Here is a 72,089-nt window from a genome sequence, read left to right on the forward strand (position 1 = left end):
GTGCTTTTGTCCTGCCCGGTAAAGAGAGAGTGAAAGCCAAGAGCGAGGACGAGAACCTTATACGAAACTTCTACACGGTGTGCGCAGTAGGCTTGTAATTACGTTATCGCTTTCGTTTTGCTGCCGTAGTGGATCTTGAGCAACTCGTAGCCTGCGAAAAGGGAGAGAGTAATACTGCACCAAAAGCCAAATCATATGAATTTTCAGCTGTCTCACGTTGTACTTTTCCAAAAGCTCGGCGACAGTTATAATGAGCGACAAGTCACTGACGGCAAGGTAGCCTTTGGGAGTAAGATTAAGCTCGAGAGAAAGTTTGCGCTGAAAACCGTCCACCCAAACGCTTGTCGAGGCGATCGGTACATGCTGGCTAATTTCGCTTAACGGAAACAGCGCAGGCTGCAATTTTTCCGGCCTCATGACCAAGTCAATGGCTTCCAGGATGTCTCCCTCCACGTCGCGCACATTTTCCACGTTCGTCACGTTAATGCGCGGCCGTGTGGTAGCGTCTGGATAGAGGCGAACTACAGACAGCTCTCGGTATTTTATGTAGCTCAGTTTGATCTTTTGGTGCTGCTTCCGCACTATTGGCATGAACAGCCCTGGACTCACGAGTATGCGCTGCTGTCCGGACGGTGCAGCCTCCAGGACGCTGACTGTTACCCGGGACGGTGACTGCCACTTGTAGGCGAGGTAGACAATAAAGCCAAGCGGCTCGTGGAGCTGCCAAGGAGGCTCAGACAAGGTCAGCTTGTGGCTCTTGAAGAACTCAAGGAACGGAGCCAGTTGCGAAGCGCCCGCCTTGTAGCCAATGCTGCACATATCGTACATGGCCAGCGGTTTTTCTCCGGCAGGAATCTTGAGCGCTCCTTGTAGTAGGATGTCCCTGAAGTGTTGGTAGGTATCAGGAAAACCGCAGGCTATTCAAGACCGACATGACCTGCTCGCTGTGGTCTGGTGAAGTGTACCATGCGGAACAGACGTAGGCGCTAAAGTTCTCGCCAGGATGCTATTCGGGTCGAGGTATTTGGAGAGCAGCGTCGTGTGCCGAACGCAGTCTTCGGTGAGACAGAACTTGCGGGTGCTAAATACTTGCTTTGCCGCGGCCAGAATGATTTATTATAAAACAGACGACAGCGAGGCACGCGGCTCCAGCGCAAGAGAATATTTTCTTCTGGTGGTTCTGGTAAAGGCCCGTCTTTTGATCGCAGACTGCGGTGAACTCGCCTGCAAGAAGAATTGAGTGTCAACGTTTCATTGCTGAACATATACATCTCTACCCGCTTGCGACTCGTTCGCACGCTATAACAGGTTGGGGTCTGTCCGATATGTTGACATATTGAGGAATAAATGGATTAACTCTTTATTTAGAAAGAGAGGATCGAGGTCTTTTGCTGGGGCATTCGATTAATAATGAAGGCAGGAATAGCGGACCAGATAAAAGCATGGGGGTCAACGTCTTGGGTGGTAGAGTCACACTGTACACTGATTTGTAGAGGCCGCTTAGCATATTTTACAACACCTTCCCAGACGCCGCTAGCTACGGCTGTGGTTGATGCCCGGAATTCCTCGCCATAGGTTGGAAAACCATGCTTGGCGACGAGTAGTCGCGTCCCATGTAGAGGTCCGAGAAATACCAAACTGTTGGTACTGATGAGCACGGCTTGCACACATCCGCACTGTGGGCACTTCTTGACAACGCATAAATTACGAAAATGTTTGTGCATACAAGCTCAGAACGTTTCGTTTTATATACCTTTTACAGACGTACAGTATTTGTGAAAAGACTTAAGGCGACAGCGTTCAGCTGTAGCGAAATGAATGTTCCAATATTTCTCCGTGTAGCGGATACTTCAAAACACAAGTCAAGCAAGAAGCTTCTCTGCCGCAAGCAGAAACCTTCTGCTAGCATTTAAATGTCATTATGGTGCTTAATAGTGCCGCAATGGCTCTGTTAAGCGTCTGAAGCGAAATGCCTTCGACCTTAAGACTTTTGACTATGACTGTACATGCTCTTAAAAGTGCGAAATTTTGAACTGAATAGCTCCCGCACGCTCTTCCTCTCGTCTAAACTTTTACACTCTGGCTTTTGGAGATATGAGAAGTGCTCTAGGAGCTTTTCGCTATAAGGTAAGTTTCACGAAATGCGGTTAAACGTTACCACATTCCAAACTCAGATTGTTTTCAGTATATAATTTTACCAGGTTAAAATGACCTTCCAAGAAATTATGACTTATTCTATATGTTAGCGTGAAGAGCTCAAGTTCTAGAAGCAGCAAAATTTTTGCAGGAAGACATTTTTAAAGGGCCTGGAAGAGGAGAATGCGGCAAAAGCGGTAAAACTGGTTAAACTACTGTTATAGTGCTTTTTAGCTAATCAAATAGTAACTGTGTCACATTTTAGAGGGCACCTCAACGCGACATGAGGCAAGTATGGAGGGAGTGGAAGGAGAAATAGAGAAAGAGACAGCATAGTTGAGGTTTAGTAGTTGCAAACATTATTGCCGAAATGAGCAGGCGACAGTCTTCGCCCTGGGCTGGCGACTTTCTTGATTCAGGAGGATGCGAGACTCAGTTGTTCACCGCGCCTTATCCACTAGCTCGAGTTCAGCCTCAGGGTTGGGCTAGTTATAACCGTGGCTGGCTGCCCACTGCTCTTGGGATGGTAGTGCGGGTGGTACCTCGGTGCCGTCGCACACGCAACTCCATCTGGCGCAGAGTGTTGAGCGCTTGAAGTGGTTGCATTTTAATTCATAATGCGTTGGGTATATCTTGTTCAATATAAAGTGGTGAGAAAATTTCTAGTTGCCGAAAGAGTGCTGCTTATTATGTTCTAAGACTGGTTGAGAAGGTAGACGGGTTCTCAAGTTCAGTGTCCGGTTGTGTAAAATCTCAGGACACTTTGGAGGACGCCGTTTACCTTGCAAGGGGCGCCTGGCGGGAATGAGTGATTGAAATTGGTTTTTGGGGAAAGGAAGTTGAGCAGTATCTGTCTCACATCTCGGCGACACCTGACCCGCGCCGAAGCGAAGATATAAAGGAGAGTCTGAAAGAAGAAAGGAAGAAAGAGGTGAATAACTGGAGGACTCCGGAATAATTTGGACCACCTTGGGATTTTTAGCGTGCACTGACAAAGCACAGCACACGGACGCCTTTGCGTTTCGCCTCCATCAAAACGCAGCCGCCGCGGTCGGGTTCGAACCCGGGTACTCCGGATTAGTAGCCGAGCGCCATAACCACTGAGCCACCGCGGCGGGTAGAGCGTGTTTTCAGGCAGCGACAAAAAGTAGTCCGTTGTCAAAATATTTTTTCGCTACCTAAACAAGAAAATAACCACAAGAAAAAATATAGCTCTAGAATTTTGATACCCGGCTCGTTTAGTGAAGTCAAACATTCAAAAGCCGATTTGATTTATTGTTGCGATTGGCTAGCGGTGTAATAGAGGACACCGCGGACCGTGGCCGAACGTTAGCAACTGCTGTCTTTTTTTAAGTTATATCCCAATATATATATATATATATATATATATATATATATATATATATATATATATATATATATATATATATATATATATATATATATATATATATATATATATATATATATATATATATATATATATATATATAGCTAAACCTGTAAAGCTACCGAAGGGTCCTGGTCAAGAAATTAGGAGCAAGGGGCGCCTTTACCTTCGGCAACAGAGGCTGGGCGGCTGCTCCTTCGGACAGTGTCGGCTTCAGCGGCGCTTGTTCGTTTGACATTCCCTCTTGTTGTCGCTCTGTTTTTACAGCCTCAGATTCGCCCTGGATTTTGTCACCGACTGCCTCAGGGTTTTTTGTGCACTCCGCATTGGCCTCGGTGCCCGTGACGGACGCCGTAGGAGCTTCGCGAAGCGGAACGTCTACATTGGAGGCCGCCTTGGTCGTCCGTCGGTTCTGCTGCTTGGCCAGACTGGCTTCTTCGACTGCGCCTGGTTCTCGCCTTCGATAGCGACATCTGAGGCTATGTTCAGGGACTGAACCCCCCCTATTAATTACAATACAAGCTAGATGGATGGCATTTACAGCTGACCCCATCCTCAATTCCTATGGCTGCCAATGAGATGGAATGCAAAATGGGAACGATTCCAGGTAGCACAAGACAGTGGGCTCATGCTTGTAAAACTAGGGCTAGAGCTGAGGCAGGCCGTCTGATACCTACGACGTGCCCTGTCGGCAAGGTGCTGTCAGGTTCAAAATATTTATGCCCTTTCCGATTCCGCATTTCTGTCAATTCAATTTGTCAAGGCGTAGCCATGCCCAGCTTCCGAAATTCTACCTACATCGGCCACCTTTCGGCTTTATGAAGGCAGACTAAGAGACCGATACCAATGGACTGCCGACGGTGGGGCGTTCCGGCAAAACTCCCAAAACTGACCACCGTTCTACTTATGGTGATATGTTAGTTTAACATAGAACCGACAATGTATTCGTCATGTTAGGCCGACAGTGGCACGTGTTCAGCAACCCACATTGACTTCAATGGGACCCTATATCGAGTCTTACAAGCACCCAGAGACTATCGTCTTTGTGGTTATTAGTATTAATTTTAGTAACTGTATGCGGCTATGTGAACAGGCTACAAAAGATCAGAGAAGCACCGCCGCGAACATTTCCGTCGACCGCAGAGGGACTACTCTGAACTCAAGCAACAGTGATATCAGTCACCTCATGACACAACACACTGTAGTGACAGAATAACACGGACGAAGATAAAGGTCTTCTTACGGGAACATGGGCCCCAGAACACGGCAAACGAAACAGTAGCACGGCTAATATGCCCGGCACACAATCGAGACGTCAAGTGACTCTTAAGCCATCTGATTCCGTGTCACGGTGGCATGTCCAAGCCCGGAATGCTTCATCCTTTCGAGGAGAGCACTGTTCGCGAGAGATTCGGGTTTTAGTGAAAGTTCTCATAGTGATATGCAGGGCCAAAGTTTCAAGAGCGGCCGGTGAGGCGAGAGAACTGCACAGAACGGTCAAACCGGGTACTGCTTCGCTTGCCCGGCCCACTGCGAAGTTACATCAATCGACACTTCTCGTCATACTTTAAAGACCGAATTTATAGGCGAATAGAGCTCAGCTCCGCAGTCGCAGATGCCCCTCAGAGGACGCCCACCTGACAATGCATCGACTAATTTTAATGGTGTTGCGGTTAGTCTTTTAATCCGTAATGATGATGATAATGAATTTATATGGCGCAACGGCGTCTATGGCCAGAAAGCGCCATGGCACAAGGTATTTTTAGATTATTCAAGATAAGGTCAAAAACATATTTCCCAAGCATTTCACCCCTTACTAGCCGAGAACCGGGACAGAAAAATGTTTGCACCTATCGTATCCCCGGTGGATACCCGGAGGCACTGGGGATCGAACACCGCACCTCCCGCATGCGAGGCGGATGCTCAACCACTCGGCCACCGCTGCGGTTCGTTAACCGAAATTAATACTCATGCTCCTGCCAGCCACCTGCGGTGCCACGCTACAAGGTTTAAGGATCTGCGATACTACAGTAGTCTCTCACTTAAGCTAGTGTCCTCTTCTTTCACCTGATTGGATTACCTGTCCGCCTAGCTAACTATTTACCTACCTGCTAGGTTCAACGTGACTCACAGCGGCGTCAAAGTTACAAGTCAAAAACAATGGCTGGAATGACGCATTGGGGGACATTTGGTCCTTCGTTCTTTATTTGCATGCGACTAAATAGGTTTATAAGGTTAGGCGCGTAAATTGCGAACGCTGACTAGCAATAAAGAAACGGGCCATTACTCAAATGTAGATGACGCAGCGCTATGATGTCGTAGAGAAAACACGGCTCAGCTGAAGAGGAAATGAGCTTGATGAAATTAGGGTTACGTGACAAAATGACGTCACATAGTATTTGGTTACTGATGCCAGAGATGTCCAAGCCCAATGAAGAATTTTTGAAACAGCTACCGAAACACACGCTTCATAACTTCACCTGGTCTCACTGCATGCCCACTGCAGGGCTGAGGCCTCTCCCATGCCTCATGAATTAACCTGGTCCCATGTCAGCTGCGACCGACTTATCGCCGCAAAATTTCTATTCTCAACCACCTACCATCCTCTGTGCCGCCGTCTGCTATACTCACCGTCTCAGGCTATCCAGTCCCTTAACGTTAACGACCATTGGTTATTTTGCCTTCGGATTAGACGGTATGCCCACGACCCTTTATTCTTGTAGCTTACGCATTAAATGTCATAAACTGGTACACTTTGCACTATTTCCCTTTGCCTGATTCACTGTTGCCTGGTGCACTTTGCATTCTTCCTATCTCTTAGCGTTACACGTGACAGCACGTGACAGGCGTGTGGTGGCAGCACTGAATGTGAACTCCGGGAGGGGCTAACGGGCGTAATACGGTTTCATGCGGGACACGTGGACGACTTCAGACTTTGGCGGGCGAGAAGACCGGACAACTCCTTGCGCTTACACTTCATAGTTCACATCGCTGAGTTGATGTAGCACCTCGTAGGGGCCGAAGTAGCGCCGCAGAAGCTTTTCAGAGCGACCGCGCACACGTATAGGGTCCATACCCAGACGTGCTCGCCGGGTTGGTAAATCACCTCCCTGTGGCGGAGGTTGTAACGCCGGGCGTCAGTTGTCTGCTGGTGGCGAATGCGTTGTCGAGCAAGGTGGCGAGCAGCTTCTACATCGCGAACGAATTGGTGAGCGCCTGGAACAGACGAGGGGGTACAATCCGGGAGCAGCATGGCGTCAAGCATGGTCAGGGGAACTCGGCCATACACCAAACGGAAGGGGTGAAGCGCGTCCTTTCTTGGAGGGCGGTGTTGTACGCAAACCTGATGTAGGGAAGTATTTCGTCCCAGTTGCGATGGTCAGCGTCGACATACATAGACATCATATATGTGAAGGTCTTGTTCAGCCTCTCAGTAAGTCCATTCGTTTGAGGATGGTAAGCAGTCGTTTTTCTATGACTGGTGCCACTAAGACGGAGGACCTCGTGTGTAAGAGCCGACGTAAACGCGGTTCCCCGGTCAGTTAATACAACCACGGGGGCGCCGTGACGAAGCACGATGTGGTGAACAAAGAACTGTGCAATTTCAGCCGCGGTGCCACGGGGAAGAGCCTTGGTTTCACAATAGCGGCTTACGTAGCCCGCGGCAACAACAATATACCTGTTTCCCATGGAGGACACCGGGAATGGGCCCAGTAAGTCCATGCCGACTTGTTGGAATGGGATTTGCGGTGGATCAACTGGCTTCAGAAGGCCGACCGGTTTTGTCGGTGGTACCTTCCGTCGTTGACACTCACGGCAGGTTCGAACGTAGCGTTGGACGACCGCAGCAAGCCGTGGCCAGTAGTACTTGTGGCGGAGGCGTCCCAATGTTCTGGAAAAACCGAGGTGGCCAGAAGAAAGGTCGTCGTGGCATGCAGCGAGAACTTCCTTACGAAGCACGGTTGGGACAACGAGGAGATACGCAGTGTCGGTCGGACCGTAGTTTTTCTTGTAGAGGACTCCATCTATTAAGCAAAACGACGAAAGTCCGCGCGAGAAGAGTCTGGGCGGAGACGGAGCGGTTCCTTCGAGGTACTCGATTAGTGGCAGCAGTTCGCAGTCGGCCCTCTGGTGGTGGGCAAGGTCAGATGTGGTGACAGCGCCAAGGAAAGCAGAATCGTCGTCGGACTCATCTGGTGGGCACGGAAGAGGAGCTCGGGAGAGACAGTCTGCATCGCTATGTTGCCGACCCGACTTATACACGATGGTGACGTCGAACCCTTGCAACCGAAGGCTCTACCGTGCAAGTCGCCCCGATAAATCTTTGAGGTTCACAAGCCAGCACAAGGAGTGATGATCGCTGACGACTCGAAACGGGCGGCGGTACCGGTATGAACGAAATTTTGTGATTGCCCACACAGCAACGAGACAGTCCTTTTCCGTTGTGGAATAATTCACTTCGGAACGGCACAAAGTGCGACTTGCGTATGCGATCACGCGTTCCACACCGTCTTGCCACTGCACAATCACCGCACCGAGGCCCACATTGCTGGCATCTGTGTGCAGTTCCGTGTCGGCCTGCTGGTCGTAGTGGGCAAGGATAGGCGTAGATTGGAGGCGGGCCTTAAGCTCTATGAAAGCTTTTTCCTGATCTTGGCCCCAGAAAAAGGGTTCGGAGTCTTTTGTCAGGCGAGTCAGCGGCTCTGCGAGCTTGGAGGAGTTTTGAATGAGCCTCCGATAATAGGCGCAAAGCCCCAGGAAACGCCGCAAGCTTCGTTTATCTGTTGGCTGGGGAAATGCAGCAGCGCGGCGGTCTTTTCTGGGTCGGGGCTAACGCCCTGAGCGCTCACAATGTGGCCAAGAACCTTGAGCTCCCGAAATGCGAAGTGGCACTTTTCAGGCTTGAGAGACAGACCCGCAGAACGAATTGCTTCGAAGACGGCACGCAAACGTTTCAGGTGCTCCTCGAACGTGTCGGAGAAAATCACGACGTCGTCGAGATAGACAAGGCAGGACTGCCACTTCCGGTCAGTTAGTACGGTGTCCATCATACGTTGGAACGTCGCAGGGGCTGAACACAAGCCGAAAGGAAGCACCTTAAATTCGTACAGTCCGTCAGGAGTAACGAAGGCGGTCTTTTCTCGGTCACGTTCGTCGACCTCGATTTGCCAATAACCGCTACGAAGGTCGAGTGACGAAAAGTAGGTAGCATGGCGGAGGCGGTCTAATGAGTCATCAATGCGCGGCAGTGGATAGACATCTTTTTTGGTAACGTTATTGAGACGTCTATAATCTACACAGAACCGTAGGCTGCCGTCCTTCTTTGCGACGAGAACAACAGGTGACGCCCAGGGGCTCGTCGATGGTTGTATGACGTCGTCGTGGAGCATTTCGGCAACTTGGCGGCGGATAGCATCGCGCTCCTTCGACGAAACACGATAAGGACGCTGACATAGCGGTCTCTGGTCACTGTCGACGATAATACGGTGCTTAGTTATTGGCGTCTGGCGAACCTTGGATGTTGATGCAAAACAGTCGCGGAAAGAGTCAATAAGGCTTTCCACGCGGCGTTTCTGATTGGTCAGAAGGTCAGTGTTCACGTCGGTCCTAATGGCTGTTGCAGTGTCCTGTTCAGCTATTTCGGGGGCCGTTGTTGATAAGGCGCATTGGCCGGCATGCTCGCCAAGTTCTTCAAAATGGGCAATCACCGTGTTTTTCGTCAAATCTTGGGGTTCACAACTAATGTTGGTCACTAAGAGCGTGGTACGCGTGTGAACAAGGTCGACAAGGGCGCGAGCAACGAAAACTTGCCGAGACAGTAGCAGCGACATATTCGCTTCGGCAATGGCCCGAGTACCGGAGCTGGTATCACACTGGACTGTGACAAACTTGCTTGCTCTCGGCGGTATCGTTGTGTGGTCATCAGAGATGCGTAATGGTGCTCTGTGCGGCTCGGGGTCGGTATCAACGGCTCGCTGTGTCGAAAACAACAATTGCTCGTGCAGGTTGATGACCGCCCCATACTCGTTAAGGAAGTCCATGCCGAGAATCAGTTCTTTAGAGCACTCTCGTAGCACGGCGAAGGAGCCAGTGAAAGTTGCACCGCGGATCTTTATACGGCTGGTGCAGACGCCAACCGGCGTTACCACATGGCAACCAGCTGTGCGTATCTGCGGCCCATGCCAAGGTATTAGAACCTTTCTGAGGGTTGCGGCTAGGTTACTACTCATGACAGAAAAGTCGGCTCCGGTATAGACGAGTGCAGATACGTCATAGCCATCGGCGGCAACAAGAATTTCGGCGGCGGAAACAATTGTTTGACAATTTGTCGGCGAGGTTTTTGGTGCCGTCGTCGATGGGGTCGTCGCTGAGGTCGTCGGTGAGGTCGGCGGTGGGATCGTCTTTAAGGTCGGTGGTTGGGGTCGTCGCATAAAATTGTCGGATGGAGGCTGTTCACTGTCTGCGGCAGCGGCGGTCCTACCTCCAGAGGACGCCGTCTTCAGTTTTCCCGGCGGGGAGACGTGCCTCTGAATTGGCCAGATGATGGTGTATGACTGGGTGGAGGAACTCGTCTTGGAGACGGCGACCTAGACTGGCGTCGTGGAGGCGTTGAGGGCAGCACATTATCGGCCAGGTACTGCTCAATGTCTCGCGGTCTCTCACCATAGCGCAGTCGAGGTGCGCTCGGTGGAAATCCTCTTAATCCCATCCGCCGGTAGGGGCAGTTGCGGAGGATATGACCGGGCTCCCCGCAGTGGTAGCATAGTGGCCGGTTGTTGGGTGTGCGCCACACGTCAGCTTTTCGAACAGGGCGCGGGTCACGCAGCTCGGCGGAGGGAAAGTACCCCTGCGTTTGTTCGGCAGCAGGGCGGAACGCATGTGGAACTGGCGCAGGTCTCCGCAGAGCTTCACTGTAGCTCATGATGTACGGCTCCGGCTGCGGTGTCCGTAGGGCTTCGTTGTAGCTGCTGGCGTACGGCTCCGGCTGTGGTGCCGGTGGTGGCTGGACTGCTCGCCGAATTTCCTCGCGGACGGCATCGGCTACAGCTGCAACACTGGCACGTGGAGCATCTATGCGGAGGTTGCGCAGTTCTTCGCGAACTACACTCCTCCAAGCTCCCGAAGAGCCTCGTGCCCGGCGACTGGCAGGGACGCACAATAGTTGCTGGCCGCAACACTTCCCGGACGACCGTACTGCGCACTGCGTTCCTGTAAGGAACGTTCCATGCCTGTGGCTTCTTTAGCGAAGTCAGCGACGGTTCTTGGTGGGTCGCGTATGAGGCCAGCGAAGAGCTGCTCCTTCACACCACGCATGAGGTGGCGCACCTTGGCAGCCTCTGGCAATGCAGGGTCAGCCCGATTGAAAAGACGTGCCATGTCTTCAATAAACATAGCGACGCTTTCGTTCGCCTGCTGTGACCTGGTGCGAAGGGCGAGTTCGGCATTTTCCTTGCGTGCGTTTGTGCTGAAATAGCCAGCAACTGACAGCGGAACGCTTCCCAGTTCTTAAAGGATGCCTCATGGTTCTCGAAACATGTTTTCGCAGAGTCTTGGAACGAGAAATAGACGTTTCGTAGTTTTCGGTCGTCGTCCCACTGGTTAAAAGTGGCCACACGGTCAAAGCTGGACAACCAGTCCTCGACGTCCTCAAACCGATCGCCGTGGAAGGATGGTGGTGAGCGAGGGGTGAGAACTACAACGGGCGGGACAGTGCCGGAAGGCTGGCCTGTCTGACTGCCTGTAGTAGACGTCATGGTACGCACCGGCCTCGTCAGTGGCTGACACTCAGGTTGCAGGCCTCGCAGGCGGCGCCTCGCTTTGTGGACGGGTGTTGTGTCCAAGCGTCGCTGATCAGCGTCAGAGTTGCCCTCGGGGTGAGCGTTCATGGAACGATACCCAGCACCTCCACCAAAATGTCGCCGACAAACGTAGGGCGGCACGAAAAGGGGCTTTTTTTAATCCGAAGGCCAGAAACCCAGCAGCGCGTTCTTCTTCTTCTCCTCCTCAAGTAATATGGCAGCGCGCGTTCGAACGGGAACGTCCTCTTATTCGCTCCCACACGAGCCCAGTAATGCCGCTCGGCCGCATGGCGGCGCTCGCAGAATGTGAGCAGTGTGGCAATATTTATTTCCATAGCGCGATGCACTGTCCTCAATTCAAGTTTAACCCTTTTCGTTATCCTCCAAGTTTCTGCCCTTCAGGTGACTGCCGGTAAAATACAGCTGCTATACGATTCTCGAGGTAACTGCATGGTAACTCGCCGTGGTAACCAGCCCGACAAGCACGAAGAACAAAGAAATGACGGCTTTAAAACCAGAGCACACAGTGCTGTGCGTACTGAGTAGAGTTCTAGAGCTGTGTCCAGGCTCCGCCACCTGCCGAGAACTAACTTTAAAAAATGACCCTCCCTCGCCCACCCCCCGACTTCCAGACATGTCTGTGATCTATGTGCTTCTTCACATTCCTCCAGTTAGCCCGCAGCTCCTCGCGTCGGCTTCCTCTTTGCCTAACAGGTGACGCTGCTTGCGAAATTCGCGGCTCGGCTTCCTCGTTCGAATTATTGAATCCCAGTTGACCGCTGTTTCTTTTTCATCATGAACAATCAATCCAAGTGGAGACTTTAAATTACTCGTGAAGAAAGAACACCGTGTTGTTCTGCCATTCGAACCATATTTCGGCGAGACTAGGACAGCAGTTATCATCAGGGATGTTTATCAAATCAGCCACACCGAGGAGTCAGACTGTGTATGAACTGAAATAAAAGGCAAGTACGTGTTATTACCTGAGCAGCCACAGGAACAGCGACTGCATCCGGTGCATTTGAGAGCGTCACCACGTCAGCTGGGTTGCCCGCTGGAGTTGCATCCCTGACCTCAAGTTGCTTGAATTTCTCGCCAGCTGCTACCGGCACTGACGACACAACTCCGCCTTCGGTGGCCAACGGCTTGTCGACGGGTGACTCACCATCGGTTCTGTGGTTGGCGGCTTTGACGCTGGAGGCTGCAGTGGATGGCGCGGGGTCGAGGGAGCTTGTGGTGCCAATGACCATGCGCAATGAGGATCCGTCTACCGCGTAGGTCACAGGAGCGTGTACACTGCTCACGCTCCGACGGGTCTTCTGTAGTCCTTTTTGGTGTGCTTAAGCTGGCTGGGCTCCTTCGACATGGCGCCTGTGTGTGGGCAAGGACGAGGTGTAAATGAAGGAGTCCTTAGTCATTGCATGAACATTCGATTAACATTACAGTCATGTTCATTACGTCATGGACAGCAGCCGCGTTGCAGTTGCTAACAGAGCCGTTTAAGTAACGCCCGTTTCTTCTCTTGTGGCTGCTCTCTGGCATCATCATGACGAAATAAAGCACCCGCCATTGGCGAGGGAAGGGGATCAAACCCGCGCTAATTGTGTCCGGCACTCAGAATTCTAGTATTGTAATGAGACCAGCGTTTCCATGGGGAACATTGCCTTTCACTGCACTGAAAAGCGAGGATACGCCTCGAGGCGAAAGTCAAGGGAACACGAAACAGATAGCTTCACATGAAAAAAAGCGACAAAGTGCCGGTTGCCTGCAGTTAATTTCTCGGTACGGTACTGTCTCCAAGGCTTTTCTTGTCGCTGTCAAGGTGGTGGTTCAGGTTACCTTCAAGGCATACCGAAATCCCCGCACACGATTCCTCTTCCGGTCATGTTCATTAAAAGCGTCCTAGCGCAGCTCAGAATTGAACCCACGTCATCACGCTCGTCAGTAACACGCAAGACGCACTGCGCAAGAGAGGCTAACTGTTTAATGATTTATACCAGGAAAGAAGGCGACAAAGTAATCCTGATGAGGCGATGGCAGGCGGACAGTGGATATTATTTGCAGCAGTGCCAGTGGAAATCTCTGAAGACCAAAGGTATGCAAAGTTGAGGCTATGCGTTCTTGCCAGAAAGCACTTTCTTGAAGCTTGCAGAGCTGCGAGAGACGACGCTTCTTCTTTTTCTTCTTCTTCACCCCAGGTATATGGCACATACCCACGCGGGGAGATTGGCCAAGGTGTAGTAGAATAAGCAAAGAAGTTTCCATGGAAGATGACAAAATTGTAGCACCAATCGTGAATTTTGGTAAACCAATGAATAAAAACAACCGAACAATATTAGCAGTTAAATAACAGACAACATTTTGGTGAAAAAATAAGAGCTCATAGAACTTTAAAAGAATTAGCACATCAACCTACCAGTTGCAATTATGTAATCGTGGAGAAACCCACAAAAAGAACCCAATGCAAATCCCTTGGCGTTCGCACCAAACGATAATAATACTGGCAAAGAAAAAGGGAGCCCTAACCTGGAGAGAGGGACCTCCAGCGAAATCTTTCTCGGAAGTGCGAACTTTGGGCAGTAGAGGAAAAAATGGTCTAAAGATTCAACTTTCCAACTTGCGTCACATATGCTCGTCGGTGTGAACACACACCTACATAGATATAAATTCAAACTTGGAATCCTGCACCGCAACCGCGTCATTGTTACCTCACAAAGCCTAGATTTACACGAACGGACGTTCCAATTATATGCTAAGTGCTGATAGTCAGTGGTGTTTAGTAAGAGATCTCGTAACCTGGCTGATATATGTAGGAACCGGTGAAACCTGGAGATCGCCAGCAGGCTGAAATTCGGGACGGGATGTGTCACTGACCCGTCAAGAGCCGACCTTGCTAAGTAATCAGCCACCTCATTTCAATGAATACCTGCATGGCCAGGGACCCAGACAAAACGGACCACCTTCAAAGTGCATGGGACCACAAATCGCAGGATACGGCGCAAAAAATCTTCGTGTGAAGTGTAAAGGGAGACTAACACTGACAATCAGCGAGAATAATAACATGAGACACATGCCATGGGATTTTGTGAATGGCGATTCCAAGAGCCAAAAATTCCGCAAAGAAAATAGGAATATAATCTGGGATGCGGACAGAAAAGCTGCATGCCAAATCCTGCGAAAAGATGTCAACTGCAGCATTTTGGTAGTTGACGGAGGCATCGGTAGCAAGCACCGTATGATGGGGGTATTCCTCTATGTGATCCGAGAGAATACCGTTTAAAATGTTTTTGGGTATGTGTTTCGCATGAGATGGGAAGATGTGGTCGAAAAAGAATTCCACTGCTGCCGGCGTGTCATCAACCCACTGCAAAGAACTGAGATCAACACCAATCGGTGTTAAAAGGTTCTGCGTTAACATAATTTGTGGCAATTGATACCGTGGCCAATGATGAGAAAAAAATAAGGCCGGCTGAGACACAAAAATAAAAGTACTGACATCAGTCACTGGGTCCATCGACCTGAGGAAAGTTCGCACCGTGAGTATTTGAAAACGGGAAGTTAGATCAGGGATACAGGCTTCCAGATAAAGCAGGGCGTTTGAAACTGATTTTGGGAGACCAAGGCAGAGGCGGAGAGCGCGCCTTTCCAGTAAGATTAAGGGTTGAATCTTGTAGCTTGCGCTACCAGAGAACAGAATGTAACCAAATTCAAGTATAGTCTTACGTAGGCTTTGTACGTTAACAATAACATGTCGCGGCGCATCCCAAACTTTTTATTGGCGATTCTTGTCAGCCGGCCTAGAGCGCGTTCTCCTTGAAACGCATTGTTCTTTATATGAAGGCTCCAATCTAATGCTGGGTGATAAGTAACACCCAGTTATTTTACGGATTCCACTGGTGGAATCTGAAGAGAGCGATAGACTAATGAAATGTGCAAAGGTGTGTATGGAGTAGATACCAAAACGCCGCATTTGTCAACATTCGGGGTTAAATTAATGCCGTGAAACCATACTCCAAGAGCATCCAAATATCCCTGCAGATAGTGGTAAAGGGAGTGGATATCCCTGGCCGAGGCGAAAAAAGCTATGTCATCTGCATACACAAAAATTGTTAGATCAGGACGAATGGGGATGCCACTGACCAAAATATTAAAAAGCAGAGGGGATAGCACCGATCCTTGCGGCACACCTCTTGATTGATAATATGTATTTGAACATAGGGTTCCCTCGGCGCAGTAAAAGAATCTGTCCTTCAGAAATTCAGATATCCACGCATAAACGTAGGTTGGAGGATTTAACTCAGCAAGTCTGTTAAGTAAATAGTATGCTCTACACTGTCATAGGCCTTTGCTACATCAAGAGTGACCAAAGCTGAAACTTTTCTTCTGCGTACGGAGAGCCGGATTCTGCTCTCTAGATCCACATGCGCGGACCATATAGAGCATCCACGATGAAAGCCAATCTGAGCTGAGCTGAGACCGTTGATGTCATGAACATGTTTTGTGAGGCGAATGTTCACTATTCTTTCTATTAATTTGACTAAATTTGAAGTCAGCGCAATTGGCCGAAAATTATCTAAGGCGTATCTTTTTTCTACATCTTTCGTTATTAAAATAATTTTCGGCGTCTTCAAAATGCTTGGAATGTATGCATTTTCCAGAGAAGCATTGACAATATCTAAGAGGGCGCTTGTAAACTCCTCGGCAAAAAATTTTAATCATACCATGAGTGACACCATCTAGTCCAGGAGCTACAGGATGCAACATTGCCAGGACTGAGAGGAGCTCTGATGGGTCAACCTCAGTATAATCCGAAGAGGGTGAAATTGTGCACAAAGGGACATTTCTCTGCGTCTGGAAGCGTAACGCCAATCCCTGAGCAATACACTCCAGGCTCTTCTGAGCCTTTGGTGGTGATAACACTGTTGAACTAGTCAGAAGATGGACGGCAGAACTCTTGTTACGTTCCATGAATCTATACAGGGCTTTCCGATGACGAGGATTTGAAAGATATGTGTTAAAATTTTGGTTGTACGGCTCCTTGGCTTTTGCAAGTGTTCTTTTGAAAGATGCAGAGAAGAATTTGTAATTTAACCAAATAGCTGGACTCTGGTTTCAGGACAGCCTCTTCCAGGCCACTTTTCTGCGACGATAGGCCTTCTCACATTCTTCTGTCCACCAAGGAGACGGCTGTTGATTAGAGGCTGCTGCGGGCACCGCGAATATTGAGTGGTCTATTGCATTTTGCGAAAATGAAACCGTCTGCAGAGCTCTGTCATCCCGGCTTGTATTAACTATAGAAGCAAGTGAGGCGGACATCAGATTTTTATAAATTTTGTGGTTGACAAATATATGGGTTACACAACTAGTTTTAAGAGGAGATAAACGGATAGTGAAAGTTATAGGAAAGTGGTCACTAGACGTACCCGATTCCTCTGTCGACCAATCAGTCACATCTAGCCTACCTGCTGATAATGTTAAGTCAATGACTGAGCGAGCAACCCCTCGCATAAAGGTTATTTCTCTAGAATTGCAGCAGCGTACAGCATTTGGAGACAGCCACGACCAGAGAAGCTGGCCGCAGGAATCAGTGCGACTTCCCCAGTCACTACGGTGAGAATTAAAATCTCCTGCGATGACTGCACTGTTTGTGCCAGTCACCAAGCTGTCCTGTGCATACCTAAAGGAAAATAGACATTAGCAATTGTAATATCAGCACAATGCGGAAATGAAATTTTGATCGCTAAAAGCTCACAGTCAGGGAGAATTTTCTTAGAGATAGATTCTTGATGACAAAATTTAAGATAGCATGGTTACCAGTCCACCTCCCCTGCAAACATTTCGATCTGGCCTGAAAACTCGAAAGTTTCTCATTGAAAATGATTTATACGGTGATAACCACGTTTCTTGTCAAAGTACAATATCAGGCTTATGCTTGTGAATAAGTATGTCTAGACCTGGAAGAGAAGACAAGACGAACGGCAATTCCATTGTAACACTTTCATACCTGTCACGATTATTGACCAATTGAAGAGGCCGAAACTGCCTCTTTAAGGATATCAACATGGGGATGAAGTTTGGGTGGTCCCTTTCTAGCGTTCATCTGTGGAGAACTAGAATTACATGGTGATGAGGAAGCCGGGCGCTTCTGCGTGGGGCACGACATTTCGACATCTGTTGTGCAGATGTAACTGCGACATTTACTGCTAGGAACAGAGATGTGAGGTGGGACCTGGGGAGCATCAGAAGGTGATGTAGAGCGGCTAGCACTAGCTGCAGAAGCTGAAACAGATGCAGACGTTGCGGCCAGGACGGGTGTTGATGGTGACGCAGACTGAACTGCAACAAACTGAGCCAACGCCTCAGAGAAAGTGTTTAGCTTTCGCTCAACCACATTATTAAGAGCTTTTTCTACTGTGGTCATAATTGAGGCAGTGAAGTTGGACTCAATGTCCCCAAAAGAAGCGCGCACACGACTAGCATATGAATCTTTTTTCCTTTTAAGTACAGCGTAAGCATCGGCTCTTGAGCACCGCTTCTCTTTGATAATGTCCAACAAGCTACGCTCTTCACCACGTTTTGCGCAGTTGGCATCATCAGCTGAGTGAATGTTGCTGCAGAGGCAACAATGAGGCTGCTCTGAGGTGCAGTTATCAGCAGAATGACCTTGTCCGCATAAACGGCAGCGGGTCTCCGACTTGCATGCTTTGCCGCTATGCCCGAACCGCCAACAGTTGGTGTATTGAAGAGGGCGAGGTTCTAGAGGATATACAATCGGCCAGATTTTTGGTTCAGCAAACCAAGAAGAGCCAGCAAAAGTTGGTATTACAGACTCAGTAGCAACGCGCGAGCCGTTTACCTCTCTACTGCAGCGGTAGACTGAAAGGAATCCAACGCCTTCATCCTGAAATTCCTGTAGAATTTCTTGCGGGGATGATGCTGGGTCGACACCTGTTAGGATACCCTTGACACATGCAAGCTGTTTGGGAATGAATGCTTTCACCGGCAGCGAGCTGAAAATTGTGCACTTAAGCAACTCTGCAACACAAGCTATGTCCGAGGACTTGCATACAGTTCCTCGACGGCCAAATGGACGCACTTCAGAGATCTGCAGGTATTGGGCAGTCAATGATCTTAGCTCCTGTTGAATTAGTTTTGGGGATTTCATTTTGATCGCACCCTCACCGATTGGGACGATAGCCACGGGAACCGCATCAATGCCATTTTTGTGGAAGGACTCAAGTGGCAGGCTTTGGGCTGGCAAGCTGGCAAACCAAGCTGCCGACCCTCCACCCGAGGAAGTCAACGACATCTCTCAGCAAAACGCGCTCTCAGGTTCACATGAACTGCGTCTTTACGCTTTGGCCAAAACCCCCCAACGTAGTACGGGCTCAAAAAGGATGAACAAGCCGGAACCACCACAAGATGCAGAAAACAGCAGCGGCCAGCATGAACACGTCAGCACGTCCGTTTCTTCTTCTTCTTCGTGGTGTCTTCTTCTTCTGCTACGTGAGCGCGTGCCAGCACGGGGCAAAGCTCTTCTTCCACCTTGTCTAATCTGTCGCAGCGCAAGTCTTCATTGCGTGCCCATTGCGTTTTTTTTTTTTTGCCGACTTTCCAACCACCGATTGCTTGCTCGTTATGAGTGATTCAACACCCGATTCATGGCGCATGATGTGTTATTGCGCAGTTCTACGTGACAAAAGCACATCTTGCAGAGTCTGGTAACAATGCCTGTGCTAAAGGAAAACAGACCAAAATGGACCCCGCCGCGGTGGTTCAGTGGTTAAGGCGCCCGGATATTGATCCGGGGTACCCGACTTCAAACCCTACCGCGGCAGCCGCGTTTCGATGGAGGCAAAACGCAAACGGCGCCCGTGTGCTGTGCTATGTCAGTGCACGTTATAGATCCCCCAGGTGGTCAAAATTATTCCGGAGCCCTCCACTACGGCACCTTTTTCTTCCTTTCTTCTTTTCTTCCCTCCTTTATCCCTTCCCTTAAAGCGCGGTTGAGATTGCGTTGATAATAATTGGTTTTTTGGGGAAAGGAAATGGCGCAGTACCTGTCTCATATATCTTTGGACACCTGAACCGCGCCGTAAGGGAAGGAATAAAGGAGGGAGTGAAAGAAGAAAGGAAGAATAGGTGCCGCAGTGGAGGGCTCCGGAATAATTTCGACCACCTGGGGATCTTTAACGTGCACTGACATCGCACAGCACACGGGCGCCTTAGCGTTTTTCCTCCATAAAAACGCAACCGCCGCGGTCGGGTTCGAACCCGGGAACTCCGGATCAGTAGTCGAGCGCCCTAACTACTGAGCCACCGCGGCGGGAGAGATTGCGTTGAAAATTTGGTTTTTGGAAAAAGGAAATGGCGCATTATCAGTCTCGCATATCGGCGACACCTGAACCGCGCCGTATGGGAACGGATAAAGGAGGTAGCGAAAGAAGAGAGGAAGGAAGTGGTGGCGTAGTGATGCACTCCGCAATAATTTGGACCACCTGGGAATCTCTAACGTGCACTAACATCACACAGCACACGGGCGCCTTAGCGTTCGCCTCCATCTAAACTCAGCCGCCGCGGTCGGGTTCTAACCAGGGAACTCCTCATCAGTAGAGGAGCGCCCTAACCACTGAGCCACCGCGGCGGGTTATGGAAAAGGAAAAATTGTTTTTTGAGGAAGTCAATAGCTCAACATCTTCCTCACATCTCGGCTTACCCCTCAACTGAGCCGTAAAGGAGAGGATAAAGGAGAGTGAGAGAAGAAAGGAAGAAGGAAGTGTGTAGCAGAGGGCGTTAGAGTAATTTTCACTTCCTCAGTTCCCTTGCGGCGCGTTTCAGGTGTCCACAAAGGAGTGAGTCAGTTACTACGCCATTTCGTTCTTTAAAGAAAAATTGCCGCTCCGGCCTCACCACTCAAGCGGCGGCCGCTCTAACCTTGTTTTGGAGCCGCGGTGGAAGAAATCGCGAGCGTTTTTGCATGCATGTCAAACTGGCTCAAGCAGGCATCATGTGAGGCCTTTGACCTCGAAAGGGGAACGAGAAGAACTCTTGGGACCCGCATTCCTGAATGTCATGGATGTATTTCTTTCGAAAATTTTGTTTCAGGTTCTTTCTACTCCTACACGAAAGGGAGTGCGTGGTCAGGTGGTATTAACCGTCAGGACAGCTCATTGGGGCCCGTCTGTTTTTGTAAAGCCATTTACTACTCTCTACTATGTGTTACACCGACAGAAAACATCATAAATGCACGTTATATTGCGCAAGCGTTTAGTTTTCAGGTTCACTGCAATGATGGGCGTGGGCCGGGAATGATCGTGTTTAAGATTAGCAGAATGGATTCCAAGAGAACGCAAGCAGGGCAGAGGGCGGATGAGATTTTGTAGTTTGGAGAGATAGCATGGCCGCAGCGGGCACAGGACAGGGTCAATTGGAGATACATCAGTCATTCAGTCTTTATTTTCTCTTGGACAGAGAAGGAGACAGGACTAAAAGCTCGTAAGCTTGACAGAGGTCCAGCCCCCTTTATCAACTTGGCAGTACAGTACACAGGCAGAGATTTTCAATTTTCCAAATAAACACTGAAAATAACACTTCGTAAAAAAGCAGCGCTATACATTGCAGCACAAACATAGGTATTAGAAAAACAAATAACTGGTCATGGGGAAACGAAAAAAATAATAACAAGTATAGGTTTAAACTGAGTGCAATATTACGTAATCTTCCTAAGAAAAAATCGCTTAATAACATCACTTCAATGCTGAAAGGGGTCAAACAATTCTTTGTTGAATTTATTTAATAATACTGGAACAGTATAAGAAAGAGACTGCTCGGTATAATATGCCCTAGGCGTCGGCATTAACCAAATTTCTTTGTCTAGTCTGCAGGATATGCGTGAAGCCTCCGCGCTGCACAGGCGTAGTCAGTCTGATGATGACGACAATCTTGCAAGCAGAGTAGCTGCTTGAACTATGGCTCATGACACAAACACCGCTCAGAATAAAAGTGATGATGAGCATCATACAAAAATGCCTGCATTATGTGCCGAGTTACTCAAGCAGGTACTCCTACGGATAATCCGTGGAGACCGAGTCGCCAAATGGACTAGAGGGCTGCCTCCGCAGCCAGACTCAATCTAAAATATCCGTTATGTTCAAAATACGCCTTCAAGTTTCTAATAAGCAAATCAGGCATAGCAAGAAAATGAACCCGAATGGAAACCTACCGCACGCTGTCATTATGGTTTTTAAGAATTAGGATCCAAGTGGATTTTGAGGAAAGGAACTCGCGCTGCAAGTGTCCCATTTCTTGGTGAAAACCACGCCGTGATGGAAGGTGGGAAAGAAAGAAAGAGAGAAAGAAAGAGATGCCGTAGTGGAGGGCTCCGGAAAATTGGCATGGTTTTTCGTTAAAGGAAATCACGCACTATCTGTCTCACATATCGGCCGACATCTGATCCGCGCCGTAAGGAAAGGATAAAGAAAGGAGTGAAAGAATAAATAACGAAAGAGGAGCCGTACTGGAAGGCTCCGGAATAATTTCTGCCACCTGGGGATCTAAACGTGCACTGACATCGCACAGCACATGGGCGCCTTGGCTTTTCGCCTCCATCACAACGCAGCCGGCGCGGTCGGGTTCGAACCCTGGAACTCCGGATCAGTAGCCGAGCGCGCTAACCACTGAGCCACCGCGGCGGGTGGAGGGCTGCGGAATAATTCCGAATAAATGGGCGGCTTTAACCTGCACTGACATCGCACACCTTCACATCGCGCAGCACACGGGCTCCTATTGCGTTACGCCTCCATGGAAACGCAGCCTCTGTGCGGTGGGGCTCGATGCCGGGTACTCGGGCGCAGTAGAGTCGCTGGAGAGAGAGAGAGAGAAAAAAAACTTTATTGGCGCCAAAAATTGGTCGATTCAGCGGGACCCGGGTGTCTTCATGTTGAAGTTCCGAGTCTTCCATGGTTGGTGCCCTTATTCCAGGGCCCCACTGAGTCTTGCTACCTCATACGCATGCTGGACCAGTCCTTTTTGGACCGCCAGCACGCTACTGGTGAGCAGGCTCTCCCACTGTTCCGCATTGGGCTCTCTTAGTTTATAGAATGAATAATTGTTTTTACACTCCTATGTAATATAGTATAAAGTGGGGGTGGCTCCACACCACTTGCATGTGTCCGCGTACTTTTTCGGAAACATTTTGTGAGGAATGTGCAAGTTATGAAAGCTTCCTGTTTGCAGTCTACGCCAACCGACTGCCTCATATTGCGTTAATAGCTGGTGTGGTGGAGGATACGCTATCCTCTGTCCTCTGTAGTGATTTAGGATTTCCGCGTACGATGGTTCCACCGTTGTGGCGGGCTCAAGGTCCCTTGATGTATCTGCTCGGTTGGTAAGCTCGCGAGCTAGATCGTGGGCCCTCTGATTCCCAATAACCACGGTGTGCCCCGGCACCCAAAAAATTTTGTGCTGAATTTCTTTGTTCGGGGGTCCCGCCTGGAGGATGTGTAGCGCTCCCTTGCTGATCCTACCATTAGTGTAGTGCCTGCATGCTTCTTTGAGTCAGTGATTATTGTGAGCAGCTTCTTCCCCCTCGGATACTCTGCAGCCGCTCTGTGATATACTGGTGACTAGGTCCCCTTAATGGTTCACCACCACCGATACTACTCTGTGTTCCTTCGTCTTTCTGTTCCATCGATGCAAAGCCGCATCTGTGTATACTACATTTGTTTTTTCAGCTAAGTGCTTTTCTACATACTCTGCTCTCGCAGCCCTTCTCCCTGCGTGCAGATTAGGGTCCATGTTGCGAGGGATTAGGCACACCCTGAGTATTTGGCGAATGTTATCAGGTATGCACGCAACCCTGCCTTCCACGTCTTCACTTAAGTAGCCCAGCCTTCGGAGGAGCGCTCGGCCGGTGGTTGACTGCTGGAGCCTCTACATTTGGCCCCTATTTGAGCTTCCTTTAGCTCGTCAAACGTATTGTGGACTCCCAACCTGAGGAGCTTCTCGTTTGACGTATTTCTTGGTAGATTTAGGGCCGTCTTGAAAGCCTTCCTGATTAAAGTGTCTGCTTGTTCTTTTTCGTGGTGTGTAATCTTGTGGTAGGGGAGTGAGTATGTTATGCGGCTGACCACCAGGCTCTTGACTAACTTGATCGTGTCACTCTCCTTGATGCCAAATCTTCTCTGTGATACTCTGGTGATCATTATGCTGACCTGTTGCATTGATTGTTGGTGAAGGCTTAGGCTGTGGCTGCACTTCAGTTGCTGGAAAATTTTCCAGTGACTTTACGGCTGTGACTGATGTGTACTTTATTATGTGTATTTGTTTATTTTCTTTTACTCTATATGTATCGGCTTTTTTTTCATCTTTCTATAATTCTCTTCTAATTCATCTTTATTTGTTATTATTCATCTTTTAGTTCTCTGGAGTCAGACTTCGTAATCCATTTAATGAGAGGTTCTTGGTCATATTGAATTTATTTAATAATTCTCAATCACCTTAAATTTCTTGGATCATGATTAGTCGTGTAATTATCATTATTTATGTTGGTAATAATTAGCAGCTTTGTATACATTAGCGTGCTGCGAAATTGATAAATTGCTGTAGAATGCCTCTCTCAGTTGAACTGGTGATTTGTTCAAGAAAAAGTTCCCAGCAGAAGCGACACTTTGTCGGCAGAATTGCTTTAATACCACATCTGATTGCTGCAACTGCTCGACTCGATCATAAGAAGTTGAATTTTCGAATCGTCTCAGAGACGACGACATTAAACGAGCCGCTCGGACTTCTATTGCACAGGTTGCGCCATCTCGTTTGTCTGTCGTGGAGATTTACGAAAGGAGTGGGGGTTAGCGTTTTGCGGCAGGTTTGAAAGTGCTTTTTAAGGAAATTCTACAGATTTAGTGCAGTTTTTGTGACACAGAGTGTTTGTGATCATTGATTGATTGTAAAACATTCTATTCGTCGGAAAGAGCTTGGTTAAGTGGTCGAGAGCACATAGCCCTCACCGACTTTGTCACCCAACATCCACCGCCGGAACTTTGGTTCTAGTGTCAGAGCTAGGCAGCACGGTCTCCCACCGCTCGAGAGAAGGATGGGTAACTAGGTCATCCGGAGGTGGCTCCATTTTGCAATCCCTTAGGATATGAGCGTAGTTGCCTTGTTGGCCGCGGTGTCTGTAATCGGCGTTGTACTGATCACAATAATGAGAGCGAGGAGCGATGGGATGCGTATCGATCCCGTCTGTAGACGACGCCACGTAACGTTTTGTTCGTTAATCAGACCTTTGTGCGGAGGGGGCAAAGTTTTCCTCATTAGTTTAAACTGATTAGCTTGATCATGATTCGTGATAATGGGGTCCTTCGTGAAATTAAGGGAGCCAGACTCATCCGCTGCCCGGTCGGCGAAGCCTCGGGCTATATTGTTCGATCTTTTGCGAAATCATTTATAGCCATTTTCGAGTCGCTAAGAATGGTGCTCTCTTTGGTATACGCTATGCCAAGGTCCATAGCTGATGATTCTGCCGCTTCAGAGGATTTCGTTTTGATTGTTGCCGAGGCGATGTTGCAGCTCTTCTCGTTCACAGCCACAATTGCAAAGGCATTTGTATTTTCGTATTCTCAAACATCTACATAAATTGTTTCAGCACACTGTAAGCATTTATGTAAGGCTTTGGCTCGTGCTTGTCTTCTAATCTCATGGTGCATGTGGTGCATGTTTTGTTATCATTGATAAATAAGTTCAAGAAGTCTCTTCAAACCTCGGCTGCTGGCCCAAATTCCGCGGTTTCGATCCCGGCCGTGGCGGTAGAATTTCAATGGAGGTGAAATTCTTGAGGCCCGTGTACTGTGCGATGTCAGTGCACGTTAAAGAACCCAAGGTTGTCGAAATTACCGGAGCCCTTCACTACGGCGTCCCTCATAGCCCGAGTCGCTTTGGGACATTAAACCCTCATAAACCAATCCAAACCAAACCTGCCGCCAACCTCCCCTCGTTTGCCTAGCCCATGCCAACAAACGAGATGGTGCCACCGGTGCAATTATTGTGAGCCAAGTTTACGAAGTGCCTTACTAGACATTAGTTCCCTATGTGCTTGCACGTTTAGGTTACCAGCCTGCTAAACTGAACGCTCCTCAAATGACAGCTTAATTGGGGGCACGCAAATGATGCCAGAGTGGTCGTTGGAATCGCGCTCGCATCTATATCAAAGCTCAAGTTCTCGACAGAGCTCCTAACAGCAAAGTTCTTCCAACATACTGAAAACCGCAAAACGAGAATTTTATGCAGCGTTCGCTATCCACAAAAGGAGATGCGTGCCGGAGCGTGTCTGCTTTCCGCTTACCAAAGGAGGAGATGCCCGAGTGATAATCTTCGTATTTTGCATTTATTTTTGCTGTATGCTCTTTTCATTCTTCGGGACCATCCTACGAACGACAGGAGGCTTAGAAGTCAGCCTTTGGTAGTCAGACGGCACACTAGTGGCTTATGCTTCGTCGCTCACCATGCTGCCACCACCTTGGTTGGTTTCTCCTGCGTGGGGGTTTGTGCATGAGCGTCATCATCCGCCTGACTACGCCCACAGCAAGGCGAAGGCCTCTCCAATGTCTCTCCAATTAACTCTGTCCTGTGCCTGCGGCGGTCCCCGTATCCCGGAAAACGTCTCAGATGCCCATCTAACTTTATACCGCCCTCTGCTACGCTTGCCTTCTCTTGTAATCCACTCTGTTACTCTTGAAGACCGGAGGTTATATTTCCTTCGCATTACATATCCTGCCCAAGCCCACTTCTTCCTCTTGATTTCGACTACGGTGTCAATAACGAGGTGACAGAAATCGACCAATATTCGCAGTACATCATATAACGCCGCGTACATCCTTCGAGAGCGGAATTGTGAAAACAAGCAAACGCGCCTCTTGATTTCAATACTTGAACAGAATCCAGAATCCGGGGTTGCTAAACATGCTACCTTGCTACTCTAGTCTTGGCTATTCCCCCAAGATTATCATCACGGAAACACGTTTGCCTTTCTGCAGAATCAGCCGCTCTACAGAGGATTGTGTGTGCAGCCGCCTCATATTTTCCATTGCCTGATTCGTAATCAGCATTGACACTCATAAAGAAGTTCACCTACAAAGACAGGCCACTTGTACCTCCGCAATAATCACTGGTGACCTTTATGCCCCAACCGATCTGTGGTCAATGGTTCCCACGTGACCACCCCACGTGGCCTCCTTTCGCCGCAGAGTTACACTGCTTAGCGAGTTTTGCTGTGCATTCTGGGGTGTGGAATGAAGCCTGAAGCTCCACTGAGATACGCAGTTCTCTTTTAGTAAGGTCATAAACCACGAGCTTGCGAGTGTCTGCTGAATGATTATTGTGGGAAGAGCTGCCTCCTCAGACGCTCATACGCGAAGCGTTGGACTTTAATAGGCACTCGTTCTCATTTGAGACTTCAAGTACAAATCACACACAGAAAGAACTGAATAAGAAAGTGCATTTTTTAAAAACATACATATCAGACAGCGGGAAGAAAGGCGCTTGGTAGCTTGATCAACATGTTTTTGTATAACAGCGCAGCTATGAATCCACAATGCAAGGTAGAACAACAACTGCCGAAAAGCACATTGGTGATCTGGCACAATACAGACCACGAATTACAGTGAAGGAACCACACGCATGCAGGTTTCCTTCAATGGCAATGCTAGCCTCTACCGTGGTCGCCTTTGCACGCACCATTTGCGCTTCGCGAGGCTTGCAGAAGGGCAAAAAAATCGGGTAGGCACATATCATAGTACAACGTACTGAATTGGTCATTTTATGAGAATGCTCTGCGTGGCTCTTGCCCTAGTAATAATCGGAAATATACAGAAGTGTTAAATCTGGCGCAAGTCGTTTTCTGTGAAGGCATGCATCAAACACTAGCACGTTTAACTTTCTCGATTGATATCTAACACACCGCAGCTACAGCTGAATTTCACGTGTGGGGAACACAGCACGTCTGGTTAAAGGGTTATCGAAAAGCACATTCTTTCTGTACTCTCCGAGTAATTTCAGGGTGAAAGAGGAAAGCTCCATTGATGATACAACCAATCTAGTTACGAAAAATTCACGTCAACAGCAATCGCAAAGGAGTTTGTCAGCCCAGCTGGCGATTACAAACCGAGGTGTAGACTCGAGTTCATCTCCAGTTCGACACTCTGAATGCAAATGAAAGACACAAGCAAAAAAGCGGGTACTGAAATCTACAAGATCTATACATTTCTTGGCACAATGCGAGTTGTATATTTGACTAGCACCGCATCCACAATACACTAGAAAGCAAAACCAAGAATGGACGTCAGACTTAATTTTTACGTCATAGACAAAATGAATAAAATCTGACATATAATTCAATGCTTAGTCATGTCAAGTGTTATATCGCAGACGTGGATGAATTCTTTATGTCCAGGTGTAAACGTTAACAGGATGATTCTAGAACCACACAAAAACTTAGCAAAACGTTACAGAAAAAAGCAAATATTCTAACTATATGCCGTATATACGCCCAGTGTTAAAGAGATTCGCAAAGTACTTATCAGGATGCTCATGCTAAATGGTTTGCAACTAGAATAGATCCTAGCGTACATGCCGCCACAATATGAAAATCGCATCAACATTCACGGAAATATTAGGAACCTTTGTGTAGTGACCCAATCACCTGCTGTGTATCCGGCCCAGTGTCGAGGTCACGTCATGTAAAAAAGGAACATTTCTTCTCCGGGTTCATTTTGGATCCTTTCGGGCATTTGAAGGCTTCAGCGAAATATTCAGAGCTCTGTACCAACTTGTTGCAGTCCGCCGCAATTGGGTCCTGGCCAGACGACTTGGCACATGTTAGATAGCACACCGTCATGAAGAAGACCTTGTCGGCAGGCAGGTCTTGGCTCAGAGGCAGAGCTTCAGTTTCTTCAAGAAGATGCGAAGTCATGAGGGCAGAATACGTGATGTCTAGGGCTGGTATATCCGGAAAGACGCTGCTGTTTCCCGCGCCGTTGTTGCAGCTAGCCTTATCGAGAAACTTGGTATAAGTCGACTCGGTCAAGATGGTACCGATCGCAGTTCCATTTGGTGTCCACCTCACACCTTCAGTGTCTACGGCACGCACCAGCTGCATCGCCATGAGGAAAAGAAGCCCTCCGTACAGCATGGCTTTTGTCCCATTTCTGTAATACGCAGGCGGTGTGGCGACCGCAATTGCCAGTTCCACGCTGTTTAGGACGTAGTCATATCCGACATAGTCCGGCAGAGTGCTCCATCGCAGTCGGAAGGCTTCCATATACTCGCGTGTCCAGTTAACCCTCATTGTGGCAATACTGGCCAAGGCCCAGTACCGGAAGAAAGTATCCACCTTTTCCGGGAACTTGGCATGGATTCTCTCAAGTTCATCCTTGTCCAGGGCAGGCGCCGGCGGCCAAAGCGCCTTCTTCACCGCGGTCAGCTTTCTGGTCGCGCGAACCTTGCTTTCCTTGTCCATCCACTTAGAACTGTCGATCTTTTCGATGGCCGCCCTGACAAGGGTATCGAAACCGGTGTCGATAGTTCTGATGTCTTGAACCGTGAACAGGGAGTGAAAACCCAGGGCGAGAACCAAAACCTTATACGAGGCTTCTACACGGTGTGCGCAGTAAGCTACCAGGTACTTTTCCGCTTTCCTCTCACTGCCGTAGTGGATCTTGAGGAAATCGTAGCCTGCAAGGGGGGAATGGTGCTGCACCAAAAGCCAAATTAGGTGTCTGTTCAGCTGCCTTGTGGTGTACTTTACCAAAAGCTCCGCTAATGCTCTGATGAGCGCCATATCGCTGACCACAAGATAGTCCTGAAGTGTTAGGTCTGGCTCAATAGAGAGTCCGAGCTGGAAAGCCTCCAGCCAGACACTAACCGAAGCCTTTCGTACATGTTTCCTAAGTTCGCCGAACGGGAACAACGCAGGCTGCATTTTCCCCGAGCTTATGATCGAGTAAATGGATTCGAGGATGTCCCCCTCCACGTCCCGTACATTTTCGATGTCAGTAACGTTAATGGGAGGTCGTGTGGCGGCGTCTGGGTAGAGATGAACAAGAAACAGCTCCCAGTATTTTACGTAGGTGAGTCTGGCGCTTCGGTGCTGCTTCCTCACCATGGGCAGAAACAACCCTGGACTCACTAATATGCGGCGCTTTCCCGACGATGTAGGCTCCAGGATGCTGACTGATATCCAGAACGGCGACTGCCATCTGTAGGCGAAGTAGACAATCAGGGAAAGCGGCTCAAAGAGATCCAAAGGGGGCTCTGGCCAGGTCAGATCGCCCCTTTTGAGGAACTCTAGGAACGGGGTCAGCTGCGAAGCGCCCGACTTGTAGCCAGTCGTACACATGTCATACATGGCAAGCGGTTTTCTTCCGGCAGGGATCTTGAGCGAGCCTTGCAGCAGGATGTCCCTGAAGTCCTTGTACCAGGAAAACCGCAGGCTGTCCATAACTGACGTGACCTGCTCACTGTAGTCGGATGAAGAGTGCCATGCGGAGCACACGTAGTCTCTAAAATTATTGCAAGGATCGCGAGTTGAGTCCAGGTACTGGGTGAGCAGCGTAGTGTGCCGAACGCAATCTTCGGTGAGGCAGAATTCGCGGCTGTTCGATAATAACCTTGACACGGCCAGGAAGATTATGAAGGACACGATAGCGAAGGCCGCGGCACCGGCGACAATGGTCAGGGTTGTCCTCTTATTGTTGGCAAATGTCCGTCCTATGATCGTAGACATTGGCGATCTTGCCTGCGAGGAAAAAAAAACAGTATAAATCTCTAAGACATTAATTTGGCGATCTGCCTAGGGCATTAATATCACGAACGCGGTAATAAACTGGATATAATAATCGAAATAATTGGATATTTCAGGTAATGAATCGCGCAGTACCTGCGTCACGTCTCGGTGGACACCTCCACGTGCCCTGAATAATGGATGGAAGTTGTGAATGGAGGAGAGAAACCGGCGACATCATAGAAGTAGTGTTAGTTAAGTTTATGGTCCAAATGAGCAGGCTGTGATCTCCGCCTTAGACGGGCGGTGTCTTCAGTTCAGGAAACCGGGGGGCCCCAGACGTTACCGGCGGAATGTGTACCAGCATGAGCTAGACGTTAGGTTTCGGACTGTTCAACCCGAACTCCGGCTGCTCTAGGGATGGTTGTTGCTCGGGTACGTCGTACCTTAAGTCCGACACAATCCCACAGTGTTTGGCGCAGGGTGATGGGAACCTTGAAGCGCTTGCAGTTGAATTCCTAACGCGGCGTACATCCCTTTGAGCATGACTTCGTGGGTTAAGAAGTTGGTCTGTATGTCTCGGATATGACTCCATTTTTTCTCGTCAGCCTTGGGAAAGGCTAATAGTAGACACATTCTGTTAACCGTGAGGTGCTGTAGAATGTCCGAGTTATTTCTGAGAACGCCGTTCATTAACACGACGCTCCCGGTGATGATGCACGAAGAGCGTGTTCCCGGACCCTAGCATCATCCGAAGCGTTTTTCGTCAGGCACTTTTGGTTTACGGTCCAGGCGACGTAGTTGTCTGAGGGATTCTGTATGCTCTCGACGATGCTTGGCGGATATTGACCTTTCTGAACATTTATGCTGGGCGCCTGACGGTCTTTCAGTATGACGCCTCAAGGCTTGCAGCTCGACGCGGCCATACCGATGGTAGCCTCTTCCACTGAGTCCGTGTCGTTCATGGTGACAGAAGCCGCCGCCAGAACATTTCCACGATACGGCTTTTCAAACGTTTACTTATGGTATTGGGCACTGGTATCTTGCCGTTCAGCCCCCACCAAAACGCAGCCGCCGTGGCTAAGATTGAACTTGCGCCGTCGGGCTGAAAATCCGATTGCCCCAATCATTGCCTGGAGGTGGGCAGGAAGTTTCTAGGAAAATTGAGACAGGGACTGCTTCATTACTCTGAGAAGATGAAGGGCTTCTGGAGACAATAGAAATTGACAACTGGAAGCCCGAAACACACGCGGCTCTCACCACCAAAGATTTTGACGAAATATTACAAATTTAAAGTCGAATGGCATCACCAAATGTAAGCCGAAGGGTTGCCTTAGCGTTGCTGTGACTTTTGGGTGCGTTAGCACTTAATGCTGCACTCAGCCATTTCGCCACTCTCTACCCAGCAGAGGCAGTCTCGCTTTTGTGTGGACATTTCAACCACGCCGTCAGGAAAGCGAGGAAGGGGCGAGTAAAAGAAGAAAGACAAAGAGTTGCCGCTGTGGAGGGCTCCGAAATCGATTGTACCACCCGGGCATCTTTAACGTGCACTGACGTTGCATTGGAAACCGCCGCTTTAGCGTTTATCCTTCCGTTCATGAGGCGGAATGTATACCAGCATGAACTAGACGTCAGGTCCTGGGGTGCTAACCAGTATCCGGGTCCTTTAGCTCAGCAGTTAAGCGCACTAACCGCTGAGACTGCGCGGCGCGTGCTCTGGAGGTTAACGAGTTAAATGAAAGAAAATGTACTCACTGAGCAATACTTCCAGTTACTAAGGAATAAAATACATAGCTTAAGACCATTGAACTTAGAAAGGACAAAATGTTTGTTTCCGCTGCCTATAGCAATACCTGGAGAGATCGTGCAAGATAGAGGTCTAGCGCTTTAGGTATTGTGCTTTATTCTAGGGTACCACTTCAAGTCACAGTTACAAAAGATTAATTACCCTGCAAAAAAAGTGTTAAGAATTTTTGAGCAATATCACGACCCGTCGGAACTACTGCGGACAAGGCCGCTTTTCCTGAAATACCAAAAGCTAAAGGCCAATCAAATTTATTATTTCAAATTGTTTTCAGTACATAAAAAAGCGAAGCTTTACAGTGTACAAAAATCCAACGCAGCTCCAGCTTACACACTCCGTAAGGAAACTTTATGGCCGCCAAAAATAAGAACCAATTATGAACGACAACATATTGAATATCAAACAGCTAACCTTCTAAATAAAATACAAATATTAACAGATCTGAGAGCTAATGTATCTAAAAACACGCTCAGAGCTCTGATGCTGCAAAATAACTTAGAACTCTCATAATCTGCCATATTTCTGTCCCTAAATGCGATTTTTTAGGAGTACATTTTTATTTTATATCTTGCTATTGTTTTGTTATTATGATGTAGCAATTTTTGTTGTTCCAAAGCTTGCAACAACCATGTCCAGAATTTTGTTATATTTGCAATCTTTGTACCAAGTATTTAGTTGTGGCTTGTATAAATTATTGTTTGTTGTATACTGTTATACTTTCGTTACATGACTTTGTTACCTTTTTTCCCCTTCTTACTTCCCTCAGAAGATTTTGGTGTGAAACTTTTTTTAAAGCTATGTTTAACAGTTGTGCCAAACTGTATGCGGGGCAAGAGCCATCGTCCGGCGTTCCGCCTTTTTCTCTTGCTCCTCTTTCTGCATTAGAAAGAAACAAATAAATCAAATCAAATCATATCAATTAATATTGGCGTTGAACGCAATTAAATCTGGGCTAACAAGCAAACTTACGAGTTAAATGCTGAGATTATGCCAATATCTTAAACAACATATGGTCCTTTCAACCCAGTTCTCGGGCGAATTAGTGGCCATTACTCTTTTTAGCGGGTATATTGCGTTAATGATAACTTAGAGAACTACCGCTTGCATTAACATCGTGTATCATAGTAGAAACCAATTTATGCAACACTTTTTATTATTCTCTAGGCACTAAGGGTGTTTAACGGAACTTTTAAAGAAAATAGGCCATGTTGTTTTCTTTGAAATCTCCATCAATGCTCGCTTTTTTAACTTGTAAAATTTCAGATGATTTCAAAGCCTAACTGAAAGTCCTCTGAGCTGTCTAGAAGTACAAATTTTGGGCGCGATAGTGAAAGGGAGATATCAATACTGAGAAACATTTTCAGCCTCAAGTTGGTAACACTTCTCCCGTTGCTGTCCTAAAAACAGCCCCAACTGCAATGAATTAATTTTTCATGAATGACTGCTATTTTTGCCCTGAAAATAACAGGAGCTAAAAATTAATTTTAATTACTTCAAATAGCAAAGCGTGTAAACTATTAGTGCAAAATTATTCAAATTCAACAATAATAATAATAATTGGTTTTTGGGAAAGGAAATGGAGCAATATCTGTCCCATATATCGTTGGACACCTGAACCGCGCCGTAAGGCAAGGGATAAGGGAGTGAAATAAGAAAGGGAGAAGGAGGTGCCGTAGTTGAGGACTCCGGAATAATTTCAACCACCCGGGGATCTTTAACGAGCACTGACATCACACAGCACACGAGAGCCTTAGCGTTTCGCCTCCATCGAAAAGCAGCCGCCGCGGTCGGGTTCGAACCCGGGAACGCCGGATCAGTTGCCGAGAGCTCTAACCGTACTTTTTTTTTGCACGGATTCAAACTACCGATTGTGCGAAATCGAAAGAGCGGCGCTTTCCACGTTCTTTGATATATTTTGCCCTACTAAAGGTTTTCCCTGCAAAATTAACACCATTTCTTTGTATGGACAGATTTTCCGGTCACATCTAAAAGTTGCATTGACAAACGTGAATGACCATGGGACCTCGATTACCGCTCTTATCTCAACACAGCCACTATACCACCTTCCAAGAACAATCGAAAGTACACACCTTCAGCATACCGTGTACCCTGTTACCGTTACCGTCACTGGAGTACCGGGAGCACACCCACCTCCAGGCGCCCGCGCTGATTGGTCCCCGTGCTGGATGGGGTGCGTGCAGCTTCCGGGTACCTGGCGCCATCTGGCGTCATCAAGGTGATTTGCGGATGCGCATTGGCTGGGCGCGGGCTCCCGGCACTACAGTGTTCTGGATGTCCTCGAGAACACTGTACCCGTACTCCGGTACCAGTAACGGTAACACGGTACATGTTATGCTAAAGTTGTGTATTCCGTGGCTGGCCGCATCCGTGATGACGTGGGGTCCGCATTCATAACTACAGAAAAGGCATTGCAACCTATTTCGCGTTCGAAGAGAGGGAAGGAAAAACGACGCTCACCGTCCCACTCGCCATTTCCTCGAGTTTGTTCAAAGAGTTTTGCAGCGCCACTGCCGTGGACCTGCGCTTGGCAGTGCGCGCTGTGACATTGGTCTTCATGTCGTCCTGGTCGTCGTAGCCGGAAGCGGCCTGCGTGTAAATAGAGCAGCCGCATTGAAGGACGACATTAAGGATACCTGAGTGAACTCAAATCAGTGTGTAAGGATAATCTATTCCGCAGTCCAGAAGTCAGCGGCTCAAAAAATTCTTCAATGCTTGGAAAAAAAATGAGCCGATGCTGACGCATCGATCGAATATCGAGCGTTAACGCACCTGACATAAGTGGCCGGATAGAATCGATGACGTTAGCTAGACTAACTTAACTAATAATTCATGCCGCACGAAACGTGAAATTGTATGCCACTACCCTGAACCCTCTGCGATAAGCGGTTGAGGCGCAATGTTCATATGAAGATACCTAAAGCACGGAATTGGGAGAACATAAGTCGCCAGTTCGAATCTTTGCCGCGAGCTAAGCTCTAACTAGCAAGTTGATGTTGCTCGAAACTCTGAATCCTATGACACCATCTTGAACATTCTGCGGTAAACTGTTCGCCCACAAATTTTACACGGATGTGGGGACTAAGCGTCCCGACCCTGACGCCTGCCAGACTGGGATATATGTACCCGATCACCACTGTGTTCGGGTTGTGGTGGTCTAGCGTCATGCTGTCGCCTGTAATTTTATTCTATTATGTAACCACCTCGGTAATAATAATATTAATTCGCTTTTGGAGAAAGGAAATGGCACAGTATCTGTCTCATATTTCGTTGGACACCTGAACCGCGCCGTAAGGGAAGGGATAATGAGGGAACTCGCTACGAAACCATTTTGAGGACGACATCTTGAATTCTATCGGCGGAGTCAGCATAGCCTGGAGGCTTGAAATGCGACCAGCAGAGGTAACCCTCTGAAAGCTTCTATCGTTGCCGGGAGAAAGAACAACGTGTGAAAACTTTTACACAAGGTTTTCCGCGCATTGTCGCCTTATTACGTTCTGTAAACGTTGCTCTAATTGAGCTTTGTGGGAGTCAGCGGACCACCTGGAGACGTCCACATGGAGGCAAGGTCTGCAGCAATCAACCGCTAAGTCCGTTAGAAATCGGCTACTGCGAATTTCTTCATCGTCTCCGTGACTTTAGGTAAATTGCTTAAAGTACGGTAATGCGCATCCGAAGCTGGGAAATAGGTTCACGGGAGAGCGCGTGCAAAAACTGCTGTGCGTGGACTCGAACCCCAACACGAGAAAATGCGTCCTAGCAAGCATTTTCCTACCAATCCGTAACAAATCAGACTAAAGCAATGCTTTATATCAATTGTACTGCAAGTAATTTCACAGCCCATCCTTTAAAATGCTTCGCACCGTCGTTGTTGCGGCGGAAAAAATTCTTTTGCTTATTTCAGGGTTAGAAAGTAAACGTGCCTAATAATATCCGTTCTCGTTTCTTTTAAAAACATCAAACTCTTCTAAACAAAATAAAAACAGATTTCAAAATTTCTGAAATGTTTCATATTTATTCTGCAGACAATATTCGGCACTGATCGCCCTTGCTTATGTGAGCGTAGAGAGAATACGATGAAGCTTCCATCTGTAATCCCGCGAAGGCTTGGATAACACACGAATTCTATTGTGATTCCATTTCTTTTTCCAGCGACTACACACTTTGGGACCTGGTGCATGGTCTTGCTGGAGCCAGCGAGGCTTGGGGAAGGAAAAAAATGGGCCGACGATTAAGTTTCTCGGGAAAGCGATTGTTGAGCGCAGCTGCGGCTGTATTTAAACTATGGGCGACTGCAAAGGGATCATGCAATGCCGAACGGACGCGAACTTGGGCTTAGGCTTCGGCAGAGAGCACAGCCATCCGCCGTTTCTGAGCTTATAGCTCAGCGTCAACTCTGGCGCATCCTCACTGGGAGCATTTGCAAATAAAATTACAGTTTTGGTCACGTGACAGCGACGCAAACAAATATGCCAACTAAAGATAATGCTATTTGGAGGAAATGACATTAAATTCGCACCCTGGCAGGGGCCTACTGCCGTTGCTTGGGATTCAGTAGGTTCTGCAGCGCAATGCAGTGGCTTCTTCGCAGTCTCCCCACTTCTCCTCCAGATTCACTAAAAATTTTGAGGGACTGATGATCAGTCGCGCGGGTAGCTGTTCACGTTACACACCATGCTAAACACAATACCCTGTTGCGCTGCCCCGTTCAGCACAAAATTTCAGACACCCTTTTTCGAGTACAAACGGTCCCAAAGAGAGAACGACAATACCGCACATGCTCATTTAAACGTCGCGGCAAAACGCCACGGGCAATGGCCGGCACAGCTGCCTTTGAACTTCATAATTTCGATAAGAAATTAATTCAGACAGACTGGCGAAAGACGGGAGATACGATTGTAGCACACAGAACGCGGCAGCACCTGAATAAAGCGGTCGACGCGTGTGTACGATCCGCAGTAAAGTTCTCAAAAAACCAAGCGCGAAATTTCTTGATGCGTGCGGCGGCGCCGAATAATTAAGTTGGAGTCCCAGCTCCCTTCCCGCGACTTTTCGAGAGGGCTCAAGACGTCTCGAACCGTAAGTCCGCGCCCAACGCTTCGCCAAAGACGTGGGGAGAGGAGGACCTGGGCCGTCACCTGAGACACGCGGGCGTAAGCGCTCCAGAGCAACCTTCAGCATTTTTTCCTGACCTCGTTCGCTCGGTTACGTCGAGGCACGTCGCTCAACGCAGAAACGGGCGCCTAAGAGCTGGGCTCTAAAATTCCTAGATAAAGACACGGCACGCGCTGGAAGCACTCCTGTGGAAATGTCTTCCCACCGTCTGGCACCAGTAGCCCTGCGTCATATCGATTCTGCTATCTCTTCTTTTTCAGCTATCTTCCGTGATCATCTGCATAGACTGAAGACCTTACGCTCGCACAGATGCAGCTATGTACAGAGTGTATATAGAGAAACAGCTTTTCCTTACTGTTTTCAATGTAAGCCTTTTCTTGGGTAGTTATTCAAAGGGACTCTGTAATTAAATTTCGAGAGTGCCTTTACGAAGTGGTGGATGTGGATCTGGGTTCGAAGACCATAGATTGGCTTCGAATATTGGGCATCGCCCTGAAAAGTTGTTGCATGAAATGAAAATACAACGGCACTTGAATAGAATCTTCGAATGACTCTCCTCTGATAGGAAAATAACTAGGCGATCACCTAACACTGCGCCGGTTTCAGCACTTTCTGTAACCTTGACCACTGCTTGCTATACGCAGGAGGTGCGGGGTTCGATTCCCAGTGCCGCCGGGTACCCGCGGGTGATACAATGGGCACATGCTTTCCGCTGGACTGGTGCTCGGATAGTAAGGGCTGAAATGTTTGGAAAATGGGCCTTTGACCACGCCTTGAGTAGTCGAAAAATACCTTGTGCCATGGCGCTCTTTGACTATAGACGGCCTTGCGCAACAAAAAAACCACTATCATCATCATCACTGCTTGCTATCGATGACACAGTCCAAGCAGATCATATTAAGGCTCAGGTGATAGATCACCGTATCCAAATTCGAAGGTAGTGGGTTCGGATCCCACCTTCGGCATTTGGTAGTTTTTTTCCTCTAATTCCCAATTAATTATAAATTAACCGTAAAATATCTAAAGTATTATTTCCAATTCTTCAACAACACAAATTTACGAAGCAGGTAAAAACATTCCCCTTTGCTCGGTTTCGGTGACTACTTCCTCTCTCGGAACTGAAGTTGAGACAGCCAAGGACATAGAGAGAAATACACATAATGGTAACATGAGCCCCAACTTGCGACAAACTTGGCAGCCGCGATGCTAACGAGCGCCGTACGCGGTAAAGACGTCAAATCATCAAATTTTATTGTTCGGCCATTTAACCTAGCTGGACGGCCAACATGTTCTTGGCCATCACACTATGCTGCTTCGGGACGAGCACTGTTCGTGAAAGCAACAACTTTTGTAAACAGTTCTCGCCACCAATAATTTATCAGCGCCTGTAGAATCTATAGCTTCTCTATAGGAAACCGCCGTAGGGAACGGAAAAGCCCCACGGCACTCCGTTCGCCCAGCGCACAGCATATCTGTATACCCTAGGACTCTTCGCGCCATGTTGTGAAAATATACTCTGATCGTGTCATAAGTTTAGCTATACTGAGAATGAGAACACTATCTGGCCAGGAAGTAACCCGCTTTCATCGGGCAAAAAGAGTCGAACACATACCCATGACGTGTCGGGAAAAGAATTTCTTGGTTATAGTGAAAGTGTAACTGCTTTACGTCAGGCTATCACGACGCATAGTGAATGGTCATTTACTCCAGTGATGTCAAAGTTCCGATGAAGATTTTGATCAACATGTCTCGAAGAACAAGCCATTGTAAGGCGTGGTATGCAACTCGAAAATAAAAATAACAAAAGGAGGCATTTGCAATCAGAGCACCGGCTCATAACGTCAATTCTGCTGACGCCCAGCTCTCTGCATAGGCACCGCCTCCTGCACGAAAGAGAACTGCTCAAGCCCAAGGCTGGCAACCGAAATGGTGACGCGCGTCTACTCGCACACGCAACGCGTTTGCTGCTGCTTGTTTCGGTTCCCTCTCTATTGTACAGGTGAGGCTACCAGCGGATTCAACTTCTCGGCTTGCGTCTTTTTGAAACTTGGAAAGAATCCACCTTGGCGCATGTAAAACCACACACACAAAGGAAAGACTAGGAGACAACGGACAGGCGCCATTCTTTCCAAGTTTCAAAAATGCTTAACCAACTTGCCCAGCAATATGCCTTACTGGGCTTGTGTGTTTGTAAAAGGGAATCGAGGTTGACTACGGTTTTGCCGATCGCAGATATTCACACCAAGTGCCGAAGTTAAACGGCCTGCTATGCAAAGCAGTCCATATTATGCTACCTTGAGCTCGATATTCGTGCGCGAACAGGCCAGCAGTTCTCACGAGCGAAACTTATAAACTCAGCCACGCTAAGGAGCCTATCCCTGTCTAGGGAAGCTTATCAAAGGAATTCAATATTAATGATACCTGAGTTACCGTGGGTGGAGAGGCTGCTTCCGATGCAATCGCCACCGCTGCGAGCTCCTCTGGAGACCCTAGTGGCGATGCATCACCGAACTGCTGTTGGTTTTCTTGCGCTCCAACAGGTATTGGTGGTGATGGCACAACTCCGGTTTCGGGAACCAACGGCTTGTCGCGTGGTATCCCAGCATCTAGCTCCTCTTGGCTGCCCTGCTGTCCAGCAGGCATCGGCGGCGACGACACAGATCCGGTTTCGGAGGCCAACGGCTTGTCGCTTGGTATTGGAGCGTTGGTTCCTTGCCCCTCGTTGGCGGCTGAGATGCTGGAGACGATAGGGGAGCCCGCGGGGTGGGATGCGGGGGTACCAGTGACGGCTTTCACGCGGCTCCCTCCGCGACCTATCTTGCGACGGCTCTTTTTCGTGCTGCTTCGCCCGCCAGTCTGGTTGGACATGGTCACCTGCGTTCAGGCAATGTCGAAGTATTAATGAAGAGAGTCCTAAAACATCTCTTATCACAAATATTGCATAAATGAAACAGATAACTCGACCGGAACAAAGCGAAAAATTTCAGCTATAAACAGCGAATTTACACCGCGGAGGTCACAGGAGCGTGTACACTGCTCGCGCTCCGGCGGGTCTTCTGGATGCCTTTTTTTTGGTGTTCTTTAGCTGGCTGGGCTCCTTCAACATGGCCTCCTGTGTGCGCACAAGGACGGGGTGCAAATGAACCAGTCCTCAGACATCGCATTAAAATTCGATTAACATTAGAGTCATGTTCAATACGTCAATGGCCGCAGCCGCGTTGAAGCTGACGACAGAACCCGGTAAGTAACGTCCGTTTCTTTTCTTATGGCTGCAGTCTGGCGTCATCATGACGTAATAAAGCAGCCGCCATTGGCGAAGGAAGGGGATCATACCCGCGCTAATCCTCGCCTGCACACAGAATTCCAGTATTGTAATGAGACCAGGGTTTCTTTGGGGAACATTGCCTTTCATTGCACTGGTAAGCTAGGATACGCTTCCAGGCGGAACTCGAGGGAACACGAAACAGATAGCTTGACTTGAAGAAAGAGACAAGGTGCCAGTTGGCTACAGTCAATTTCTCCGCACGATACTGTCACCAAGGCGTTTGTCGTCGCCGTCAAGGTGGTGGTTCAGGTTACCTTCAAGGCATACCGACATCTCCGCACAAGATTGTTTATCCGGATATGTTCAAGGAAAGGGTGCTAGCGGAGCTCGACTTTGAGCTTACGTCATCGCGCTCGTTAGTAAGACGCAAGGGCAACTGCGCCAGAGAGGCAGGCTAACTGTTAAATTATTTAGACTAGAGAAGACAGTGGCGAGGAAACATCGGCAGGATGATGGCAGGGGGAGATTGCGAAGTCTCCGCATTAGTGCCAGTGGAAATCCCTGAAGACCAATTGCATGAGAAATGGGGGCAATGCGTACTTGCCAGAAAGTACCTTCTTGAAGCTTGCAGAGCCGTTGGAGACGAAGCTCCTTCGTAGTAACTTCTTCCGCTTTTAGCGTGAGCCCGTGCCCGCACGGCTCAGAGCTCCTCTTCTGCCTTGTCTAATCTGTGGCCGCATGCGTGTTCGGTGCGTGCCCACTGCGTTTTCTTTCTGACTTCCTAAGCACTACTTGCTCGTTACGGGTGATTTATCACCTGATTCCTGGCGCAAGATGTATTAATGCGCAAAGCCGCGTGACATTGCCTTTCCGAAAAAAAAGATCAAGTTAGAAAAAGGAAACGTTTCTTGAGGTAATGAAATGGCTCAGTATCTGCCTCACATTTCGCTGGACACCTTAACTGCACCGTAAATGAAAGGACAAAGGAGGTAGGGAGAGAAGAAAAAAAGGAGGTGCCGTAGTGAAGGGCTCTAGAATAATTGTAACTTCCTCACTTCGTTTTACGCCGTGTTTTAGGTGTCAATAAAGGAGTGGGGCTCTTACTGCGCCATTTCCTGTCCTCAAAAACCACTAAGTGCCGATCCGGCCGCTCGAACTATGTTTTTTGCGCCGCGGTGGAAGAAATCGCGAGGGTTTTTGCTTATATGTCAAGCTGGCTCAAGCAGGCATCAGGCGATATCGTTGACCACGGAAGAGGAGAGAGGACAAGAACGCTTCGGACCCGCATTACTGGAGGGAGACAGTCGAGGTGCAGCACGGATTACAACGCTACGCTTTAGTTACAAATTTTTATTCCAAGTTCTTTCTACTCCTAAGCGGCAGAGAGAGTGAGGTCAGTTGGTTTTAACTGACAGGACACTCCATTGTGTCCTTGTGTGTTCGTGAAGCCATTTACTTCATGCTACTAAGTGCCTTACCGGCAGGAAACTATCCGAAATGCGGCTTATATTGCGCAAGTGTTCTATTTTCAGTTGTACTACGTTGATGAGCGTGGAATGGAATTTAATGCGAATGAAAGAGAACGGATGGTCTTTTAAGATTAACAGAATAGATTCCAAAAGAAGGCATGCGAGGCAGGGGGTCAAGGAAAATTAGGGGGCGGGTGAGATTCAGTAGTTCGCGGCGATTGGATGGTCTCGCCTGGCACAGTGCAGGGTTAATTGGAGAGATATGGAAGATGCGTTTGATCGGCAGTCGGAGTAGTGAGGCTGCAGGTGACGACAATCTTACAAGCATCGCCCATAAGTTGCTTGATCTTTGAGTCACGAGAGTTCGATGCCAAGCGCCCCTCAGAAGTGACGGTGAGCGTCAGGCACAAATGCCTGCATTTTTTGGCGAGTTACACAAACACGTACTCCTATGAATAACTCGTGTCGCCAAACGGACTAGCGTCCTGCCGACGAGGATGATTGCTTGCACAGCCATACTTAACATAAAATAGCCGTTACATTCAAAAGTACCCCTTAAAGAATCTGATGGTCATTGTTAAGGTGCCTTCGCATTGCTCTGCGGAAAATCTCGCCTGCTGCTTAACCACGTTCCCTATAGCAAACGAACTTGATTCACACGATCTGAGGAGGCTTGGGACGCCCAGTCGCCGCCTGGTTGTGTCTCATACAGCAAATGTCACACAGTTGTTCCTGGACCTGAACTGCGCACCTAGTCAAGGACTACCGCCTCCGGTGACGTGCTGGCGTGGGTAGCACCGCCTGCGCCGCTTGCCTCGGTGGCATTCCCGCCAGTACAACAGCCCACTGATCATGGGCCGGACCTTCAAAATCGTGCTTTTGTTTCATCAGATACGGCGCCCGCCCGGCCTTCTCCAGATGTACAACCGCAGCTCGTGAGTGCTTTACCCTCTGTACGAAACACAGATACGGCTACTTAGCGTGTACTTCTGGTTCGACCTCTACCAATACCACATGGCACATTGAGAACTCCAATTGACCTGTCATCAGCCCCGCCAATCGGGCCGCCGGCCCTCCGCTCTCCTCCAAAGCGCCCTTCGGAAGACGCTGCAACGGGTTCCTCTTCGGCCAGCGGCGACTCACAAGACAAACCTTCCTGCCTGACCACAGACCGCACAGTTGTGTCCATTCAAAGCTCAGCGAGTTACAAAGCGACTATCAAATCTCCGGCACTAAAGCTTTACCGATATACCGGCCAGAATTTTGCAGGCAAACATTGATGCATGTCTCGGAACGAAAGGTTTTCGCGGCGTTACGGCCACAGAGAAGTCAAATACCATTGCTGTGTGTCTCCCGACCTTAGCCGTCGTTGAACGTCTGCAAACGTTGTGTTGTCTACAACATCGATGTTAATGAGGACCACGGCACCCTTCAGCGCTAGCTTTATTCTCCCACTCACCGAGTGATCCAAGCACGTTACATGGAAAAGGGCGCTCATGCATCATCGCCCTGCAAGGCCCACCAACACCGCCAGGCTGATTATACTATTATGGCTACATTTTACGGCCTCGGCCATACAAACAAACCGCCGTCTACTGCTACAGTTGCTTCATACCTGGCCATATGCGTACATCCTGCCCTTTAACAACTCAAGTGGAACGTGCGTCAGAAGGCGCAGCGACGTACAAATGCGGCCTCTGCAAAACTGACGACCGCTACATCACCCACTTGCCCCACAAAGCTGATGGCAAGACAGACGTTTCGTCGTGGGTATTCTAAGCAAATGACTAAGAATGTGAATACGCCCCTTGTGCAGACTTCCAACCGGTTTGCACCTCTCCAGTCGGATGATGACGATTGGCCCGAACTTCCCGTGCTGCACAAGCATGAAACTGCTACCCAGCAGAATTATAGCGATAAAGTGCGTAAGGACTGCCAACATCAGCAGGCTACACAACAGCGTAGCATCCCGGAACCTCTCAACGATGGCATGGTAGCAGCTGATGACCAAATTTCAGGCCTTTTGGCAGAGGTCTCAAGGTTCCGACAACACTGTGAACTGCTTGCCCGCCGTAGACACGCAGCGGGATCTGGCACCGCCACTAGAAATGATGAATCAGCTACGAGCATGTCCCACCCACCGGCTTCTTTCACCGCTCCTTCCAGAGTACCTGCTACATTGCCAGACAACCCTACAGCGTCCCTGCTGCGCTTCATAGTTACCCACTTATCCAACCTGACATCTGTTCTCTTGCAACGCTTGGACTACTAACCGAAGATGGCGCGTTCCGGCTTTTCTGCTGTACTTGAGTGGAATTGTAGAGTCCTCTCCACTAAAGTTGGAGAACTCAAAACCCGTCTTCGTTTGCACAAGCTCTAGGTGTGGGCCATGTTACTGCAGGAGTTCAATGCGTTGCCAGCAATTCCGGGATTCAGTGGTTACGCGTTGCCTTCGATGAACCACCATCGTGTGCACACTGCTTCCCCTCCGGGAAAGGCGGCGGTGTAAGTTAACACGCGTTTCCCTCACGTATGCCTCTCTCCGGAAACTTGGTGCACCTCGTATCAGGAGATACTTGCAGTTGGTGTAAAATTACCGAAGGCAGCTCTTGTGGTGGTATCCTACTACGTAAGACCAGCGGGTGACCTCCCTCCCGTATTAATCTGGGCTGATTAGTGACCGTGCGTAGCAAATACCCCGGGTGTCACATTTTAGTCGGAGGTGACTTCAACGCCCCACACCCAGGCTGGGGCTACCCTACTTCAAGCTCCCGCGGCAGGCGTGTGCGGGATGCCTTTGCGGATGCGTTGTTTATTCTTCTAAATCACCCCAGTTCAGCAGCGCGGACTATGCGTCACACTCACAGTACCACCTACGCTCCTGATATGACGGGGTGGTCTGGCCCCGGCACTCCCTCGTTGCACCTTGAGCCAGATTGTTGGGGCAGTGACCACCAGCCTATAATCATCGGTGTCCATCCATCACGTGCTCGCCGGGTACGCCGCAAGTGCACGGCGTTCAACTGGGATTGTTTCCGTGCTATTCTCCAGGATCTCCCTGCAGTGTCGTCACCATTGCTTGTTGACTGCATACAATGCGCGTTAAACAGGTCTACCACCTGCACCTGGGCAGACATCGATCGACCGGTTCCAGATATCGGTCTGTTAAACTTGTGGGCTGCTCGCCGACAGGCCGAGCTGCCAGCCGCACGTGATCCCACATCTGCACAGGCAAGTATAAGACATAACTATATTACTGCTAAGGCTCGCAAATACGAACGCGATCTATCACGAAGGCAGCGGTGGCATGCATGGTGCGAGCAGTTTTCTGCGAAGTCGTCGAATCCATTTCTCTGGCGAATTTTCCCTGCACAGGAACACGGTCACCGTCGCCCCGACGTAGCTAGCACCGCATGCTTCGCAGCAAACTTGTCTCCGTATGATTTCGCCAGAGAAGCGGCACGGAAATTCTTTCGAAAATTCTACCAAGTTTAACTTGGCAGGGATTCCAGGTCACATAAATAAACTTGTATCAGCACCAGATGCCGAGAGAATTGCGTCACTTTTTACCATGCCTGAGTTCCTTGCTGCAATAGATGAGGCTAAACGAAAGACATCGCCCGGTCCGGATGCCATTCCATTTGAGGTGTACAAGAACATGAGTTGTGCTGTCGTCCCTCAAGCTCCGGACACCATTGCACAGTATGGCGAAACGGCTCTGTGCCTGAGGTCTGGAAATTGGCCACTGTGATCCCAATTCCAAAGCAGGGAAGCTACCGACGGATCTTGGAAACTTCAGGGCTATTTCTCTAGCATCAACACTGTGCAAGCTGACAGAGAAAATGTTAGCCACACGACTGTTGTGGTGGCTGCAGCACCACGGTTTCTACCACCTTGCCCATATTGGCTTCCGTCCATTCATCAGCACTGAAGATGGTTTGGCTGTCTTGGCGTCGCAAGTTCTCTCATCAACTAACTCGCAGCCACAGTGCACGTACCGTCATCGCCATGGATATCCGTACTGTCGCCCATCAAGCAACTCGACTACTCAGACGCGTCAGCCGCAGCCCAGAAATCTTCCAGAATATACATAGCCTGGAGGACCGTATCCCGCAAGCCATTCGAATTGAGTGGATCCCACGTGGCCTACTAAATTCACAAATATCTGCAGATTCTGCAACCCGCTTGCCAACCCTACCCACGTCAATGCCTAAATTCCTCAGTATGGATGATGCTACCCTCCTTCTCACAAGAAAGGAACCCCTCCGGGGTCGCACGCGTTTCTCTTGTCCCTCCGTGTGCGATAATCCTCCCCCGCGACCTTACCCGTGCAGAGGACTTCGTGCTCCGGAGGAACCGGGTCGGAGTTGCCCTCACTCCTGCCGTAACTTGGACGTGGCCTCAATTTCGCCACTTATATTCCCGCCTAGGATGTCCAGTCTGCAACTCACAAGACACTGAGGTTGACATTCAATACTTGTGGGTTTGCCCGGCACTGAAGCCAACTAGAATTCGCTACCTGGCAGCAGCGGGTCTCCACCCAGACAACCCGTCCTCATATTTTGATTGGACGCAGGGGCCACATCAACGCTCCCTCCTCGCCTTTATTAGATCGGCACATCTTTCCTGCTTTATTTAACACCCACCCACTGTTTTCTTTCTTTTCTCTTCCCAACTCCCCTTATGCCAAGAGGCTATAAACAACGCTATAAAAAAAAATCTCATAACCAAGTCCGCCGCCCTGGAGTGTTCTGCTGTGCGACTCCCGCGCCGCCCTCAGCCACCTGCAATCGAACGGCCGCGGTACTCCACTAGTGCGGGAAATTGGCTCGCGGAGAGAGGATGTGCCGTGCGTGCACAGTGGTTGCCCGGTCACTTCGGCATCGCCGGCAACGAAGAAGCTGACAACCTCGCGACCGCTGCACACCAACTACCTGCCAGCGATCTGCCCCTTCTGCTGGAGGACGTGCGAGCGGCCATCCACGACCTTCTCCGAAAGCAGCACTCTGACCCACGCATCGCAGGAGGTGAGCTCATCGACAGTATCACCGGCTGTCGCGCAATTACACGGTCACAACGTGTAATAATCCTCCGCGCGCGCATTGTTTGTGTGTGGCCCGGGGAACGATAAGAGCGTCACGGAATCGTGACGAGTGATGTGTGTGACGGATGCGGTGGAGTGGAAACACTAGGACACCTGCTCCGTCACTGTGCCGCCTTCGCCGATGCTCGTCACGATATGCTTGCGGCCTATTGGGCGCAGGGCATACTACCAGACTCCATCAAGACGCTATTGTGTTCGCAGGGCAGTGTGCACACCTGTGAGCGAACTTTGGTGAGCCTCTGTGCATTTCTCGAACACACGGGTTTGACGTCCCGTCTGTTCTCCGTCAGGTAGTTTCACGAAGTGACCGAACGCTCCGCGAGTTCTACCTCGAACGATTAATAACTGGACACAAAAGTCTAGTTGTAGCCAACACAGTGCTCTGAGCGCGTGTTTAAATTCCTCTAAAATGAACTAATCACGGGCACAACCTCGACATCTTTCTTATTGCGTAAATACTTTGTATATATTACTTCTCCCCATATCCTCTCTCCCTGTCCCCTCACCTCTTTCATTGAATTTCTCCATTCTGCCCGCTATCCTTTATTTCTGCTGCCCAAGCTCAGGTGCTTCAGTATCGATAGCAGATGCCGGGGCTAGCAAAAATACTTTCCCTCATTTTACTATTCTTTTGAGAAAAAAAACCACTACCACAACCACCATAACCAAGACAAGCACGGGAAGAAAATAAACCCCGATGGAAATGTACCTCACGCTGTCATCTATCTTCGTTTTTAACAAGCAGGATTGTAGAGGTTTTTGAGGAAAGGAAATCGCGCAGTAAGTGTCTCACATCTGATGGTCAGCCCATGCGCGTCGTGTGGGAAGGTGCGAATGAAAGAAGAAAGATGGAAAGAGGTGCCATAGTGGAAGGCTCCGGAATAATTTCGACCACTTGGGGATCTTTAGCGTGCACTGACATCGCATATCACACATCGCGCAGGACACGGGCGCATTTTGAGTGATGGTGGTGGCGGAAATATTTGGCTATCAAATGGAAAAGAGGTGTGCTTGGGTTACTCCTCCATGGAAACGCGGCCTCTGGTCCGGTTCGGGGCCGTGTACTCCGGCTCAGTAGAATCACTGGAACTTTTACATTGACTCTACGGCTGTGATTGATGTTTACATTTTGGTCTTCCTTCTTCAATTCTCTTTGAATTCATCTTCATTTGCAGTCATTATTCACGCTTTGTTTTGGTGAATCACCCTTGGTTATCTCTGGACTTTGTTTGCTTTGGTTTATGGGTGCTTAACGTCCCAACTCGACTGAGGCTATGAGGGACGCCGTAGTGGAGGGCTCCGGAAATTTCGACCTCCTGGGGTTCATTAACGTGCACTGACATCGCACAGCACGCGGGCCTCTAGAATTTCGCCTCCATCGAAATTCGACCGCCTCAGCCGGCATCGAAACCGCGTCTTTGGGCCAGCAGCCGAGGGCCATAACCACTCAGCACCATAATCTCTTTATTTACTGGGCCGTTCTTAGTCATATTTAATTTTATTGAATCATTCTCAATCACCTTTAATTCCTTGGATCATGATTAGTAAAGTCGTGAATCATTATTTATCTACGTCATAATTAGAATCTTTATCTACTATAGCATCTCCAGCAATTAATAGCGCGCAGCAGAATGTCTCTCTCAGGTGAACCGGTGATGTGCTCGAGCTCAAGTTCCATACTGAAATGCATTTTTCGGCAGAATCGCATAATACCACATCTGTTTGGTTCAATTGCCTGACTCAATTAGAAGAAGTTGAATATTCGAATCGTCTCCAGCGACGGCGAAATTGAAAAAGCCTTTCGCACATCCATTCCAACGGTGGCGCCATCTCTTTTCTCCGTCGTGGAGACTCACAAAGGAGTGGGGTTAGCGCTTGCGGCAGTCATGAAAGCGCTTTTTAAATAATAATAATGATTGGCTTTTGGGGGAAAGGAAATGGCGCAGTATCTGTCTCATATATCGTTGGACACCTGAACCGCGCCGTAAGGGAAGGGATAAAGGAGGGAGTGAAAGAAGAAAGTAAGAAAGAGGTGCCGTAGTGGAGGGCTCCGGAATAATTTCGACCACCTGGGGATCTTTAACGTGCACTGACATCGCACAGCACACGGGCGCCTTAGCGTTTTTCCTCCATAAAAGCGCAGCCGTCACGGTCGGGTTCGAACCCGGGAACTCCGGATCAGTAGTCGAGCGCCCTAACCAGTGAGCCACCGCGGCGGGGCGCGCTTTTTAACGGAACTCAGCAAGTTTAGTGCACTTTTGGTAGCACTATGTGTTTGTGATTATTGTTTGAATGTAAAACATTTTATTCGTCGGAAAGAGCTTGGTGCCAAGACGTCACGTTTAGTGGTCGAGAGTAGCTGGCCCTCCATAACAACGCAGCCGAACCCGACAACGGCGGCTGCTTTTTTATGGAGCCAAAACACTAAGCTGCCCGTGTGCTGTGCGAAGTCAGTGCACGTTAAAGATCCCCAGGTGGTCGAAATTATTCCGTAGCCCTCCACTACGGCACCTCTTTCTTCCTTTCATCTTTCCCTCCCTCGTTTATCACTTCTCTTACAGCGCAGTTCAGATGTCCAACGATACATGAGACAGATACTGCGGGGTTTCCTTTCCCCCCAAAAAACCAATTATTATTATTGTCCACCGTCCCCCCTCTTCTCTCACAAACTATTAAAATATCGAAGGATTGATCATCAACCGCGCGCGTAGGTATTGAAAATATACACCATACTACACATTGTGCCCTGTTGCGCTGCACTATTCAGCACAAAATCTCATACATCACTTTTCGAGTACCAACGGTCGCAAACAGGAGAAGGGCGATACCGCACATGCTCATTTAAAGACCGAGGGAAAACGCCGTGGGCAATGGCCCGCACAGCTGGCTTTCAATTTTATAATTTTGTTAAGGAGCCAGTTTATTCGAACAGACTAAGGGAAGACGAAAGAGACTATTGTAGGACACCAAAGGCGGCAGCACTTGAAAAAAGCTGTCTCGCGTGTGTACAATCTGCAATAGACCTCTCACAAAAATAAGCGCGAAATATCTTGAACCATATGTGACGGCACAGTGTATGGAAGCGTTAAGGCGCGTCAAGCTGCGTCTCCCTCGCTTTGACTTCTTCAGAGGACTCAAATTGTCTCGAACTGTAAGTCCGCGAGCACCGGTTCGCCAAAGTCGTGGGGATAGGTGGACCTGGCCCTTCACCTGAGACCCGTTGGCGGCGGCGCTCCAGAACATGGTTTGCAGGTGGGCTTATGCGATGGCAACAAGGTACTGTGTATATGGGGACTCTTCGCGCCATGCTTTGAAAATAGACTATGATCGTTTCATAAGTTTAGCTATACGCAGAGTGTGAACGCTTCTTGGCTTGGAAGCAGCCCGCTTTCATCGGACAAAAAGAGTTGAACACATAGCCATGACGTGTCGGGAAAAGAATTTCTTGGTTATAGTGAAGCTGTAACTGCTTTATATTAGGCTATCACACCGCATAGCAAATGGTCATTTACTCCACTGATGTCAAAGTTCCAATGAAGATTTTTGTCAGGATATCTAGAAAAACAAGTCTTTGCAGGGCATGGTATCGAACTCGAAGAAAGTAATAAAAGGAAGTCTTTACCAACAAAGCACCAGCTCATAACCAGAAACCAACCAATTACCGGTCGTGCACTTGCTGATTCTTTCAATTTACATTTCATTGAATCTTCAGCACAGACTAGCAGCTACAAGACTATCGACAATTTAGGACACTCATGGGCTGAAAGTGTAATTCTTGAACCAACAGATCAGGCAAAAGTTTACAGAACATTGTGTCAGTTGTATATAAAGGAGGCAATAAAAAGCTTGCAAAAAATTACCGTCCAGTATCAATAATACCCACGCTTCGGAAAGATATTGCACTATCGTTTTAACCGATTCTTTGAGAAGAATAATCTCATTTCTGATGCAAAATTCGGCTTCAGAAAATTGCGTTCAACTGAGCTAGCTTTATTGGGGTTGAAGGAACCCATGCTGAAAAATGCAGAAAAGAAACTAATAACCATTGGCCTATTTATAGACTTAATTATGGCTTTCGATTCCCTTGGTCATTGTATTCTAACTCATAAGCGCTCAGTCTATGAGATTCGTGGCAGCCCTCTATATTTGGTAACATCATACTTAGTTGACAGGCAACAATGTGTGTGTATTAGAAACCACCAATCATCTCTACTACTTATAATCAGAGGCGTACCAGAGGGAAATGTACTAGGCCCTCATTTTTAATGTCTGTATAAACAGCATTGTGAACATTGAAATTTTTTCAAATTCATTATTGACGCTGACGACTGTATGATTTTGTTCTCTGGCCCTGATCTAAAGGGATTAGTCACCAAATGTAATCAACTTCTTAATCGGCTCCATGAATGGTCTAATGTTAATCTACTATAATTAATCCTGCAAAAACGAAAGTTATCTTATTTTGTGCAAGAAACAAAAATTTTCGTCACGAAAAAATATCACTTGTGGCGGTGAAGAAATTGAAATTGTTCATGAACACGCTATACTAGGAGTAACATTTTCTTCAAACAAATTCTTCAAGACAAATTTGTAGTTCTTGACAGGTGCAATTGCTCGGTGCCGCGCGTTCCTTCCAGCTAAAAGTAAGCTTCAAATATACAATGCACGGTATTATGTTGCAAATCAGTTATTGCACATTTGTTAAAGCCAACCTAGAAAAAAATTACCTTCCTCAAAAGAAAGCTGTACGTCCCATTGCCAATCTTGATCACCTAAGCCACACACGGGAAGCTTTGCAAACATCCAGTGTGTTTAGAATTCAAAGTATGTATGAATTCCATATATTGCTTTCAATTCATCTGTCGTTATCCTTTAGGTCTATGATAGAAGACACTGCGCTATTGAAACAGAACGATCACACAGTTAATACTCGCAACAAAGACACTTGATTAGTTCCCAATTTCCGCACTGACTATAAGTTTCAAGCATTACAGCACAATCTTCCTATAATTTTAAATAGATATAAAGATATAAATAACCCTACTTAGAAATCATTGAGTGAATTATTTTTTCATAAATAATTCCTGACTTCTCATGCGCGCATACACAGCTGTTCCCTTGTATGTTTTCAAATACCTTTTTTGCAATTCCTTTTTTTCAATAACGATACTTTTGTGCTTTTTGGCTGTCCTGTTCTTGTGAAAACTGTGACCTGACTGTGTGTTCTCTTTTTTATTTTGTGTATGTAAAGATTTTCAACTGAATTTGGCCCTTTTTTGTGCATGTAACGATTTTAAACCTAGTCTGCCCAGGTGCATTGTAACGGCTGCCAGGGCCTTGCCAAGCTGTATACCTACAGCTTTTAGTCCAGTCAGCCAGCCAACATTTTCTGGAAAATAAATGAAATTGAATTGAATTCAAGTTGACGTCTCTGCATAGGCACCGCCACCTGCATGGAAGAGAACGGCTCAAACCGAAACGTCGACGCACGTCTACTCGCACACGCAACGAGCCTGCTGCTCTTTGCGTCGGTTCCCTCTCTATCGTAGAGATGAGGCTGCCTGCGGAGTACAGTTCTCGGCTTGCTTGTACGCAATTGTGAGTCGTAGTTGACTGCGGTGTCACCTATCCTTGACATTCACATCAACTGCCGCAGTTAAACTACCCGCGATGCAAACCAATCCATATTATGCTACCTTGAGCTCGATATTCGTGCGCGAACAGGCCACCAGTTCTCATGGGGGAAACTTATAAACTCAGCCACGCTAAGAAGCCTCTACCTTCGTAGGGACGCATATCGAAGTAATTCAGTAATAATACCTGAGCTACCGTGGGTGGAGAGGCTGCTTCCGATGCATTCGCCACCGCTGCGAGCTCCGCTGGAGACCCTGGTGGCGATGCATCGCCGAGATCCTGTTCGTTTTCTTGCGCTCCAGCAGGTATTGACGGTGATGGCGCAACTCCGGTTTCGGAGGCCAACGGCTTGTCGCTTGGTATTGGAGCGTTGGTTCCTTGCCCCTCGTTGGCGGCTGGGACGTTGGAGATGGTAGGGGAGCCCGCGGGGTGGGATGCGGTGGTGCCTGTGAAGGCGTTCACGTGGCTCCCGCCGCGACCTATCTTGTCGCGGCTCTTCGTAGCACTGCTTCGCCTGCCAGTCTGTTTGTACATGCTCACCTGCGTTCATGCAAGGTCGAAGTAACAATGAAGGAATCCTAAAACATCGCTTATCAAAAACTTCACATTAACGAAACAGATTAACGAAACATTAACGAAACCTCAAGAATTACCAAAAATTTTGTTATTTACAGTGAATTTCCCCGTTGCATTCTGTCGCCAAAGCATTCGCTGTGGCCGCCAAGGATATAGTAGAGGCTCCCTTCAGACCCACTGAAATCTCGACACGCGATGATTTTTCGATTTCTATTCTTTAACGAGTGCCCACCGAGCATCGGAATTGAAACCTCATCCTTGAACTCCTTAGTGAAACCCCAAAGACATAGCGCTATGGTGGTAGGGAGGCTCTCCAATTCTTTATCGACTTGAGGAGACGCCGGCGAGAAAATGTCTGTTGGAACGATGGTATGCGCGCTGTGCGAATTCTGTGCACCGGAGCCGGTGAAGATATCTGAAAATCGGTGCCCTGAGTAATGGGGGCTATGCGCACTTGCCAAGAGAACACCTTCTTGAAGTTTGCAGAGCTGTGGGCGGCGAAGCTTCCTTCTTCTTCTTCACCCCAGGTATATGGCACATAACCACGCGGGGGGATTGGCCAAGGTGTAGTTGAATAAACAAAGAAGTTTCCATGGAAGATGACGACAAAATTGTAGCACCAATCGTGAATTTTGAAAAATTAATGAAGAAAAACAACAGAACAATATTGACAGTTAAATAACAGACAGCATTTTTGTGAAAAAAGAGGAGCTCGTAGAACTTTAAAAGAATTAGCACATCAACCTACCAGTTGCAATTATGTAATCGTGGAGAAACCCACAAATACGACCCAATGCAAATGCCTTGGCGTTCGCAACAAACGATAATAATACTGGCAAAGATAAAGGGAGCCCTAACCTGGAGAGAGGGACCTCCAGCTAAATCTTTCTCTGAAGTGCAAACTTTGGGCAGTAGAGGAGAAAATGGTCTAAAGATTCAACTTTCAACCTTCCCTGGAGTAGTCTTCTTCTTCTGCAACGTGAGAGTGTGCCGGGACGGGGCACAGCTGCTCATCAACCTTGTCCAATCTACGGACACGGGAATCAGTTGTGCGAGCCCATTCTGTTTTTCTTTTTCTGACGTTGCACTGATTACTTGCTCGTTTACAATGGTTCATCACCCGAATCCTGGCGTAGGATTTAGGTATTCGAAGTTTATTCGACGGAATTACAACTTGCAGAGCAGGGCAGTAGTACCTATTCTAACAGAACAGACCAAATTCGAAAAAGAAGATCTCGGGGGAACGCCTCTAGATTTAAAGTTGGGTTCCGGCGGCTGTCATTTATGTGAAACGCTTCCTTTAAAGAGACACTGAGGACCAATTTAGATTGCCTTTACGTACCGATTATCGCATTCTAGCGACTCTCTACTTTCACTAAGAGCTGAGGCATCGAAATCTAATTAAGTTCAAAACACGATATATAGATGACGCCATCACTGCCTGATCTCGGAAGTAGTTTGCAGTGCGTCGGGTTGACATAATTTTTGTGTCGTAACTAGGACACGAGGCGAAAGCATGGGCAGCAATCGACCTCATTCAAGCCGTTATGAATTTTTGTCCTCCTGTGTTGCTGTTCTCTCAAAAGCGATGGCACGCACCCACTGTGGGGAACTGGCCAGCGTTTGGTGCGTGCATCGCGCCTACAGCACTTCATCTTCTTCGCTACATTTCCACCGCACTTTAAAGAAAAACATTCTGGGAGATAAAAGTTCTTTTAACCCAAAACGTAGTTTTTAATGTTTTCGGGTAACGTCTTTTCACCTGTGCTTATGCGGGGGAAAGTATGAGCTGCTGCTGTTGAGCTACACGAGGGTTGGAGTGCCTGTCGGTTCTAAAATGGACGAAACCGATCGTGATGAAGGGTCAGGACTGACATCATCTGAACTGCGGTTATGCTGGGTTGGAGGCGTATTACAATATGAACTCTGGTCCGCGTTTCGGTATGTGGACCGGTCTGATCTCGTGTGCAGTCGATAGGCGGCAAGATGTCGGCGAAAATTTCCGCCGAAGCTGAGGACGGTAATTGCCGCTGGACTACAACTTGACGAACAGCCGAAACTTTGGATGAGTGTCACACTCGTGCATGATCCAGCAGGTATAACGCAGGTCCACCTCGCTCCACAACTCTTCGAGGCTCCGAAAACTGAGCGCCCAGTTTTCGTCGTACAGAGGGCTTGGGAACTCACACGTACTCGCCGATCAGAACGTCACGGTACTTGGCTCCACTCCGCTGGCCCGCATTAAGCTTATTCTTGGCTTGCTTCTACTCGAGCCTCAGTCGCAAGAGCTTAAGCGCTTTTGTGGCACCTGTCCAAGAGGACTGATTGAGCAGGCTCACGACATTAAGTCTTGTGCGGGGCGCAACCGGCCATGAAGCAGGAGGGCAGGTGCGATTTCTGTCCTGGCATGTGGCGTACATAGACACCTAGGCGGTCAAAAATGGCGGTACGTAGGCCACGTCGGTCGTACAGACCCAGCTGAATATACGCCTTGAAAACCCTTTTAAACCGTTCGACAAGTCCATTAGATAGGGTGCTGATAAACCGAAGAGTAGCTATGGCGTAGCCGCCGTTCATGAAGGAGAGTTTCCATATCCGTAGATCAGAATTGCGATCCATGATCAGACAAAATCTGCTGAGGATAACCCTCATCAGCAAAAAGTTCTAGGTGAAATTCTTGAACTGCTGCCGCTATGATAATATCGAAAAATATGTTTATTTGCTTCACAGTTATGGACTGACCTAAATTTCAATTCTCGAATGCTACAAAAAATTTGCATTCGTCCTCTGCTAGGAGGGTTTAGTTTTATGTCATGTAATCAAAAATTAGCAGGATAGCCAAATATTGGAAGATATGTACTCATGTGTGGTCTACTATAAGAGCCTAAAGATTATATAACTGCCATTTACTGCGTCTTACTGAATAACATTATAATAATTCCAGTTGAGACGCCTGTCGCACTTATGGTTTGGCACTGCCGAAATTAAAGCTTGGTTTCGGTATAGCGTGCGAATTTCCAGGCGGTACAAATGTCGACGATGAGCGCCTCCACTGGTCATTCCTGACAGCGTACGCGTCAGCAGATTCTAGCCGATGTGCCTCAGAGTCGCGCCCTTTCCGATTTTGTACGCGTTCTTAAAGCGCTGTATTCGCGCTGAAAAGTCAACATGAAGTACTCCGCCGATAGCAATTTTCCATCGGCTGAAGTCGACTTCATTAGACTGTTCGAACCTCCACGCTGTCAGAGCTACGAAGAGAAGGAGGACGGAGCTGTGCTGACGTGTCTCGCATGGGCTCCCGCCTCGAAGCCACTTTTCGGCAGAAAGAGTCAGCCATCGGGCTCGAATATTTTGGACGACATCCGGGCCATTGTCCAGTGCCTGCTGCAGCCGGATTTTGCCAATCTACGGACACCTAGGCATATTGCCGGCTGACTGCCGGCCTAGCCATCGAGCTCGACCTAGCTCGTCACCTCTCCGCCGGGAACTGAGCGCCCAGGGACCCGCACAGATGGAGTACGCCGTGGAAGGCGAGAAAATATCACCGTCGGAGCTCGAGGCCGGAAAATGGGAAACCATTCTTCGTTACCGCGACCGACAACGAGGCCTGAAGAATAAAGGGCCCGCATCAACCGACGACGAGCCTGCGCAGGGGCACGGCCAAGGCAAGTCTAATTCCAATTTTCCATCGCGAAAGAACGGGAAGAAGCTACTTGCACTCAGCAAGAAAGCCCTTCTCTCGCGCTTACCGACCGACGACTACAAAATCGTCTGCCGACCACAAGGTTGGAATCTGAGGGACTTTGCGCCCGGACTACTACTCTTCTGCGCCTGCGAGGTGGCCAGGCTGCCGTATGATACGGTGAAGAATGAAGACATTATCAGAGTCAATACGGCCAACAACACCTTTACGCTATGCACGCCCGATCGTCAACGGGCGACTGCATACGCCAATATTGAAAAACTGAACCTCCAAGGTCAAACCTACAACGTAACGTCGTACGTGGCGGCGCCCGAAGACTCGGTAAAAGGGGTCATTTACAACGCCTACGCGGGAGACTCGCCCGAAGCGGTTCGCCAAGGCTTCGGAAACCGAAACGAAGGAATAGAAGTTGTGGATGCCCGAAGGATCGGGAAATCCAGAACAATACAAATCACCTTTTTTGGAAAGAAGCTACCCAGCCAAGTAATCTATCAGTGCGGCGTCTTTCGGGTCCACCCCTTCAGGGAGCAACATGAGGTATGCTACAACTGCAGGAGAGTAGGACACCGGGCCGATGTCTGCTACAAACCTACAACGAACCTTTGCCGCCGCTGCGGAGAAAATCACTCGCCTCCACCTGAGGGAGAACAGCCAACCTGCCAACCCGTATGCATCGCCTGCAACGGGGGCCACAACACAGGCAGCCGGAACTGCAAATTCCGGCTGATCAACAAGAACAAACAAGGAACTCCCCATGGCAACCAGACACCCAAGCAAGGGGACAACGACTCATCACTACACGGACACCAGTCTAGGCCCAGGAAGAAGGAACACGGTGCTACCGGAAAAGGAGGAAGCCACAGCCGGAACAACTCCAGCTCCTTCCCGCCCATGGGGAACCCTGCAGGGAACGACAAGAGAAGCTCAAGCCGCGGACGCAGCGATAGCCGCTCCAATAAAAAGGTGAGCTGGCCAGCAGAGGCCTCCCAATCTATTGACGCTCGAGAGAAGGAGTTTCAGATCCAACTACAATCCCGAGACAGAGAAATTGCCAGCCTTAAAAAAGAGTAGGCTGACATTAAACGCCTGTTACAAGCGCATCAGGTACAGAATGCCACTGCGGCTAGAATGCCACCCACCGCGTCCCAGGATTCGACCAATAATGCAATGGAAACAGACGCTATTTGCCACACTCCCTCCAACGCGTCCCAGTCTTCAGCCCATAACGCGACGGACACAGACGCCAGAATAGCAACTAAAAGACCGCATCCTACAAAAGAAGGCAAGGAATCCAAAAGAAAGGCCGAGGCTTCGGAAGCCGACACCCCGCAGCCGTCGAAAGCGCCTACCAAACTCAGGGCAGACATCCATACTCTGTCAGAGAGAACTAGCGCTATATCAACAGAACAAGCAACCTTCCAAGGCCTCGTTACTACCAAATTTTCAGATATAGATATTCGCTTTGCAACACTAGAGGGACAGGTATCCCAAATAGCCACCTGCATGCAGCAAATAATGGATAGGCTTACAACTATCGAGGCCCGCCTACCCCCCACCTTGGATCTGTCCACGACGCCACAACCATCTATAACCCAACATGGCACCACGCCAAAAATTTGAAATTTGGCAATGGAACTGCAGAGGCTTCCGCCGCAAGCGGGCCCACTTGCAGCTCCACATCCAACAAGCACCGTCTGTTCCAACCCCAGACGTGATTGCATTGCAAGAAGCTAGCGGCAGGGCTACACTGCCAGGCTATAAAGCATATCTGCCACCTCATTATGATACTAGTAACGCAGCCGGCTCCTTCACAGCCACTCTGGTGCATAGAAATATCACCGCAATTCAACATTTTATAAATGATTCGGAAGAAGATTACACCCTTCTTGAAATAGTACCAAGGCAAAAAGGAGGCTCAAATCTCTTCATCCTTAATGTATACAACCCTCCCAGAAACAAAGGCAATGGACTCCCACACTTGTTGATAAACACAGTAAAGCTGGCTGCTAGGGCTCAACTATTAATTGTGGGAGACTTCAACGCTCAACACCCAGCATGGGGATATACCAAAGCAACTCCGAAAGGGAACCTGCTCTGGCAAATCATACAGTCACTAGGGCTCACAACGCTAAACAACCCGAGCGACCACACACGCATGGGTAACAGTGTATGTGTAGACACATCTCCAGACTTATCCCTCTCTAAAAACGTCAAGGACGCAAAGTGGGTCAACACCGGGCAAAACCTTGGTAGTGATCACTTCATCATTAGCATCACCTTCCCCACGACAAAACTTAAAAACAAAGCAAAAGAAATACGAACCACGGATTGGGACAAGTTCAGGCAACTTCGCGACAAAACAGCTCCAAAGGAGATCTCTAACCTTAGCGAATGGGTTATCTCCCTGAATGAGGATGTCAGCTCCACTAGCGTTGTGGTGCCAGTTGAGAAGGAGGAGCAGATTGCAGACTCAAAACTGTTACACCTGTGGCAGGCACAAAAAGGCCTCCAAAAACGCTGGAAGCAGCAAAAATGCAACAAGCGACTACGCAAAAAGATCGCTGAAATCGAGAGGCGAATCGAGGAACATACACTTACTCTCCAAACACAGCAATGGAACCAAATATGTGAAAGCGTCAATGGACAGCTCGGAAATAAGAAGACATGGCATCGTCTAAGACACCTGCTCGATCCGGAACAAACACGTCCCGTGCAACAAAGTCAACTGTACAGACTCATACATAAATATGAGGGTACAACTGAAGACCTAATCAAAGAGCTAGCAGAACGTTATCTAAACACGGATGATAGTACCACACAACCAGACTACTGGGGGACTCCTAATCCAAATTTAGACGCAGACATCACAGACGCAGAGGTCTGGTACGCAATTGGAAAACTGCGGACAACATCTGCGGCAGGACCAGACAAAGTAACAAATAAGACTCTCAGGAACTTAGACGCACCGTCGATCGCGGCGGTTACAGACCTTATGAACAAATACTGGCATGCAGGCAACATACCACCAGAGTGGAAACACGCGAAAATCACTTTTATTCCTAAAGCGGGTAAGAAACTCAGCACTGAGAATCTACGCCCAATTTCATTAACATCATGCCTAGGCAAACTCATGGAGCATGTCATCCTCAATAGGCTCCAGAACTATGCGGAGGACATGAACCTCCTACCTGAAACAATGTTAGGATTCAGGGCCCAACTACCTACCCAGGACATTCTCTTGCAGCTTAACAAGGACATAATTGAAGCTGACGAGGGAACAGGAACGAAAGCAATATTGGGTTTAGACCTTGTTAAAACTTTCGACAACGTCACCCACAAAGCCATCTTGACAAACTTGTCAGAAATCAACCCCGGAGAAAGGACGTACAACTACATCCGATCCTTCCTCACTAACAGAACAGCAGTGATAACGGTCGGAACAATAGAGTCTGCCCCAATCAAACTAGGAAGTAAAGGAACGCCACAGGGCTCCGTCCTGTCCCCTTTCCTTTTTAACCTCTCCCTCATCAAAATTCCCCCCAAACTGGCACAAATACCAGACCTACATCACACGTTCTATGCAGATGACATCACACTTTGGGTAACCAAAGGATGCGAAGGCTACATAGAAGACACACTCCAAGCAGCAGTGGACATCATCGAGGCATGCGCATGGGATTCCGGCCTCACTTGTTCTGAGCAAAAATCTGAACTCTTCGTGATCCGTCGTAAACAAAGAGGTAGGCGTACCACGACATCCCCCCCGCAAATAAACGTCTATGTTAATGGACGATCTGTCAAAGAGGTACAGACCATGAGAATACTGGGGTTGTATTTACAAACAAATGGAAAAATACTGACACACTCACTAAGCTAAAACGCACGGCAGAAGCGACGGCGCGATTACTCCGCCGCATCGCTAACCGCAGACAAGGGGAGAGGGAAAGAGATTTATGCCGCCTAGTGCAGGCCTTTGCGCTGAGCAGGATACTCTATGCCACCCCTTATCTGAAATTTTCGAAAGCAGAAAAGGACAAATTGGATAGCATGATACGGCAGGCCTATAAGGCTGCGTTAGGACTCCCACTAAATGCTTCAACCGAAAGGCTTATGAGGTTAGGAATACAAAGCACCTACAATGAACAGAAAGAATCCCATTTAATGGCTCAAACAGCGCGATTAGCCAATTCCAGAACTGGCAGGAGTATTCTTACCAGGCTCGGAATTAACTTTCAACCTACGAATAACGATGCTAAAGTAGACTTACCCCGCGCCTATAGGACGGCCCTACTAATCAAACCACTCCCCAAAAACATGCACCCCTTACACCATGAGGGTAGAAGACAAGCACGAGCCAAAGCCTTACATAAGAAATACAGACAGTGCGCTGCAACACTTTGTGTAGATGCGGCAGAATACAAAAATACCAATGCCTTTGCAGTTGTGGTTGTGAACGAGAATGGTGACCACATCGTCTCGGCGACAATCAAAACGAAATCCTCGGAAGCGGCAGAAGAGGCGGCTATAGCCCTCGCCCTAGCACATACCCAAGGGAGCATCATCCTCAGCGATTCCAAAATGGGTGTCAATAATTTCGCTAAAGGGCGAATTACAAACACCTCCCTTAGAATCCTTAACGCAACCAAATTCTCACCAAATTATTGCGAATTGATATGGGTCCCAGCCCATTCGGGGAATCCGGGGAACGAGGCAGCCCACAATAAAGCCCGAGGTTTCGTCGACCGGGCAGTGGATGAGTCTGGCTCCCTGAATTTCACGAAGGACTCAATGATCATATATTATGATCTCACCAATCATTTTAAACTAGAGAGGAGAATTTTCCCCCCTCCAGACAAAACATTTACTAAAGAACAAGAGGTTACGTGGCGTCGTCTACAGACGGGGTCGATACGCACCCCATCACTCCTCGCGCACATTTATCCAGATCTTTACAACCCAAACTGCAAACACTGTGGCCAACGTGCTACCTACGATCACATCCTGTGGGACTGCAAAATAGAGCCACCTCCGGGTGATCTAGTTACAGCTCCTTCTCTCGAGCGGTGGGAGACCGTGCTGGCTAGCTCTGACTCCAGAACGCAAGTTTTGGCGGTGGAGTGGGCTGACAAAGTCGTCGAGGGCTATGTACTCTCGACCACTTAACGCGACCTCTTGCCAAGCTCTTCCCGGCGAATAAAATGTTTTACAATCAATTCATTAGACTGGAGAAAGAAGACAAACGAGGAGTGCGCCGAGGTGAAGCCCCCTTGTCGCCGAATACGTCCACCATCAACATGGAGGAAGAAATCGCTCCCGCACATCATTAGACTGGAGAAAGAAGACAAACGAAGAGTGCACCGAGGTGAAGCCCCCTTGTCGCCGAATACGTCCACCATCAACATGGAGGAAGAAATCGCTCCCGCACATCATTAGACTGGAGAAAGAAGACAAACGAAGAGTGCACCGAGGTGAAGCCCCCTTGTCGCCGAATACGTCCACCATCACCATGGAGGAAGAAATCGCTCCCGCACATCATTAGACTGGAGAAAGAAGACAAACGAAGAGTGCGCCGAGGTGAAGGCCCCTTGTCGCCGAATACGTCCACCATCACCATGGAGGAAGAAATCGCTCCCGCACATCATTAGACTGGAGAAAGAAGACAAACGAAGAGTGCCCCGAGGTGAAGCCCCCTTGTCGCCGAATACGTCCACCATCACCATGGAGGAAGAAATCGCTCCCGCACATCATTAGACTGGAGAAAGAAGACAAACGAAGAGTGCCCCGAGGTGAAGCCCCCTTGTCGCCGAATACGTCCACCATCACCATGGAGGAAGAAATCGCTCCCGCACATCATTAGACTGGAGAATGAAGACAAACGAAGAGTGCACCGAGGTGAAGCCCCCTTGTCGCCGAATACGTCCACCATCACCATGGAGGAAGAAATCGCTCCCGCACAACATTAGACTGGAGAAAGAAGACAAACGAAGAGTGCGCCGAGGTGAAGCCCCCTTGTCGCCGAATACGTCCACCATCACCATGGAGGAAGAAATCGCTCCCGCACATCATTAGACTGGAAAAAGAAGACAAACGAAGAGTGCGCCGAGGTGAAGCCCCCTTGTCGCTGAATACGTCCACCATCACCATGGAGGAAGAAATCGCTCCCGCACATCATTAGACTGGAGAAAGAAGACAAACGAAGAGTGCGCCGAGGTGAAGCTCCCTTGTCGCCGAATACGTCCACCATCACCATGGAGGAAGAAATCGCTCCCGCACATCATTAGACTGGAGAAAGAAGACAAACCAAGAGTGCCCCGAGGTGAAGCCCCCGTGTCGCCGAATACGTCCACCATCACCATGGAGGAAGAAATCGCTCCCGCACATCATTAGACTGGAGAAAGAAGACAAACGAAGAGTGCGCCGAGGTGAAGCCCCCTTGTCGCCGAATACGTCCACCATCACCATGGAGGAAGAAATCGCTCCCACACATTGTCCTATTTGGAAGAGGGATTTACTAAAATTTGAGTTTGGGCTGTTGGTTTATACTTGAAACATAAGAGAGCAGCGCAAAACAACTGCACAGAGAACAGCGGAAACATAGGAACACAGGACTGTGTTTCTTTGATCGATAGACTTTGATAGAGTCGTGCACTGTGAGGTTTAAATGCACGTCAAAGAGCCCCAGGTGGTCGAAATTATTTCGAACACTCAATTACGGCGTCCAAGACTGCTTGAGGTGCTTCGGGAAGTCAAACCCCATAATTGAAAATCATTTATTCTTATACCCTATGAACTGCCGCATCACGGGCTAAACAAAGTCGAAGAACCTGTTCTTCCTTCAGTACAATTTAAGTGTCACATTCATGACATTTCTTTATCTAAAACGCCTCAGTTAGCTCACGTGCAATCTCGTTATGGCTTTCCCTTCCTCAACCATGTGACAAATCTGCTAACTGATGTGTTCAAAAGGCAGAATCGCCGCCGCGGTGGCTGAGTGGTTATGGCGCTCAGCTGCCGGCCCGAAATACGTGGGTTCCATCCCGGACGCCGCGGTAGAATTTCAATGGAGGCGAAATTCTACAGGCCCGTGTACTGTGCGATGTCAGTGCACGTTAAAGAACCCCAGGTGGTCGAAATTTCCGGAGCCCTTCACTACGGCGTCTCTCATAGCCAGAGTTGCTTTGGGACGTTAAACCGCTACAAACCAAATCAAACCAAAAAGGCGAAACCACGCGAGCCGCCCAAATGATTGGTACTCTGGCAGACTTCCATCAATCATTTGCTTCGAATGTGCCACAAGCCTGTAGGCTCCAGCTGTTTCGGCTTCTTAGATCAGTGCTTTCCCCTCACTTTGGTCTTAATCAACAGAAGCACTTTCACAACGGAGGGTATACAGTGAGGTGATATCGTATCCTGGAGCAACATATCATGGCGCCACAGCTTCTAGAAATAATTCCGTGACGTAGAGGAGCATTGCACTTTTGTTCTGGCGATGCGCGATCTACAGAAAGGTTGAAGCCTGTGGCAACTGATTCACTTTGATGGCGGTAGACAATCGCGCGTTTCAAATAATCAAATGTGAATTCTTTTACTACGCCGCCGCTGCACATAGCATTCGTGTGAAGTTGATGACGCGCGTTTCTATAAAACCAAGGTAAATAGCTAAAAAGCATATTTTTACTGAACTCTGCTACTGTATTCCAGGTACAAAAGGTGTGGTCATTGGGTTCTTCAACTAAACCAGTAAAACGAAGTGCATATATAGAGCACACGTAAAGTAAGTTTTCACGAATACGGGAGGCTATTACATTTCGCAGTTTTGGCGTCCAGTTCGTCAACAGTTCGGAACTGCGGAGGTAAATTAAACATGCCAGAAAAAGTACCGGCACCTACAAAAGCTGTGCGTTGCTTGGCACAATGCGTTGCCTAGTTGGCTAACACCGTTTCGAAAACGAACTAGAAAGTAAAGTAGAGCAAGAAGACGCGGTGAAGTCAGCTTTCTAAACACAAACAATAAAGTGATAATTTGAGAGGGGAAACCCTGAAGGTCATGTTAATAAAACAGACGGTGACTTGGTTGCGTTCCGGGCGTAAAAATGATGAGCGTGCTTTCGAAAAAAACTCTAATCAAAAGAAAATTTAGCGCTGTAGAACTATAAGGAAAAAAGCAAACAACCTAACTTCGCTGTCGATTCTAGCCACGCAGTTTCTAAACACAATACTGAACAGATTTCCCACGTTTCTTCTCAGAAAGTTTCTCCAAAATGCTTATAGAGCTTATAAATGTCTTTCCACGTCGAACTACACTGCGTACACATTGTCAAAATAGTAGAATGGCATCAACATTTGCGGAAATAGATTTGTTCGTGTAGTGACGACATCAGTATGAAGGAGACGTCATGTAAAAAAGGAACATTTCTTCTCTGGGTTCTTTTTGGATTCTTTGGGGCACTTGAAGGTTTCAGCGAAATATTTAGAATGCCGCACTAGTTTGCTGCAGTCGGCCGCAAATGGGTACTGGAAAAACGGTTTGGCACAGGTCAGGTAGGACATAGTCATGAAGAAGACCTTCTCAGGTGGTAGATCTTTGCGCAGTGGCAAAGGTTGGCTTTCATCGTGGTCGTACGAGTTCTTAAAGGCAGCGTACGTGATTTCTAGGGCGGGTATCTCTGAGAATAATAATAATACTAATAATAATAATAATTGGTTTTCGGGGAAAGGAAATGGCGCAGTATCTGTCTCATATATCGCTGGACACCTGAACCGTGCCGCAAGGGAAGGGACAAAGGAGGGAGTGAAAGAAGAAAGGAAGAGAGAGGTGCCGTAGTGGAGGGCTCCCGGAATAATTTCGACCACTTAGGGATCTTTAACGTGCACTGACATCGCACGTTGGTGTTTTCCGTCCCTTGTTTGCAGCTGACCTTTTGCTGGAACATGGCATTAGTCGAGTCCGTCAAGATGGAATTCACCAAAGTTCCATTTTACGGGCACTTCAGGCCTTCGGCGTCTATAGCCCGCACCATCTGCATCGCCATTGTGAACAGGAGCCCTCCGTACAGCATGGCTTTTGTACCGTTTAGTACGTTGGCGGCGTGGCCACGGCGATCGCCAGTTCCACACTATTCAGGACGTAGTCGTATCCGGTGTAGTCGGGCAGGTTTTTCCATCGCAGTCTGAAGGCTTTCAGGTATTCGGTGGTCCAGTTAGATCTGGTTGCGGCAGTACTCACCAAGGCCCAGTACTGAAAGAAATACTGCATTTCCAGGGAAAGTTGCGCAGATCCTTTCAAGTTCGTCCTTGTCCAGGACAGCCGCCGGCGGCCAAAGTGCCTTCTTCATCGCGGTCAGCTTTCTGGACGAAAGAACCTTGCTTTACTTGTCCATTTAGTCGGAACTGTCGATTTTTTTCACGGCCTCTGTGACAAGGGTTGAGTTGAGTTGAGTTGAGTGGTTGTAAACAACCGGTGGGATTAGCCTTGCAGTTGCTGCCGGCAATTGCTCCACCGTCGCGACACTTAAATAGAAATCACAGAAACGCTGTCCGCAAAAACCCAAATAGACACTCCTGAGGTCACCATGTGGAGGCCAAATCCGTGTCCTGCAGGTAAAGTAGAAGCCGAGAAGCATCCCTTCTACTCGACTGGCTCCCGCGCGGGAAAACAATGTCCTGAAGAGAACTGTGAGGAACTCCTGCCTTCTTGAGGGATCCGAATAACACAAGCCGTTCCGCGTTGTACAAAGTACAGCACAAGAGGTAATGTTTTATGTCACAACGCTAGGCCAGCAGAATCCGCGTTCGCACGGATTCTGCTGGCCTAGCGTTGTCACCATTGTGTTCAACGTGTGGTGTGTGCTGTGACAAGGGTGTCGAAACCAATGTCGATGGTTTGTACGTCTTGATCTGTGAAGAGCGAGTAAAAGCCGAGGGCGAAGAACCAGAACCTTATAAGAGATTTCTACACAATGCGCGCAGTAAGCTGGTAGATACATTGCCGCTTTCCTTCCACTCCCGCAGTGGATCTTAAGGAACTCGTAGCCAGCGTAGGAGGAATGGTACCGCACCAGAAGCCAAATAAGATGCTTGTTTAGTGCCCTGGCGTCCTACTTTGACAAGAGCTCGGTAAATGTTCTGATGAGCGAGAAGTTGCTATCGAAAAGGTAGTCTTTAAGAGTAAGCTTCGGATCAAGGGAGAGCCCGAGCTGATATCCCTCCACCCAGAGTCTGGCCGAGGCGGTCGGGACATGCTCGCTAAGTTCGCCGAACGGGAACAGCACGGACTGTATTTTACCCGAGCTCATGACAGAGTAAATGGCTTCGAGGATTTCTCCCTCCACATCCCGCATATTTTCCACGTCAGTAACATTGATAGGAGGTCGAGTGGCTGAGTCCAGATAGAGGTGATTGAGGAACAGTTCCCAATACTTCACGTAGCTGAGTTTCGCGTTTTGATGCTGCTTCAGCATCATCGGAATGTAGAGCCCAGGACTTACGCGGATGCGCTGCTGACTGGACGATGTGGACTCCAGGATTGTCACCGATATCCAGAATGGCGTCTGCCACTTGTAAGCGACGTAGACAATCAAGGAAAGCGGCGCAAAGAGCTCCCCGGGGGGCTCCGGCCAGGTCAGGTCAAGGTTCTTGAGGAACTCAAGGAACGCGGTAAGCTGCGAAACCCCTCACTGGTAACCAGTGGTACACATATCGTACATGACAAGTGGTTTTTTCCAGTAGGAATCTCCAGCGTTGCTTGCAGCAAGATTTCCCTGAAGTGTTTGTACCAGGAGACCTGATGGCGGTTCATGACCGACGTGACCTGCTCGCTGTGGTGGGATGAAGTTTGCCATGCGGAGCAGACGTAGGCGGTGAAGTTCTCGCAAGGATCGCGATTCATGTCGAGGTATTTGGTGCGTAGAGTCGTGTGCCGAAGGCAGTCTTTAGTGAGACAGAATTTGCGGGCGTTTGTGTATCTTTGTAACGCGGTAAGGACGATTACGACGGTGACGTGAACGAAGACAGCGGCACCAACGCAAGTGACCATGGTTGTCCTGCTGGTGCTGGTAAACGTCCGTCCTAGGCCGGCAGATGGCGGTACTCTCGCCTGCGAAGAGAAATGAGGCAATGTTTCGGTGTGATACAGGCACATCCCTACTTGCTTCAATCTCATTTCCAATTTGGAGATGTTTTCGGTCTGCCCGAGACCAGAAAAGTTCAAAGTTTGTAGGCGTGCCTGCTCGTGCAATTGAAACTGTTGAAATGCTAAGCTCACGCACTCTCCCATCATTGTCCAAAAGACGCTCGTTTTCAGAGACATGGAAAGTGCGGCAGAATTCTTTCGCTAACGCAAGTTTCTATAATTGTGTTTTGTGTTGAGTTCAGTGGCGCATAAGCAACTAAGGCTTTCTATAATTGTGGTATTGCGCTTCTACATTCCACCCGCTGTGGTGGCTCCGTAATTAAGGCGCTTGTCTAGTGAGTCAGAGTACCGGGGCTCAACCCGACCGCGGCGGCCGCGTTTTCATGGAGGCGAAATGCAAAAAGCGTCTGTGTGTTGTGTGATGTCAGTGCTTGTTAAAGATCCCCAGGTGGTTGAAATTATTCCTGAGACCTCCACTACGGCACCTCGCTCTTCCTATCCTCTCTCAGTCTCTCCTTTATCCCATTCCTTACAGCGCGGTTAAGGTGTCCGCTGATATGTGAGACAAATAATGTGGCATTTTCTTGCCCGAAAAACCAATTTTCATTCTCATTTGTACATTCAAAACAGAGCAACAACACTTGAAGCGGAAACCAGGAGTATGCTAACTATACAATTTTATCGCATTGAAATTACCTTTAAAAATTATGGAACATGTGCAAGCTTTTTTGCGGCCTCTTATGTTAAATCAAACAACTTTGATAATGCCAGGCCAAATTTTTCTAGGCGATTTTTTTTTTGGAGTTAGAAGACAGTGTTGCGTACACAGTACTAAACTGCCTAGAAGACCGTAAAATTTCTTTCTGCGGTGTAGAAATAATGTTATTTCGTGGCGGTAAGCTCGACACGCCCTAATGTAAGAGATGGAGGGAGTGAGAGAAGCAATAGAGAAAGAGGAAGCGCAGCCGAGAGCATGGGATTGATTTTGACCACCTTGAGTTTCTTAACGGCACCGACAACGCACAGCGCAATCGTGTCCTGCGTTTTGCCTCCACGTAAACGTGATCAGCGCGGTAGGGATTGAACTCGCGCCCTCTGGCTGAGGAGCTTGAAGGAGCGGATTTATTTGGATCATGATAGGGCTGCCGTTTGCAGCGATTAAGAGATTTATTGATCATTTCATTTCGCTTTCGCACAATATATTTCGGTTTTCATTCACAGCCCCGAAGCAATTAAAACATATAAAGAATGGGGTCCTTTGTTAGCAGGTAACGAAGAAAGTGCTGCAGCATTTATGTGGCCGGTTTCTTGTATGCCTTGTAATTCCGATGCTTTTTCTGGCCTTAGAAATTTTACCCTTCGCCAACACTATTTTAATATGTAGACACAAAGAATCATTTCCGAGAGACGCCGACATGCGACTCTCTATCCGTGAGCGCGCTGGTATATTTACGCTCAGCGCCCCACCGGTCAACATATACCTTAGTTTCCTCCAAGAACAGCGGCAAACCAGATTATCCCGCCATTTTCGCAACGCGCCACCCTTTCGCTCCAAAACTGTCAAAACACCCACTGTGCCATCAGCCCTTGTCAGGTGGATCATTGAAAGTGGGTTTTTGAGTAAAAGAAATTGTCTCGCATTTCGATGGACGCCAGAACCGCGCCGTAAGGGCCGATTCACACGACGGTCCATTGGCCCGTGGCCCACGCATCACGTGTTTATGCGCCACTAAAATCTGGCCAAGAATAGGATGACGTCAAGCGCATGCGATGGGCTAAAAGAGCAGAGGGCGCGCTGGGTATACCACTGTTGCCGGACTTTTTAAAAGTGCTTGGAAACGCTGGTCAAACTGGTTTTCCATCCCGACCTACGACTGCGATTCAATGGTGCAGGTGCAACCCTTTGACCGACTCCTGAATGGCCTCAGCCGTCTTGCTAGCCCTGTCGTTCGCTTTGTCATGGTAGCGAACGCAGCGCAGCTTGTCAAAACAGTTCGCCAGCTCAACGTCCCTAAGCGAAATGCGGCATCTGAAATATTGGTAAAAGCTGTGGTTGTCAGAGCTAGCGGGAGAGGCACTTGAACTTCCTTTTCCTTGGTTGTCCAGTCCGCGTGCCGACAGCACGCCTCTCAGCTTGCTTACGCATGAACGCTTCATAAAGCACTCCGCAGGCGAACAGTCCGTCGCGAATGGATAGAGGGCTTAGTGAAAGGAGAAAATAAAAACAATATTTCAATTTTCTAAAGCTTCGCATTAAGAGTAGACGTGATAGTGCCTTTCTCATCTTGTTATTTCTTTAAACATAACTTTAGTGCGCCTCCCCAACATTCCACAAGGCGAACACTTGATGCCCCTCTAACACGCTTCAAAAAAATTGGCAAATTGGTTTTTGGAGAAAGGAAATGGCGTAGTATCTGTCTCACATATCGGCGGACACCTAAACGACGCCGAAAGGGAACGTCTAAATGAGGGAGTGAAAGAAGAAACGAAGAAAGAGATGCCGTATTGGGGTGCTCCGGAATCATTTCCACCTTTGGGGGATCTTAACGTGCACTGACATCGGACAGCACACGGGTGCCTTAACGTTTCGCTTGCATCGAAACGCACCCGCTGCGGTCGGGTTCGATCCCGGGAACTCCAGAACAGTACCCGAGTGCGCTAACCACTGAGCCACCGCGGCGGTTATTTGCACTTGGCCCAAACTCAAAATCTGGGAGTATACTTTCCCCAGAAACATTTTCCACTTGGCCCAACGCCAAATTTGACGCACGGGCTACTCCTAAATTGTTACACTTGGGCCACCTTTCACATTTCAGAGTGAGCCCTACCCAAAATTTGGCTGCTGGTCCTTCCCCAAAACTATGTATTCCGTCCAACTCCAAAAATTTGGCTGCTGGAGTCAATCGTCGAATTTTGACATTTGGCGCACCCCCAAAATTTGGCGGTTGGCCAACATCCAAAACATGGCAGTTGGCCCACCTCACAAGGTGGTCGAAATTATTCCAGATCCCTCCACTAAGGCGAAGTTGACTATTAGTGACCGGCTCCCCATAGTGTCCAAATTCAGGTTTCATATGTCAATATTGAAGTTAGACAGTGCTGAAGACAACTACTCTCTGGGCCTGGGCAGCCCCAGACGAGGTTAGGTACCGTGGGGGTGTCTTTCTGCCTGCATGCAAAACATCTGAACAGTACCGATGCTTCAGAAGGGGCGTCGCTGTCATGATCCCATCATTCAAACGTTCTGTGCCCAGGGGGCGCCAGCGGTATAAGCATGCCCAGATCGCGCACGGTTGAGGGACTGCTGAGCACCTCGGGGGCGTGGGATCACCAAATTTATGAATCTTGAATCATCTAACTGATGCACGCGACGGAATCCGCGAGCGGTTGAGGTCACTCTGCGGTCGTATTATGACCCCAAGTATCAACGATTTGAGGCCTCTGTGGGTGACACATAGTGAAGGAAGGTTGGTGCAAAACCTCTTATATCTACCATGGAATTAGATGGGGAATAAGTGGGAAAACACCCTGTTCATGCTACATGGATCCCGTATCGGCGTTTCTCGGGCTAACTCAGACGCCTTTCCTACATCCAGCCCACATGGGTCCTTTGTGGGGAACTTGAAGGCAGATGCAGCTTGACTGTAAGCTCTATGTGAGAAAAACCTCCTCAAGCAAAAATGTGGTTGCCCACACTGAACTGCGGTTGGTCCCAGATTGGCCGTGGCGGGACTGGGAAACAGGCGTGCCCGCATGTTGCTCGTACAGGTGGCTTGTCGATTATTTTAAGGTAAGCGAAATAAATGTGATCACTATCGGGAAAAAAGATCGTCAAGCCCAACAGGTGCTGCCCTTACAAAACAGCTGTGCGGCCCTCATGAGTTGGGGGAGGGGGAGGTTGCGAAAAACGCCAAAATAACATATTTGTGGATCAGCATGCATAGATCAGCGAAAGACCAACCTGTAAGAACGATCCTCCAAGACCGAAGAAGTTTTCTGACGCCACATTAGGGGCGTATAAAACATGAAGAAAGCGATAAAAACAGTGGGGCTGACCGCGTATATTATGGAATATTTAGGTATGTAGTCCGCATTTATGCCAGCGCAATGGGATTGTAACCAATCTTGCGAGCGAACAGAAGACAGGGAAAGAATGCTCACCAGCATACC

At 48.5% G+C, this 72,089-nt stretch overlaps 1 protein-coding gene across 1 annotated transcript; it reads right to left on the reverse strand.

Annotated features, from left to right (window-relative positions):
• Positions 1 to 26,824: 26,824 nt before the first annotated feature.
• On the reverse strand, positions 26,825 to 52,795 carry LOC144133910 (endothelin-converting enzyme 1-like). The gene is made up of 4 exons (XM_077666967.1): positions 52,696 to 52,795; positions 39,459 to 39,911; positions 34,383 to 34,511; positions 26,825 to 30,115 (listed from the first exon to the last, which is right to left on the reverse strand). Exons 2-4 carry the CDS (start codon positions 39,903 to 39,905, stop codon positions 28,055 to 28,057), a joined length of 2,637 nt encoding a protein of 878 aa, XP_077523093.1. The 5' UTR covers positions 39,906 to 39,911; positions 52,696 to 52,795; the 3' UTR covers positions 26,825 to 28,054.
• Between the last annotated feature and the right edge of the window lie 19,294 nt (positions 52,796 to 72,089).

This window comes from Amblyomma americanum, chromosome 5, assembly GCF_052857255.1.
Source record: "Amblyomma americanum isolate KBUSLIRL-KWMA chromosome 5, ASM5285725v1, whole genome shotgun sequence".
Lineage (NCBI taxonomy): Eukaryota > Metazoa > Arthropoda > Arachnida > Ixodida > Ixodidae > Amblyomma > Amblyomma americanum.

What these genes read in the sequence shown, in the direction of transcription:
- LOC144133910 (XM_077666967.1), bottom strand. Translation starts at nt 39,905, where the DNA reads ATGTCCAACCAGACTGGCGGGCGAAGCAGCACGAAAAAGAGCCGTCGC. An exon ending in CTCCACCCACGGTAACTCAG is followed by an intron (nt 34,512 to 39,458) that starts GTATCATTAATA and finishes ATTTACACGCAG; the next exon opens with GCCGCTTCCGGCTACGACGA. An exon ending in AGGAAATGGCGAGTGGGACG is followed by an intron (nt 30,116 to 34,382) that starts GTGAGCGTCGTT and finishes TTTTCCTCGCAG; the next exon opens with GCAAGATCGCCAATGTCTAC.